Consider the following 72089-nt stretch of genomic DNA (forward strand, 5'->3'; position numbering starts at 1 on the left):
CTCAGCCAAAGAAAATGCTGGCTCACTATTACAAACGCACTCACAAACTGGCCAGACAAAGAAGGCATGCTAAACAACACCGCTTTAATGCAACAATGCCAAAAATGAAAATCCACAGGGCTGAAAAAGGTTTGCAGGTTACACAACAACCACACACACCCAACAAAGGCATTTATTTAACACACATGAAAAAAGCGAAATACCAAAAAATACACATTTTGCATTTCAATCCAATGCCATCCGTGCCCTAAATGATGTTTAAATTCAACAGACACCACAGAAACAGTTGTTTCATGCACCCCTGAGTAGCTCTGGGCCTACTGGCTGAAAGGCCTATTGGCAGACTACTGGGCTAGTGAATAAAATAAATATTTTGAATTGATTTCAAAAGTTGGAGAAAATGTAGTGAACTGTGCAACATGTTTCCTTTGTAAAAGAAAAATTACTTACAAAGAAACAACTAGGGCCCTAGTGAAACTACAGGCCACCTACCACAATAATTTTTTTAATGATAAAAAGTACAAAGAAATGTAGGTGCAATGCCCCAATCAAACAAACAACACCAATTTTCAAACTAACTTTTTAAATCTCAAATTCAAAAGTCCTCAAATCCAATGATATATGATGCAGCAGACACACAGAGGGATCCTTCCAGCTCCAAATCCAAATCAAAAAAGAAAAGGAGATGGACAAAGCACTGGGAGGAGCCTGCTGGATAGGAACAGGAAGTTGTAGACCTCTTAAAACAAAAAAAGTAAAAAAAGAAAAAGGACTCCTGCACAAAAAAGTACAGCCAAATGTCAATCTGAGGAGTTTTTTTTAATCCAGATCATCATTTCGAAAAGGTTTTGATGCTTCTTGGGAGAGAACCTTCTCCAGATTGCAAATTCTGCGTGTTCGGGATCGCTTTCTTCACAAAACTTCCGCCGGAAGTCCGATGGCACACCAGAATTACGTGTTCGCGATCGCAAACACTCGCGGGACCATGCGGCCACCTAGCAAATCTCGTGGTGCTTACGAACGGATGTGAAATCTCGTCGGCAATCACAGGCACCCGGTAAGTCACTCCTGCAAATGCAAAAACGCATTTTGGGTACGCGAACACAAAAAAAACTCTGCCCCATTGCGGAGTGCAGAGTTTTCCAGAAACTCCACGTTCTACGCGGAGTTGCCAAAAATCTGCAAACTCCACGAACGGAGCGTAGTTTTATGCCCAGGGTTAGTCTAAAGAATTAAGAATGGGACATTGGTATCAATACATTTTAGGCATGGTAGTGTTAAACAAAGCTTCGTAAGTCATTACCCTTGAGAGAATGTGTTTGTTATTGTTTGTTCCCTATCTCTCGTGGGTTAAGGGGTGGCCCCTCTGCCAGATTGTAGATCACTGTGCAGCATTTAACATTTGGAGCACATGGTTCTCCTGATGCATGTTAGAAATTGGGCCTTTAGTTCGCAGAGGTATGCACCCTGTCCACCCTCTGGTAGCTTGGCACAGAGCAGTCAGGCTTAACTTAATAGGCAATGTGTAAAATATTTGTGCAACACATGAATCAGTAAAAGAGTGAAAACACCAGACTAAAAGATACCTCATCTGGTTAGGAAAATAGAGATTAGTTTAGTGAACAAAACTTGCCCAAAATGACAAAAATCGAATAAGTAGAAGCAGAGTTACGAATTTTTAAAGATAATCTGCAAATATCGTTTTTAAAAGCATAAAGCGCCAACCGGGAACATCTGGTCATGCTTGACCGGGGTGAATCCAAATGTTCAGGCCAATCGCGATGGAGCACGGATCAGATACAGGGACTAATCTTTACCACTGAGTGGTACCTTCGATGAAGGATGCGTCGTTGTCAAAGACCCCATGCGAGGAGTAGAGGCGGCGATGCATCGTTGTCGATCCGACTAAATGTAGGTGATGCATTGGTTCTGATCTGCACTGCCGGAGATGTGTCGGCGGCCAAACATTTATGAGGAAGGTGATGTGTGGTATTTGCAGCAAACAGACAGAAAAGCCACCTCCAAAGGCCCAGGACTGGATTGGTACCTCTTGGAAGGGCAGAAATTACAGTTGACCAAGTTCAGAGGCTGTAGCAGGGTTGATGGAAATCTTTGATGTCCCTGAGACTTCAGAACAGGAGGCAAGCAGCAAACCCTTGGAGTCACTTTGGTTCAGGGGAAATAGAGATGCAGGTCCAGTCCTTCTCACTCTCAGGCAAAGAAGGCAGCAGGCGGAAGCGCAGGCACAGTAAAGCAAGAGTCCAGCAGGGTGACAGTCCTTTCCGCAGTACAGCAGTACTTCTTCTTAGCAGAATGTCCTCGGGTCCAGAAGTGTACTGAGTTGGTGGTGTCAGGGGTCCATTACTTATACCCAGTTGTACCTTGAAGTGGGGGAGACTTCAAAGAGAGACCCTTGAAGTCTCCCCACAGGGTCCATGTCCTTTGTGCCTGGCTCCAAACTCACTACAGGGGGTATGCAGCTCTTTGTGTGGGGACAGGCACTGCCCTATTCAGGTGCAAGTGTCAGCTCCTCCATTGCAATCTATCTCAGGAAGGCCCATCAGCCTGGTGATGGGCCATCAGGATGTTGTAGTCACACCCCAGCTCCCTTTTTGTGTGACTGTCTAGAGGGAATGCACAAATCCCAGCTGTCACCCTCTCCTTACATGTATTCAGATACAGACAGACGGCACACAAGGGTTAAAGTAAGAAAATGCCAACTTTCTAAAAGACTGCACGCATTCGTGGATGAAAAGGATAAATAAAATTAACAAAATATGGATTAAAGGGTGTGCATCCCATCTTTACAGTGAACTTTCTAAAAGTGCCATTTTCAAACTTGCAACTTAATATCAAACTTTAACATAAGTAGTGATTTTAAATTGTGAGTCCAGAAACACCAAACTTGAAATATCTATCTTTTCCCAATTGGAAATGACACTTAAAAAATGTAGTACGGTAATCCCATTGTTAACCTATGGGAGAGATAGGTCTTGCAGCAGTGAAAAACGAATGTAAGAGTTTTTCACTACCTGGACATGTACAACTTAAAAGTGCATGCCCAATTTTAAAATACACTTCAGGACCTACCTTAGGGGTGACCTATATGTCAGGAAGGTTTGGGCATTGCCAGAGGATTGACTTGCCAAGTCTACATTGCAGTTTAAAACTGCACACACAGGCTCTACAATAGCAGGTCTGAGACATGCTTAGAGGGCTACTTAAGTGGATGGTACTATCAGTTCTGCAGTTTGTATTAGGAGTGAATTTACAGAAATAGTGTTCTCCTTCTGACAACACTTTAAACTACAGTTCCCAGAGCTGCACACATTGCCAGGAGACAACAGACATTTAGTTTGAAAATTCTTTTCATTTTCTGCCGGCGTTTGTTTGTCATTTCCAGTTAAGGACGGGTTTTAGTTGTCTTATAAATGTATTTGTCAAGGATATAGTATATATTTTATGCTTATCTGTGAATTTTCAATTTTTGACTTTGTGTAATTTGTGTTGAATGTCCCAAAGAAGTTATATTTCCGTGTTGCCCTTTATGTTGACATGATTATAATGCATCAAGCATTTTTCTAAATGTGACAAAGAAAAGTGAAATAAATCACATGGGCTTGTGTAGTAGAGACATCGGCTCATCTAGTATATTAATGTAACTAGATACTCGATTTGTATACAATGTAAGAGTGGTCCGATCTAGTTTGCGTAAGGACCCAAGCCTCCTTCAGGTTACAAGCAGGCCCACTAGCAGCATTTAATTTACAGGCCCTGTACTCTTATAAGTCCCTAGTACAGTGCACCATAAGTAAATAAATATGCCAATTGTGCATAAGCCGTTGTTCCCATATTTTTAGGGAAAGAGCACATGCACTTAAGCACTGGTCAGCAGGGGGTAAAGTGCCCAAAATCCTAAACCAGCAAAAACAAAGTCAGCAAAACAGGAGGTCAGAAGGCAAAAAAGTCAGGGGAAACCAGGCCAAGGATGCCAGGTTTAACACAGGCATAATTCTGGAAAGGATGGGGGTAACATTGAGTCTTGTGATATGCCCTAAGTGACTTTATGGTGGGGAAGGAAGGTTCGGGCCCTCCTCTTCGCCAATGATACTTTATTAATCTCTAAGACTGCTCTTAGAACATATTTCTTCATTCTGTGCTGAGAGAGGCCTCAAGCTAATCGGTGCCAAAACAAAATGTATGTATTTCTCTAGGGACAGACATTTTTGTTGCAGCAGACATGTTTTGATGCCTATCGATCATGTGTACTCTTTCAATTACTTAGGTGTACGGTTGACATCTAATCTGAGCTAGGCCCAATCATCGCTTAACCAACAGTCTGAAAATCTTGTGATGGTTAACCGCAGAACTTCTTCCAGGTGGGTGGCACCTGTCCTGGAGATTTATAACATCAGTTATTGGGTCTGTGTTGTATGGTGCTGAATTATGGGGTTCATCAAACAATAATAGCCTTGCTATTGCTGAGCATAGGTTTATGATGTCTATCCTCTCACTCCCAATGAGTATGTCTCTTGTCCCCCTGTACCTACACCTAGCCCAGAGGAAGCTATTGCATAAAATTGAATGTTGAATGTTATTGTTTTGTTATCACTTGTAGTCTGCAGCCTATCTTAAAGCCTATCGTGAAGGTGTCAGAGATCTGATGACACATCCGAGTGTAGTTAAAATCCCCTGGTTTCATTAAAACTCTCTTACAGAGGTTGCGTCTGGATATTTCCTGGCTTTTCCCGGAGCAATTGTGCTAGTTAGCTAGAGAAACGATTACAAATATTTATTGGGAAGCAGCAGCAATGGATATAGTGACCAATAGATCATAACCAAAGGGGATGATGGACGGAGTGTTGAACATTGCAAGCACTCACCCCTAGTCAACTGATCTGGGTTTAATCCATCATCATTCTTTAGCTCACTCCGCCACCCCAGTTCAGACATGGCCATATGCAAATCAGTCTGACCCTGTGCCTCATGGGAACAGTCCAGCCCGAACTGCCAAGCCATGTCTTCCCTGGACCGGAAACAAGCATCCTGGGACCGTTTTCTGGCTAATCAGCCGTCATCAGCCAGGCTAGCTTGAATCCAGTGGCAAAATGAGCAAGGGACCCACGTCTGGGCATACCCTGCCAACTTGGGGCGAACAGAGCAAAACCAAAGGGGATGATGGACGGAGTGTTGAACATTGCAAGCACTCACCGCCAGTCAACTGATCTGGGTTTAATCCATCATCCTTCTTTAGCTCACTCCGCCACCCCAGTTGAGACATGGCCATATGCAAATCAGTCTGACCCTGTGCCTCATGGAAACAGTCCAGCCCGAACTGCCAAACCATGTCTTCCCTGGACCGAAAACAAGCATCCTGGGACCGGTTTCTGGCTAATCAGCCGTCATCAGCCAGGCTAGCTTGAATCCAGTGGCAAAGTGAGCAAGGGACCCACGTCTGGGCATACACTGCCAACTTAGGGCGAACAAAGCAAAGCCAAAGGGGATGATGGACGGAGTGTTGAAGATTGCAAGCACTCACCTGCAGTCAACTGATCTGGGTTTAATCCATCATCAATCTTTAGCTCACTCCGCCACCCCAGTTCAGACATGGCCATATGCAAATCAGTCTGACCCTGTGCCTCATGGGAACAGTCCAGCTCGAACTGCAAAGCCATGTCTTCCCTGGACCAGAAATAAGCATCCTGGGACCGGTTTCTGGCTAATCAGCCGTCATCAGCCAGTGACTGGGGGTGAGTGTCTGAAAAATGTCAGCGCTCCGTCCATCATCTTCTTGTGTTTGCATAGTGACCAATAGCCCAGGCAGCCTCAAATTGTCTATTATTGATTTTAAATCATCTATGAGTTTTGACGTATCAATCGATGAAATTGAACCTTCTCTTGCACACAAACTGTATCTGCAGTTTAGATATGGTATCCTTTTGGTCAAATCCTTTATTTCTAATGGGGCAGCAGGGAGTGAGGCTAGTGATGGCCAATGCCCGGCATGTGGAGAGGGGCTGGGGAGGGGGAAGGATCACTGGAACACTTATTGTACTTTTGACCTCAATACTGTAGTTTGCAAGTGGATTGTTCTACTGTGCAAGAATCTTGGTACTAAGAGATACCAGGTTGCTTTTAGAATTTTGAGTACCAGTACATGCAGGTCCCATGTTTTCATTGTGGCAAAATTTCTCATGGCAACCTAGATAAGACTCTCCAAGTGTCCATAAGTCGTGGTCGCCACCTCCCGAGCAGCTATAATAGGGATGAAATAAGTGGACTGCTTTGCAAATTGTAAATGTGTTTAGCCTATAAACTTCCCTTCTTTGTCTTAATAATTTTATCTGTTTTATGACCACAGCTGGCATGTTTTTTTAATCTAATTTGCACTTTGTAAATTGTGTTATATTTTTCTACTTTCTTGATCTGTGTGATCGAAATAAAGTATTTTGACTGACTTTTATGATGTCAGTTTTTAGTCATTGTTCGCATTCACTGAGTAATATGCGATACTACTACAGAGAGGGGTCAGAGACTCTTGTGGCCATCTGCACATTGTATTTAGGGTGGATTTGGAAACAGTGTTAAAAAGAGCGCAGAGGGTGATCATGGCAAGAGGGTTGTTTTCTTTTGTGAACAAAACATTTTCTCACACCGTGACCTCATCTGCTTTAGTGTACTCTGACCAGAGATCTTGAAGGTTGCATGAAAGCTTTCTTTAGAACATAACAAATTGTGGGTATTAACCTGCATTGAGAGCAGGAGATCATTGATCCCTGGTGGCAATAAGGGGAAATACTCCTGTTGAGTGAAAACAGATGTTCTGCACTCAAGTGAAAACAGATTGCATATCTTGACAGTAAGGGTGGGCAAAATTAGGACTTCTCCTGGAGAGTTGGGTGAAGATTACAAATAGTGCATTTTCCAAAGGCTGCAAATGTTTGTAAACTTTGAAAAACTTTGCTTGTGCAAGAAAATCCTTGCAGAAATAGATTTACATGAAAAGTTTCTCACACAAACATTTTGAGAGAGAGGTTTCCTATTACGGATGATGTTTTGTTCTGTTGTATTTCCTGAAAAACATACTTTTGCAGAGTTTTATTTCCCACAGTTTCAATTAATTTTGCAGCGGAAATACTTTGCAGATTGACTGTTTATTTTATAGAACTATTGGCAATTTGTACGTCAGATCACAAACAGTAAGTGTACGTTGTGCACCAAGGTTTTGCGACCTACCTATAATTTTGCGATGAAACTTCTAGACCACTGTCTGCTTTTCCCCACTCCCCCCACCCTATGGATCACTACTTTATACCCAAAGGAGACACACTGCCTGATCTTAAAAAATGAAACTGAAAAGTTTAATTTCAATTTTTTTTTATGCATCCTGTTTTCCTTTTTACTATAAGCTCTATAACGTCATCAGCCCTTTACCTTCTGAAAGAAGTTTTAGGTCTTTTACTAGATGGACATGCTCACTTGCGAGCTGTTAAGCAGCTAAATGGGCTCTGCAAACATTAAAACCTGGTAAAGTGCCTTGGCAGCTCATAAATGATAGCGTGACATTTGAACTTTATAACTTGACTATTACCCAAAAAATGATGGACTAAAAGACGGCACTTACTTGAGGCGAAGGAAAGCACTCTGTTTTCTATAACAGAAGAGCAACATATAACATGAGGCCTTAGGTTTAAAACTATTTTGCGGTTGTAAAGGCTCCAATTTTGAGATTCTGCGAATACCACTGATTCACAAAATCGGAGCCTTTGCAACCACAAAATAGTTTATGGGTATGTTCAGAACCTATATTTATAACTCATTACCGAATTGCAAAAATAGCTTGCAGCTGCACACCGAATTGCAAATTGAAAGGTGCATAGTAAGGACGTCCCTTCCAATTTGCAATTTCTTATGGTATATATCAATGGTTTGCGACCGTAATTGCAGTCGCAATTCATTGATAGGTTGCTACCTACTCAAATGAGGTGGTAAACCACTTTTAAACTGAAAGAGGTCCCTTAGGGACCCCCTCCCGTTTGTCAATGCTGTAAAATAAAATTTTTAGGAGTAGACAGTGAGCAGATCTGTCCTTGACTGCGCCCCTTGTCCTCGCTGTGACTGCGAATCTTTCCCTGACTTCGGCTCCAGTGAATCAAGCCCCAATGCCATCCACAGCCACACCCGCAAAACCCCTTTTAGTGCCATCACCAACACCACCGGTGCACATATGAACGCCAATCCCGACCTCACTTACCCCGAAAGTGGAAGCAATGATGCTTTCAGATTTGTAGACCCACGCTCTACCGCCTAGCCCTAGACAATTTGCCCATCATGAATTTTAATTTTTAATTGGCTCTCATGAATTAAAAAAAGAATGCAAAAACAACAGGTTTACAAAGCATCCCTGAAAAAATATCAACATGCTGTTCGTAGAGTCCGGATCAATGACTTTGCATAGAGGATTAAGCAATCCTCAAACTCTACTAAGGAATTTGAGAATATTGTAAACTCCTTTATAAAGCCCGAGTTACCAGAGGCCGGTCCTCCCCCATCAGTAGAACATTGTGAACTACTTGCAAACTACTTTCTTGGAAAAGTGAGGAACATTTACGATGCTCTATCGGGTTCAGTAGGCCACAAGGGCAGGCCAGAAGGAATGCTTTTAGTTGATAGTCGTAGAACCGAACTTCCTACATTTCCACAATTGCTTAAAGAGGAAGGTATTAAAGTGGCAAGTTCAGTTAAATCATGTTCATCACTTGACCCTGCTCCAAAGGATGTTCTATTAAAAGGGAGAGATTTTATGTTTCCGCTTTGACAGATATATATAATCTGCCCCTGAAAAATTGCAGTGTCCCATAACAATGGAAACATGCCAAAATTCGCCCTTTACTTAGGAAACCCATGCTGGACTCTGAAGGGGCAGAAAACTACAAACCCATGTCATTACTCCCTGGAGTCATTAAGATTTTAGAAAAGACAATAAACAGGAGTTTCACAGAATACCTGGAAGCCAATAAAATCCTTCCCCTCACTCAAATAGGTTTCCTCTCAGGGTGCAGCAGTGTTAAAGGCCACTGAAGATCTTAAAATGGTCCTGGATCAGGGTAGCTCAGCGGCTTTGATCCTCCTTGATCTAAGTGCTGAATTTGATACTGTCTCCTATCGGATCCTACTCCACCCGGTTCAGCGACTAAATATCGAGGGACATAATATAGAATGCCCAAAATATCGACTTCAAAATATAGAAGTACAGAATGTAGAATGCCTATCTACAAACAGGTAAATACTAAAATATCGATTCCAAAATATAGAATGTTAAAATATAGTTAGCTAAAATATCGAATTTTTTAAATGTATTAAAAATAATATAAAAATAATTAAATATTAAAAACAATTAAATAAAACATACTTAAAATAATATAAAAAAGCTAAAAAAGTAAAAATAATAAATGTAATGTAAAAAAAAGTAGAGATTTTGTTGGATAGTGAGAACGTAAAAATTACTATTCCTGCACCAGTGAGTGCAACAGTTGGGAAAACGTTGGATAGCGTAGGGTTAAAAATTACTATTCCCACTCCAAAGAGTGCAACAGTAGGGAAAGCGTTGGATAGCGGGAGGGTAAAAATTACTATTCCCACTCCAGAGAGTACAACAGTAGGGAAAGCGCTGGATAGCGGGAAGGTAAAAATTACTATTCCCACTCCAGTGAGTGCAACAGTAGGGAAAGCGTTGGATAACGTAGGGGTAAAAATTACTATTCCCACTCCAGTGAGTGCAACAGTAGGGAAAATGTTGGATAGCGTAGGGGTAAAAATTACTATTCCCACTCCAAAGAGTGCAACAGTAGGGAAAGCGTTGGATTGTGGGAGGGTAAAAATTACTATTCCCACTCCAGAGAGTACAACAGTAGGGAAAGCGCTGGATAGCGGGAAGGTAAAAATTACTATTCCCACTCCAGTGAGTGCAACAGTAGGGAAAGCGTTGGATAGCGTAGGGGTAAAAATTACTATTCCCACTCCAGTGAGTGCAACAGTAGGGAAAACGTTGGATAGCGTAGGGGTAAAAATTACTATTCCCACTCCAGTGAGTGCAACAGTAGGGAAAGCGTTGGATAGCGGGAGGGTAAAAATGACTATTCCCACTCCAGAGAGTGCAACAGTAGGGAAAGTGTTGGATAGCGGGAAAGTAAAAATTACTATTCCCACTCCTGAGAGTGCAACAGTAGGGAAAGTAATGATTTAATATTAAAATAAGATTAAATGAATTATCAATACCAATAAAAAATTAATAACAAATAATTACCAATTAATGAAAATAAATTACCATTGAAAAAAATGAATTACCAATTAATAATTAATGATCAATTATCAATACATATAAATAAAAAATATTTACTTTATTACAATTAATTTACTTCCCACCCAATTCCCCTATAAACCCACAACCCACTCCCAATAATAAAAAATACAATTAACATTATCAATTAATCAATTAATAAAAATTAATTATCAATTAATAAAAATTAATTACAATTAATAAATTAATTACCAAGTAATAATTATATCAATTAATTATCAATACACATAAATAAAAATTTAAATTTACTTTATTACAATTAATTTACTTCCCACCCAATTCCCCCTATAAACCCACAACCCGCTCCTAATAATAAAAAATACAATTAACATAATTATCAATGAATCAATTAATAACAATTAATTACCAATTAATAAAAATTAATTACCAATTCATACAAATTAATTATCAATCAACTAATTAATACATATAAAAAAATATTTAATTTACTATAATTAAATTACTTCCCACCCTATTCCCCTATAAATCCACAACCCGCTAAGGAATTAGATTACACAAAAATTAAATTACATAACATGCATTACTTTAAAAAAATGTAACATATATTACAAAAATAATACATAATTTTAACACATATACTACCATACATAACACAAATAACACCCCAAAAAAAATCGATATTATGGAAATCTATATTTTTACATTCGATATCATGGAAATCAATATTTCATACCCCAGTTTCGATATTTCTGTCCTATCTATATTTTGGTAATTCGATATTCTGTGCTATCTATATTTTAGAGTCGATATTCTGTCCTGTCTATATTTTGGATTCTATATTTTGGTTGTTTACCACTCCACCCATTGAAAGAAGTACGCATTACGAGGAACGCCTTAAAACGACGTGCCTCCTTTATGGAAAACCGAAGTTTTAAAGTGAGTAATGGGTCTTTCCTCTCATCTAGCCATCAGTCAAACTGTGTGGTGCCACCGGGCTCTTCTTTAAGCCTCACGCATTTCAATGTGCATGTCCGCCCTTTGTCTGATATAATCAACTTTTCTGGCTTTACGATGGTATCTTACACAGATGTAACCTGGATGATTGTTTCTTTATCACAGACATAGGCTCCACCCCCATGAGACTTAACAGCTGTCTAGAAAAGGTCTCCAAATGGATGGCAGCTAGCTGCCTAAAGCTAAATGGGGAGAAAACTGAGGTTTTGGTGGTTGGCAACAACGCAACCCTCTGACCAGATAAGCTGGCCTCATTCTTTAGGAGAACGCCCACCCCCCCCCCCCCCATGTTGGTAAGGTGCTTAGGGATCACTTTGGACAAACATCTTTCCATGGCATCCCAAGTAAAGAGGGTGTCTGGCAACTGCTTCGGTATCCTGAGAGCCTTAAGGAAAACTCTGATGAAATGGCTTGTGATGGAGTCACGAAGAATTGTGATCAAAGGATTGATTCTTTCTCGCCTCAACTATGGCAACTCGTACCTAGGCAGCCCATTGTCAGTCATCCATAAACTTCAAGTCATTTAGAACGCTGCTGTTCGAATATTGTTAGGCAATCCTAAAATAGTGGCAGCCAGTGCAACACTGAAAAGTCTACACTGGCTGCCCATAAGTTGCAAAGTACAATACAAGGTATTATGCATCACACATCGGGCAAAATGTTAAAGTGCGTCCACGAGTTCTCCATCAAGTGGTCCCTTCCCACTGGACTGACAGGGCTCTCAGGTCCAGCAACCTTGAACTTCTTTCTGTTCCCAGTTAGAAGAGGTAGAAGTGGATGTCGCTCCTTCACATTTCTGGCACTCAAACTCTAGAACTCTCAGACGATCAGCCTCAGAATAGACAACAACTTCATGAGTTTTAGAAAGAAACTAAAAACCTACCTGTTCCCCTAATCTTCTTTAATTTCCCTTACTCCAGCAAGTATTGAATGCGCAGGGAAGCCCGTGGTCGGGTAGCCAGGCACTGTATAAAACAGGTGAATAGAATAAATATAATGTACCATACTACGCCCCACATTATCATTTAGACAGTCTTGATGTTATGTTATGTAATTATAATTTGTATAGCACACTAATACCCGTGGGTGTCTAGGCGCTTCCGGTTCTGCATACTGTGTCAGGAAGAGCTAGTTTCTAAAAAGCCATGTCTGGAGTTGTTTCCTAAACTCAAGAAGGGAGGGAATCCTCCGAAGATAAAGTGGAAGGGAGTTACATTCCTTAATGGTATTGTAGCTGAAACTCCTCCCACCCCAGTTTGTCCTTTTAAATCTGGAAGTGGGCATCAAGTTGGCATTGGCCGAACGTAAAGGTCTATTATGAGAATACTAGCTGAAAATGTCCCAGATAATTTGTGGGCCTTCTCTGTGCAGTGCCTTATGTGCAGTGCAGAAAGCCTTGAATTTAACACGCTTACCAACTGGCAGCCAACACAAGTTATGGATACCTGACCTGATGGACTGATATTTGGGAACATCCAGGACTAATCTGGCGGTGGCGCTTTGCACCGCCTGCAGCCTTCTGAGTAGGTTGGATTGGAGGTTGATATATAGACCTTTGCAATAATCCAATTTTGATAAAACCAGGGAGGTCATCACTGTTTTTCTGGTGTTTTGGGGAATAAATGGTTGAATCTTGCATAAGGTTCTCATGGTAAGCTATGAGGAAGACACAGCCTTAGAGACCTGGGACTTAAGATTAAGTTTCTCGTCTATAATGACCCCAGGATGTTTAGCTTTGGCTACTGGTGTGGGAAGGGGGCCAAGGGTGTCTGGCCACCAAGCTGGCGACAACGGTGGAAAAAGGTTCCAAACAACACCACCTCAGTTTTGCTTGAGTTCAACTTCAAACAGTGCTTACTCATCCAGTTGCTCAGTGTGATCATACAGTCATTTAGTTTGAGGGAGTAGTTAACTTCCTTATCCACGGTAGAAATTACCAACTGGGTGTCGTCGGCACAGGAAGTAGGGATTAGGCCAAAACTTCTAATCAGAGGAGTGAGTTCGGAAGCATAAATGTTAAAAAGCGTTGGGCTCAATAAGGAGTCCCGCGGAACCCACAAGGCAAGACAAAAGGTGCTGACTTAAAATCGCCTAGGTGTACTGTTTGGGTTCTATCTGATAAAAATGATGTTAAAAGGGAGAGGGCCTTTACTCCTATACCTATGGCTTTTAGTCGTTGAAACAGAAGTGTATGGTCCACGGTATCAATCGAGCAGAATGAGAGCTGCCGACCCTCCGCCATCCAGTGAAGTGCGAATTTCCTCCGTGGTCTTTATCAGAGCCATCTCAGTGCTATGACTAGCTTTGAATCCCCGAAACCGGTCCTAGAATGCTTGATTCCGGTCCAGGGAAGACATGGCTTGGCAGTTCGGGCTGGACTGTTCCCATGAGGCACAGGATGAAGACTGATTTGCATATGGCCATGTCTGAACTGGGCTGGCGTGGTGAGCAAAATAACGATGGATTAAACCCAGATCTGTGACTATGGGTGAATGTTTTGCCAATGTGCAACATTCCGTCCATCATCTTGTGTGTTTAGCTTTGAACCCAACCTGGCTCTGGTCTGGGATTTGATTGTCTGCAATAAAAGTGGAGAGTTCAACATTTATTATATTCTCAAAATGTTTCGCAGGAAAAGGGAGAATCGTGATAGGACGGTAATTGCCCGGGTCCGTTATGTTCAAGTTGTTTTTTTTAGAAGCGGCAATATACAGGCCTGTTTCCACATGGTAGGAAAAAGTCCTTGCGAAAGCATCTGATTAAACATCCTAGATAACTGCAGACTAATAAGATAGCTGATGTTTTATGGGATCCTAGGAGGACAGGGATCATCCGGAGATTCTGATTTGGCCGTTGGAAGAAGCATAGCTATTTGAGTTGAAGATGTAAGGGTAACATTTAAAAAAGACGCTTTGACACTGGCTTCCTGTTCTATAACATTGGTGTTAGATTTGTGGTTTGCAAACTGATCATGTATTTTATCCACCTTTATTTTAAATGAGTGAAGCAAGTGTGTTGCAAAAGTCTTGGTTACAGTTGACGGAATCATCTTTTGTAACTATAGCCAGGTTCTTTATGGTCTTAAAAAGTTCTTTGCTGGAGTTACCATCCTTCTCTATTTGCAATGTGTAGTATTGGCTCTTCTCAGCAATTAACTTTTTATTATAGTGTGCCAGCATGGATTTATACTGATCTTTTTCTGGTGCTGGTGTCTGGTGACAATCAATATGATGAGGGCAATATTTTGATAACCTTCAGGATGGCTGATCTAACAAGACATTGGACTCTCCTCAACAAAGCCAACCATGGCTACAGAACACTGCATCACAGTGACTGGATGACAGGATGACTTCATCACACAGATTTGAGAGGTGGCTGAGTAACTTAACCTTATCCTGCTGACACAAAAAGTCAAAATAACTCTCCAAACAGAGGTCTTTAACACCTCACAATCTACTCAGGAACCTCTGTTCTCCTTTAAAAAGGCTTTAACCAACGTGCTGGTGTGCACCTGGAGAAAACCATGATCTTGCCTCCTCAATAGAGAGGTGGTGTGGTGGCATAGACCAGCTCCAAGAGATCCGGACTCCCCATTGAAGCATCCCACCCCAGCGAGTACAATCGTCTAGGCATGAACAAGCGATAGAGCCCCAATGCATTCCCTACCACACCGCCTGACAGGAAGTCAAAAAGAATGTTGACATTCATTAAACAAAGGTTTCTGCACTAACCCCTGGACATGCCACCTGCACCATAACTCATCCTGGGGACCACTTGTCCTTCCTGCATGTAGAGGTTCAAACTCTCTTTGCCAACAGAGACCTAGAGAGGGTGCTGGAATCAGAGCTCTGGACTGATTGCTACTCCACTTACTTTCAGGTGCCGAAGAAGGATGGCGGACTCTGTCCCATTTTAGATCTTTGAACTCAGAACTTGTTTCTCCGGAAGGAGAAGTTTAAAATGCTTACCCTGCCCCAAGTTCTATCTGCCCTGGATCCAGGATATTGGATGGTAATGCTGGATTTGCAGGACGAATAGTTTCACATCCCTGTCCCAACAGATGTTTCCTGCAGTTTCTGGAAGGCCAGGAGCACTTTCATTTCACTATGCTTTAGCCTCACCAGCAAAACTTGAGTGTTCACAAAGGTGTTTGTAGTGGTCGCAGCCCAACTGTGGAGGTTGGGAATACCACTTTTCCCATACCTCGACGACTGGCTGCTAAAGACGGACTTGCCTGAGACAGCTGCAAGCCATCTCCAGACAACGTTCCCAAGTCACAATGGCTCCTCTTCATCTGAGCCATCCTGGACATGGTGCTTATTTGAGCCTTCCCTCTGCCTCAACGAGTTCAGGACATTCAAGCTCTGATCTAAATGTTTCAACCCTTATCCTTTGTCTCAATTAGAGTGGCTTTGAGGCTTCTGGGACTCTTGACCTCCTGCATCGTGCTTGTGGACCATGCAGGGTTGCACATGTGGGCTCTACAGTGGATCTGAAGTCTCAGTGGGCTCAACATCAAGAAAACCTGTTGGAGTCCTTCCAGGTGTCGAAGGAGATCTACTTCAAGCTGACCAGTGGCAGACCCGTTTCCTACTCCATCCATAGCTTATGGTTGTGACAAATGCATCATTGCTGGTTTGGGGAGGACATCTGGAAGAGGTGGAGATCAGAGGAATCTGATTTCTGATGGAGGCTCACCTCCACAACAACTTTTTGGAGTTGCGAGTGATCTGCCTGGCAGTGAAAACATTCTTCCCATCAAAGGGAAGAGGGTCACGGACAACATTACCGCCATGTAGTATAGAAACAAAAAGGGCAGAGTGGAGTTGTTGGTCCAGTGCGAGAAGGATCTGCACCTATGGTAGAGTTTGAAGTTTCAGGGCATCTCACTGATTTCCCACCTGGTAGGATTAGGTCAGGGTGGACTACCGCATCCGGCATTGCCTAGTGGATCACAGTTGGAAGTTATACTTGAAGGTGGCACATGACATCATCCAGGAATGGGAATAACCCTGTCTCAATTTTTTTCACCACTGCAGAGAACATGCAGTGTCAAAATGTTTGCACGTTGGAATTCCCAAGGCAGTGCTTCCTCAGAGATGCCTTCTGCTAGCATTGGGGGTCGAGACTTGTGTATGCCTTTCCATGCCTCCCTTTGCTGCCAGGGTACTCAAGAAGATCAATAACGACCCGGTCCAAGTCATCCTAGTGGCTCAAGACTGGGCGAGGAGAGTGTGGTACCTGGAACTTCTGACCATGAGCACAGGCTCTCCAATCCGGCTGCACTTTTGGGAAGACCTCCTGTTGCAGCAACAGGGATTAATCTTGCAGCCGAGCCTGCACGATTTGCTCCTACAGTTGATGGCAAACAATCTTTCTCTAGACGTGGTTGGTGTCATCTTGGCAGCAGGATGTCCATCAATCAAATCAATTAATGCAGTATGCTGGGAGAAGTTTGTTGTCTGGTGCTCTTCCCAAACAATGGAATAAATGGATGTGCAGCTATTGGAGGTTCTCCTGTTTTGTTAAGTCATTATCCCAGCAAGACCTTGCTGTGGCAACAGTTAAAGTTGACCTCTCTGCCCTTTCGGCCTTCGTACGTTAACCTGACCAGCTATCTCTCTTCAAGTCACCATTTTTTAAAGGGGCTGGTCCATATGTTCCTGTCAACTCCGTTTGGTATGCCACAGAGGAACTGTGAATGCTAGAAATGTCCGTTCACTCGACTGACATTTCTAAATTTGGCAGTCAGGACCTCCGCAAGGGCGACAGGGTAAAACTGAACTGTGTTCCTTGAGGGTGGTGTACAGGGTGAATCCAAGTGACTTGGCATTCAGTGGAAGTAAGGGTTTGAAGCCATCCTGTCATTGAGTCAGGCTTGTAGTGTATATTGTCTCAGCAAATAACAGGAATTCTGCCCAGTAGAACTGAGGGCTGAAGCACTGATTGTGCCACCCACATAAGCAGCCTGTAAATGTAACTCTGGCCTGCCATTGCAGAGCCTGTGTGCAGTCTAGTACTGCCATGTTGACCTGGCAAGTGCACCCACTTGCCAGGCCCTACCCTTCCTTTTTTTTACATATTAGTCACCCCTAAGGTAGGCCCAAGGTACCCCTGTTGACAGGGTGCAATGTATGTGAAAGGTAGGACATGCCCTGGTGTGTGTGGCATGTCCTGATAGTGAAATACTGCCAATTTCATTTTTCACTATTGCAAGACTACCTGTTCCCATAGGATAGAATGGGGAGTTTGCTTATAACACCTTATAAACATAACTACCCCTGGGAACAAGGTAAGAAAACAAAGTTTAGTATGCCTGAACTCAAAATGTTAAAATGCATCTTTTAGTGACGGTGATTTTTATATTTTGTGTTTGAAAATGCCACTTTTAGAAAGTGGGTATTTACTTGCTTAGCCATCCACTGTGCCTCTGCTAGGTTTGTGTATTGCATGTCTGACTTTTAGATGACAGGTGCTGGGGAGGAGCAGTGGCTCCAGAGAGCCTTATGAGTCCGAGCTTGGCTGAATAGACCTGGGCTGCATTTAGAGTAGGGGGAGGAGATGTCCTTTCACCTGAATGGGCCTGGTCTGCCAAGGACAATGCTGTCTCCTCCTCCTGCCAGGAAGCTGCACCAGAGAGAACAGAACCGGTTTTGACCTAGCACAGGGCTTCTCTGCCACCAGAGAACAAAGGATTTTGTAGTATAAATATTGGGACCCAGAACTTTAGATCACTTCTGGGAATCAAGAGGATACTTTGCCAAGGAGAAGAGCCGGAGAAGCTGAGGAGGAATACTGTCCCTGTGCTATTTGCTGTCTGGGGTTAGCCTGTGGTGGCTACTTGCTGTCAAGGAAAGGAGAATCGGACTTTGCTGTTTGCTGTGTCCCCTGCTTGAAGAAGATCTCCAAGGGCTTGAAACTGAGCTTGCCTCCTGTTCTGAAGTCTCAGGGACACAAAGACTTCACCACTAGCTCCCCTGAACTGCCTTGCTGGGAGTTCTGACCTGCGAAGAGGTGCCTGCTGTTGTTTTGGACCTCTAGAGACTGTTTTCCGCTGGGAGCTGGACAATCAACGCAGCACCGAGAAGCATGACGCATCCGTACTTGTTTCCGACGCATTGCTGAAAAATCCGTCGCAGCACCTGCCGAGGCGCATTGAGTCCAAAGTCCGAGATCACTGCATCGATTCCGATGCAAGCTCTGCTGTGTGGCTGCAAGAATCCATGCATCGTCCCAGATTGTCGCATCGCATCGAGGCGCCAAGTCTTTCGCATTGTTGGGGGACGCAGTAAGAAACTGATGCATCACCTCCCCACACAGTAAGAAACCAACGCATCACCTCCTCTCCGGTAAGGAACCGACGCATCTCCTCCCCCGGAGCAAGGAACTGATGCATCACCTTCCCTGAGTGTAAGGAACCGATGCATCACCTTCCCTGCCACCCGTTTTGTTTGTTTGTGTGACGCATCCAAGGTACTTTGTGTGAAAAGTGTTACATCTGCAATTGCTCTGAACTGAACTATTTCTACCATTTGAAAGTCATACTTTTATTACTGTATTGTGTACCTTTGTCATTTTGGGTTCTGTTTGGTATAGATAAAGATTACTTATTTTTCTAAACTGGTGTGGTGTCCATTTGTAGTGCTTTCACTGTATTACTGTATGTGTTCACAAATGCTTTACACACTGCCTCAGAGATAAGCCTGCTCGTGCCAAGAAACCAAGGGGGTGAGCAGGGGTTATTTTAGAAGTTTATCCCCCTTACCCTGACTAGAAGCAAGGGCCCTATTTGGGCAAAGGTTCCTACCTCGTCCAACTAGAGACCCCATTTCTAACATTGACAATGAATGGTAGGTGAGTGATTGATTGCCAGTGGTTGGCGAGATCATCAGCGTCTAGTGGAGGTTTTTTTAGGAGTGGAAAAATCTAGATTATCTTGAGAGCTTCTGGGAAGATGCCTTGATTGAGTATGGCATTGACTATGGTAAGTAGGAGTAAGAGAGCCTTTACAGCCTATCCTTGTTTCCTTTTACAACTCATCAGTATATTTGCTACATAACATAATTGGTCCAAGGTATAATAGCTGTGCAACTGTTACCTGAAAATTATCGGCAAGGTACTTTTAAACAAAGCTTCTTGATTCATTTCTTCGATAGACTGTATGTTATTGTCAGGTCACCATCTCTGAAGGGTTAGGGGGGACTTTTCGACTCACTACTGGATCTCTCTGCAGCATTTAAGATTGTGGAACAAAGGTTGCTGTTGACACAGCTGATCAATGTTTGTGGGCTAAAAAAACCCGAGTTATGGTGGTTACACTCTTTACTGTCGGATCCTGTGTAGACGGTGAAACAAAGATCTTTACCCCACTCCAGGATACCAAAGGTGTGGGGCTGGACACTGTCATTAGTGTTGCTTAATGTATTCAACCAGCCTCTTCTAAACTTGACCACACAACAAAGGCTGTTGTTTCTGTTCTACGCCAATGAAACTGCTTCAGATCTAAGTTAATGACCAGACAAAGTATGAAAATCTACAACACTGTCTTGCTCAAATCAAGAACTGGATGAATGCCAGCTGGTTGTTTCAGCCTAAAAAGCAAACTCTCCAACACTATCACTAGAGGTGCTGCACCTGAACTACTTGATCAGGATCCCAAGCCTAGGCACAATGTTAAAAACTTGGGAGTAAATTTAGTGACTTGGAATTGAAAGCACAGATTGGTGAAGCGACACAAAGCATTTTCTTACAACCTTCTCTTCTGCAGCTGATATTTAATATCCTCCCCTCTCAATATCAACCAACACCACTTCGCAAAGAGGTTAGAATGATTGGTTTTGCATCAATTTCAGCATCCTCACATTTCTCCACAGGTAGTTTTTGGCAAGTCAGTCCTGCTGAAATGTACTAGGGGTGCTAAAGTGCATGATTCTGCATGTCACTCTCCATTTTCAGTGGAGCAATTTGTAATTAGTGGTATTTATCACACCTTGTAAGTTCTGAACTCTGAAATAATGGTTTTTATCTGGTGCGATTGTTACCTCAAATGCACCCTGGCCACTCATAATGAGGACCTTTGCAGGAATCCGTGAACAACTCAAAATCTGGTGGCATGATTAGTCATAATTTTGATCACAATGCATAGAAGCAAATATTTACACCAACTACAAACTCAAGACAATCTTAATGTCAAAATCCTATTTCTGATCTAAAAAATGTTGCCAAAGCCGTGGATGGGATATTTGATTCCCCTAATTCACCCTGAAGTCCACACCAGACAACTACACTCTGACTGAAAGAAATTTACTCTTCATCATTAGGTGTCAGAGGGACTTTCTCTTGTGTAGGTCTCAGATATTAGAATGCCTTTCCAGGGATATACTAGTCAGGAGATCCACTATCTCAGATACCAATCTATAATCAAATCCCTCCTTGTAAATGAATTGTTAACTTAATGAACACATTATGGCAGGTAGACTATAATGGAGAGCAGCATAAAAGGACACAATATCTATTGTGTGTTATATAAACCTATCCCAATCATCCATTCATTTATTTATCCCTCAAATCATCTTGTGTCCTCATAGCTCCTTCTGCCACTAAAGTCAGCGTCGCTGTAAATACAACTTTGTTCATTGGCAAATAAGTTCTGAAGCAAAAAATCTCTGAAACTTGGAAAGAAGATAGTTTAAGCAAGAACAAATGAATTAAAAGACATATTGTACGTTGCATCAAAGAGAAAGTTTATTGAAATGAACAAAAAGGCAAGCAGGTGTAAAAAGGAGACCATCCCCACAACCTAAAAAAGAAACACACAATAGTGGATTGAAAAGGAACAGCACAGCAAACGTTTCCGGATGGAAGGTTCTTGTACCCTCTTTCAAAATATGTTCCAGTGATAATAATGTATTGTCACGATGGTTTCAATTGATAATACACTCACCAGTAACTATGTGTGATTCAATTTGAAACTTAGTGACATCCATAAACTGAGTACCCTCTGTTGTGGCACCTGCTCAAACCTGTGATGTCACCAGTTCTGCACTAGGATGATCTTTTTCAAGGTGAAAATCAAAAAGGGCGCTCTTGTTAAGAGAGTAGTACACAAGAGCTCTAATTTAAGCATGTGGATAAAGTGCAAAGCAGTCCAGAGAGCGTATAGTAACTCTGATGTTCTCCATTATCTGGAATCCTTTCCTCACATGTTCCATTGGCTGGGTCTGCAACATTCAACTCCTCCTCAACATTCATTGATGGTCATGTACCTGTCTTTTTGTGCTGACCGGTTTGCCATCAACTCTGTAAATGTTATGACCGTGTTGTCCTGGCAGGCTCTGAAAAACAAAATATGGAGCAAGTTAGGATGGTTCAATCTAAAATGCAGGGACCATAGAGTAGGGCAACACAGGTGTTTGAATCAGCCATGCAGTAGGGTTTGCTATCTGTAAGTTAACGGGACTCAGCCCTGCTATCAGTGAGTTGGCTTTGTGTACTGTATTAATTAGGCCTAGGTGAAATGTAAATTACGACAGTGAAATCACCAAATTCCATGTGAAATTCCCAACATTTCCTGAAATTTTGTATTATTAGATTTTTTGCATTTGTTTCCTGCAGGGCACTAAGGGCCAGATGTAAGATGGGATTTTGCTTGCGCACACAGGTTTGTGACATGTTTGCACATGCCAAATCCCTGTGGGCCATGTACTAACACTATTTTGAGAGTCGCAAAAAATAGCGACTCTCAAAATAGTGTTTAGCGACTTCCAATAAGAAAGGGGCGTCCCAAGGGTGCCCCTTCCTAATTGCGACTTGCAGCCCTATGTAAGGACTACATCCAATGGTCGTACATCTGGCCCCAAATTGCATAGAACATTTCTTGTGTTGGCATCTCAAGTGGCTTGTTTCATGAGGGAATAGAGTCCAGACACAGGACCTATGCACACGGTGTCACTGGAACCAAGCTATAACTGGTTGGTGATCCCTACCAGAGCGAACCAGTCCTAGCTTGCGTGTGTTCCGCTTCAGGGATGACCTGGCTCGACAGTTCAGGTTTGACTTTTCCCATTGGAGCAGGATCAAGACTGATTTGCATATGGCTGAGTCCAAACTGAGATGGCATGGGGTGAAAAATGTCTATAGATAGGTATTTGGCCCGAGTAATTTCCAGTGCCTGAGATTAATTCAAGCATCCCATTCATAAATCTCTGTATTCTTTAGTGCACCTCTCTAAGTGGGACTTGTATGCCCAGACATTGGTCCTGTGCACGCTGTGTCACACTGTGTCACTGAAACTAAGCTATGCAGGGCTGATGAGCCATAATCAGGTCGGAGACGGTCCTAGGTTGCTTGTGTTCCTGTTCAGGGAGGAACTGGGCTGACAGTTCGGGCTGGACTGTTCCCATTCAAGCAGGATCTAGACTGATTTGCATATGCTGGTTCCAAACTGAGGTGGCAGAGTGTCCAAAGTAACGATGAGTTGGGATGCGGCCCGAGTAATTACCAGTGGCCGAGATTAATTTGAACATCCCATGTGTCACTGTATGTACCCTATTACTGGAGTGGCACACATACTACATGTTAGCAAAGAGAGAGGGAAGTAGATTTGTATGCGGACCCAAGTACTAACTTTAAAAGGGAGTTTAGCAGGTTAAGATTGTAGAGTTGCTCTGCCTAACTCATGATTGATTTGATTTGATTTGATTTTAGGTTTTCTAGAGCGCGCGGCTACCCTAGGGCATCCCGGCGCTAAAAAAAGACCACGGTACTGAGGGAAGGAAGGGTCAGGAAGACGAGCTCAGGGGAAAAGTAGGGTCTTTAGGCGTTTCCTAAACCTGAGGTGGTTATGTTCTTGCCTCAGGGAGAGAGGAAGGGCGTTCCAAAGTCTAGGAGCATTATAGGAGAACAGGCGACCGCCTGTTCTGGCCTTCCTAATTCTAGGGACATTGGCGAGGGAAAGAGAGTTAGATCTTAATTGTCGACTTGAATGTTGTTGAGTCACGAGTGTCCTAAGAATGGGAGGGCCTTCGTTGTGCAACATTCTATGAGTAATGCACAGGGTCTTAAATTTGACCCTCTCCTTTACTGGCAACCAGTGCAGGCTTCTGAGAGCTGGTTTGGCCGAATTCCTCGCTGGGGTTCCTGTGAGGATTCTAGCCGCCGCATTCTGTGCGCATTGAAGTCTATGGACAACCGAGGCTGGGGCCCCCAGATACAGGACATTTCCATAGTCCAATCTGGAGTTCACAAGCCCCTGCATCAGGAGTTTCCTGGACTGGAGCGGGAGTAGATGTAAAATCTTTCGAGCCATCTTTATCAGGCCGAAACAGGTTCCCGCCGTTTTTCTCGCCTGAGTTTTGAAGCTTAGATCCTGATCAAGCCATATCCCTAAGCTCTTGACTTCGGATTTGGGAATCGGTGGCGTTCCCATGCATGGTGGCCAGGGAAGGGATATGGGGATTTTGTTGGAGGTTCCCAAGAGGAGTATTTCAGATTTCTCCCCATTCAGTTTTAACCTGGATTCGCACATCCATTGATGCACCTTCTCCAGGCAACTGCTCAGATTGGACAAGGCGTTGTCTGGTTGGTTAAGGGAGACGACGAGCTGAGTGTCGTCAGCATACATTATTGATTTAATGCCAAATGGCTTAACAACATCCTCAAGGGGAGCCATGTAAACATTAAAAAGTGTGGGGCTCAGGGAGGATCCCTGAGGCACACCACACTTAAGAGGCTGAACATTAGAGACGGAATACCCGTCAACAACTTGAAAGGACCTGTCTTTGAGAAAGGATGAGATCCAGGCCAAAGCGGAATCCGCCACTCCTATCAGACCAAGGCGCTGGACAAGGGTTGCATGGTCCACCGTGTCGAAGGCGGCACTCAGGTCGAGGAGGATCACTGCCACTGATCCTCCTGCGTCCATTATGCCCCTAGCTTCTTCGACCACGGCTAACAATGCGGTGTCAGTCCCTTGTCCTGGTCTAAAGCCTGTCTGGGACATGCGGAGAAGATGATTGGTCTCTAAAAATTCCGAAAGTTGTTGGTTTGCTACTCGTTCGGCTATTTTACTCATAGCCGGTAGCAATGAGATCGGTCTAAAATTAAAAGGATCAGTGGGATCTAAGTGCGGTTTTTTTATGAGAGCCTTGACTGTGGCTTTTTTCCAGTTCGCCGGGACTATACCATTTTTAAAGGAGGCGTTGATCAGATTGGTAAAAAAGGGGGCAATAGTGGGAGCAACTAGCTTCAATTTACTAATGGGGGCTGGGTCTGATGGGGAACCGCTTTTGACTTTCTGTAGAACGTTCAGAATCGTTTCAATGGAGATTTGGAAGAAAAAGGTTAATCTTGGGGTGTCTTGAAGGGGAGAGGAACCAAGGCCTGCTTGTGCAGTAGAAGGAGCTGGAAGGGAGGTCAGGATTTTAGCAATTTTTGCCGAAAAGAAATCTGCCATTTGGTTACATTTTGCCCCATCCAAGTCTGGGGATGATGGAGGGTCTTGTATTTTTGTGAGGAGTTTCACTATTCGGTAGGTCTCTTTCGCGGAATTAGCAGCTGAGGCTATTTGCTCCTCAAAGTAGGAGGCCTGCGCAGTTTTTAATGCGTTTTTATAAAGCCTAATATGGGTTCTATAATCGTTTTTGTCATCTGTGTTCCAGTTCTTTCTCCATTGGCGTTCAAGCCTTTTGCCTTTCCTTCTTATTTCGCGTAGTTCTTCAGAGAACCATGGTAGTTTGGACGATTTCCTACTGGATGGGAGAGTTTTAAGTGGTAAGACTGAGTCGAGGGAGTCATTTATCCAGTTATGAAGTTGGATTTCAGCTGACGAGGGATTAGGGTCTACTATAGGAAGAGTGGAAGTCAGAGCGTGATCCCATAGGATTGTGTCCAGTTTTTTCCAGGGACGAGAAGGGACTCGGGGAAGGGGGGTGTCAGACGGTTTACCTGGAAGTTGAAGTTTAAAAGGGACCAAAAAGTGGTCTGACCAGGGAAGGGGCAGAGGGGTTTGTACGGAGAGTTTGGAAAGGTTGGAAAAGATGGGGTCCAGTAGCCGTCCTTTCGTATGGGTGGGTTCATTGTTGAGTAGTTGAAGATTATGGGAAGCCAAATTGGCTTGTAAGTCAGTGGCGAGTTTGTTACCTTGATCATTGAAGTGGAGATTTAAGTCTCCGAGGATTGTGAAGTTTGGGGTCACACAAGCAAAAGAGGAGATGGCGTCCATGAGTGAGTCTATGAAACACCCTACCTGTCCCGGGGGGCGGTAGATTAGGGCCCCAGAAAGTGTCGTAGATGGCGGCAGGTGAAGGGAGAACAGAACATTTTCACTATCTAAAATGGGGCTATCTTTAAACTGGCATGAGAGATTGTCACGATAAATGATCGCAATACCCCCTCCAATACCCTTCGGTCTATTTAGGGTTTTAATGAGGTATCCGGGAGGAAGTGCTTGATTGATGTCCGGATCCGTGCTAGGGGAAAGCCACGTTTCTGTTAAGAACAGGACGTCTAAGTCCGACTCTGATAGTAATAGGTGAATTTCTGTCTGGTGCTTTGGGAGTGACCTACAATTAAGCAGGGCCATCTCAATATATACTGGTTCGGGTTGGGGGGATGGGGATAACCTGCAGTCGCAGTTTGGGCAGCCAATAGGATCGGTTTCCAGAATGATAGTTCCATTACATCTGGTGTTTAATTGTTCCCTGAGCTGGTATAGAGTATCTAGTGAATAGTTCAATCGAGGGCAGGTATGACCAGCCTGGGGTATGGGCTCAGGGCTCGGTCTGGCGCGGACGGGCGCAGACGGGCTTACCTTAGGCGCGCCATCGGCGCGCCCGCTGCGCTCGTCCGCTGCGCTTCCTGGCGAGGCACATGATTTATAATGGAGAGAAGAGGCGTCAAGGGGGCGTGGCCACCTGAGGTGGGCGTGTCTCTCGTCGCGCCTCGCCCTCGAGAATGGCGGTGGGAGAGTGACAAGCGTTGCAGCGATGAGCTCGCTGTTCGTGGACTGCGAAGTGCAAGAGGTGAATATTTTAAAAAAACAAAGTATCACACACAAGATTTTTAAAAGAAATGTCTCAATCACTCCCGGCTTCCGCCTCAGGAGTCTCGTGGGTCTTAGTGTCGCGCTTTCCAGCTGCGCGCACTATTTATACTATTATCAGGGGGCGTGGCCACCTGAGGTGGACGTGTCTCTCGTCGCGCCTCGCCCTCGAGAATGGCGGTGGGAGAGTGACAAGCGTTGCAGCGATGAACTCGCTGTTCGTGGACTGCGAAGTGCAAGAGGTGAATATTTAAAAAAAACAAAGTATCACACACAAGATTTTTAAAAGAAATGTCTCAATCACTCCCGGCTTCCGCCTCAGGAGTCTCGTGGGTCTTAGTGATGGGGCCTAAGGTGTTTTACTGGGTGCTGGACTGTAACACACTTCGCTGGACTTTGTGTAGAATGTCCCTTTTGACTAGGGATTGCCGCCAGTGGTATGACGCCTACCGCACCAAGGTGGCCTCCCACCAAACACCCCATCTGTGGAAGCTCATTCCCTCTCCAGACATTCAGATCTCGGCGCAGTATCCCATAAAGACAGAGCAGTGCCGCAACTACCATCTTTCTCTGATTCAAAGACCACTCCATTGGTTGGGTCGACCTTCTGAAGTGTGCTTAGGGCCTCAGTGAGAAGTAGGAAAGTGCTGTCCACTGTCCATTGAGGTAGAAACTTGCTCCCTTCATCTACACAGCCATATAAAGTTTAGCATAAGTCTGATTCATCGATGGGTATCATTGTATTTTACCTGGAAGCCTGGGCAGTAGTTAAAGGAGTCTAGTTGAGACCAGCAAAGGACACAGAAAACAGTTTAATTATGTTCGTTTTCAGTAATTTGGTAACACCCGAAGGTGATCTGCTTAAGGTTGTTGCCTTACTGTAGTAAGGACTCCCTTAATACGTACATACATTGTTAAGTTAGCATAACCACGTTAGATGTTAGAAAGCCATCTTGCTACTTTTGCGCACGGCACTGCGTTTACATGTTATTGCTTACACAAACTGCTGACTCGAGCTTTGCCTCACACGAGAGCAATCTGTTGTTACCATCCAGAGCTCTGCGCAGCGACCTTGGTCTGTACATGATGTGACAAACAGTCTGGGTTGTTAGACAATGCATGTTTTCCACTCTAGGTTGATCGACCCACTATTTAGCCATAACACACAGGCAGCTGCAAAATACCTGAAAGTTGGTGCTTTTAATATTACAGCCCTCATGTTTAGTATTCAGACCGAAGACGAGCCTTCCTGCGAGAAGACTCCTGATGCTCCTGTGATGTGATTTCACTAAGCTGATCTTTGAGGTATGGGGTCCCCCATTCAAGCCTAAGAGACCTTCTATTAGCATAATAATAATATTAGCTTCTTAGTAAAGGGAAGGTGGTAGTATCCACTGTCATTATAACATGATCACCCCTTTTATATTCTATGGTATTGTAACGATGCTGATGGTTTTGATTTTAATCATTTGTCTGCTTGTATTAGCCAAAGTACTGCATCTTAGGACACGTGGTCTATAAAAATAAACTCTTTTTATTTTCACCGTGTCTCTGTTGATTCTTGTTGTGGACTGATGTGAGAATAATATACGAACAGGTATTTCCGATTCCCACCATTCCTGAGAGTATACTGAGTCGCTTGTTCTGGGTTGTCTTTTCATTGGGATCGCCGAGCTAAATCTCGGATAACGAATGGGACACTTATGCTAGCCGGATACTGGGTTCTGGGTTCTGAGGTGAGTTTCTGGTACACCACAATTCACTGAGGTCCTGGGGTTCTACGCATAGTTCTGTGTATAAGCAGAATCCCTGCAACATGGCGCCCAACGTGGGGCTATGTTGTCCTATTGAAAAGCTGGACGTGTCAATATGTGGGAAAGAACTTACTTACAGTATGCGGGATCCGCATTACAAATCTCCTGTCTGAGCCTGAATCTAGGTCACATGCTCTAAGATAACCTCCACAGGCTGAATCTAACCCAGGGCGTGACTCTTGTGGCAGAGACTGTGTGGGGTGCTAGTGGTGATGTCAGAGCCTGTTTATTGTGAGAGTGGGGTACAGGTGTGTAGGCGCTGGGCATCACAAGAAACATTTACCTTTGGAAGAAGAACCGGGGCCGCTGTAACTGCCGTGTCCTCCTGAGCTGTATCCTGTAGAGCCAGAGTCTGACGGATGCTTAGTTTGGGAGACCTGTGAGGACCTGTTTACAGAAACACAATGAATGATACTGTCCTGAGTAAAGAGCCTGTAAGATTGACACTTGAACAATGTCTCTCTTGAGGACAGAAGGAATGACACACTTCATCACAGGGAGTAAGGCACACATCTCCGGTGACATGCGCACAACAATTTAACTCGTCCATGACATTAAAATAACATTATACAACATTTCAAAGTACGCATCTTCTATATTAGTACAAATATAATGCAATTTAATACTTCCTTAGCAAAACGTTAAAATCCCTAGCCATGTATTTCATCTATAAACTCACTACTTGGGCAACGTGCACTGCCTTAGAAATCATTTAAAATGCTCACTCGTAAGTTTAGCCAATAGCGTTGCACCTGAGAAGCTTTGTTGGCCTCACTCAAGACAGGGGTGCAGGTACTAATAGCCTCCAACCTATATAAAGCAAATGCCCTATGTCTGGACACCCCCCCAGTATCTAATACAGAGCCTTCAGGCAAACACAGCAGCTAGGCTACTGCTCCGCATTCCAAAATCCACACCCATCAGCAGCCACCTTGGAAATGTACATTGGTTTCCTGTGCATAAGCAAATAATGTTTTAGGCAGTCTGCCTAATGCACAGAAGCCTGGCAGAAGTAGGGCCAAGCCTTATCTGGAAAAGCTCCTTCACCATCAACCGCTGAGCCTTCTGCACTCCATCTTCCTACAATACCAGAATAAAGCGAACTATATAGGGCGGAAGAGCTTTCCCTTATCTGTCAGCTAGGATGTGCAGCTCCCCCCTCTGCAGATTAGGGAAAACCGCATCACAGTCTTTTGAGGAAACAACTTAAATCCTGGCTCTTTCCACTTCCATATTCTTGACTAGGAGGCACCTCTCGCGTAGGCTGGAATCGTTTTCCAGTTCCAAGACGCCCCTTTGGGTAGATGTTCCTGCTCTAGAAATTGCCATTCATTTGCTCATTCATCTACAAGCCGTCTAGTAAAGATTTAGGACCTGATTTAGGGTTTGAAGGATTGTTTTACTCCATCGCAAATATGGCGGCTATTTCATCCCCCTTATTAAGAGAGCATTCTGTCCTATGGCAGTTGTAATGAGACGGACAGGATATCCATTACGTTGTGGCGGCGCAGCCATCCGCCACTCTATGAATCCGGCCCTTACTCCTTGCGCATATTCCAGGACCTAGGGGCGACTGAAGCAACTGTGGCCTAGCTTCGATTTCCACATGGCTTACCCCATTCCATTCAACAGAAAAAACATGTTGTCATGCGTAGCCATGAACACAACCATATTGATGAAGCGCCGTCCTCCCAGCAAAGATAAAGGATGAGACAGTGGCAGTCATTTTACAACCCATTGACTTTTATAATCTCTGATATAAATTTACTAACAGTGATCACTGGAGCTAGTATGGTGCAGAGTTGTTTAAAATGGTGCAAACAGCAGCAACCATCAACTTTTATGCACGAAAGTATTTTGTGTCAGAAGAGGACAACAGAAGACTCCACAATTGCTTTACATTACAGTCTACCAACTCCTCAGTTATCTATGCAGAGGGAATGTAACAGAGTGGGAACAGCACAAAGCACTCATAGGTTTTCATAAAAAGCAGAATCTGCTGAGGTAGCAAAAATTGACTTTGCATGAAATCCCATTGCCGACTGAAACCAGGCGCAAACAAGGTACAAGCAAAATATTTAATGATATTTCTCTACGTTACATATGTAATTTCGCATTTAAAAGGCTTTTTGGACCGACAACGACAAAAGTCAGAGCAGAACTTTTTATAAAATTGCTGCTGTGCAGATGTTATTGTTTTGTTCACACTACAGAGCGACACAGATGTTCATACAGCAGAACTGCACGCAGTACAGGAGGTTTGGTACAGCATTTTGAAAAGTGAAGGGAATCTTTTTCAGGAGAGCTGAATCCTCTTTATCCTCATTCTGACTGCCTTGTGACACTACACATGCTTCTCTACTGTGAGATCCTTCTACATAGGGTGCCTAGCTAAGGGAAGTGAAGGAATTCATTAAGGGAGCTTGCTTCCACATCCTTACCCCCCTGAGCCTTCGAGCAGACGCTGGTAGGTCGCAATCTCCTGCTCCAGCCGGCTCTTGATGTCCAGGAGTTGGTTGTACTCGTCACTCTGGTACTCCGTCTCTTCCCTGAGCTCGACCAGCTGCGCCTCTATGATGCTGATCTTGGCTTGCAGCTCTGCCAGCTGAGAACAATAGTTTCCCTCTCTCTCGGCCAAGTCCATCTCCAGGGAACATTTCTGGTCGATCAACAAAATGGGCACAGTTAGAAAGTAGAGAACAAACCTATTGACGAACCACGTCTACAAATATTGGTTTTTTTTGGTTCCTGCATCACATTGCTGGTGATTTCATGGTCAAAGGATCTCATTCTTACTCTTCCTTTTGCATAAGCTGTTCATAGTGTAGTGAAATGTCTATCAGTTGTTCAGCTATGCCTGTTCAGTGGATCTGAGTTGGGTTCTTGTGTTTCTTGACCCTTTATGGACATTTAATGTGCAGTTTTGGTGGCTGTCGAATGGTAGTGCTCCAACACTCACCCGACCCTAGAGTAAGGGGAGTGGAAACTAACCTAGGCATAGGCATAGGTAAAGAGTAATGGGAATGGAAACTAACCTAGGCATAGGTAAAGATACAAGGAGAAGCTGGAATACTGGGAAGGATAGAGACCACAATGATCCAAAAGTGCTAACGAGTGGAGGACAAGGGTTTGAATTCATACGGGCTGGCTGTTCTTACAATCACTATGTTTATAAACACACTGAGCACAATTCACAAAGTTGGGTGTGTGTGCAAATAGCAAAATGTATGATTTAAGGGAATTCACAAAAAGTGGACTGGCACTCGAAAATCAATTCCCCCAGGTATATTAATACCCTATTGCGATGCTATATTCCACATGGGTAAAATGTATACCTAGGCTGGGAAGAAATTCAAGGACAAGGATTCCCTGGAAAATTGCAGAACACCCAGAAGCTTGAGAGTTTGTGAATATTTGCAGAATTTTCCCCAACCCAGTCCCATCCTGTAAATGACTGTATTATTATTATTAATATTTATTAAGCGCGCAGCTACTTCTAACGGAAGTGTCCCGGCGCTGGCATCCATCCAGGAAGAAGAGAGAAGGGAAAGGTAGAGCGGCATAGGTAGAGCGGCATGTACTTGTAGATGTACTTTTGTCAAAGGCAGGAGTTAGTCATTGTACTGAGTAGGAAATGAGTAGTGAACCCTCCAAGATTGATGGAAAAACATTTTCTCTTTAGAGGAAAAAAAGTGCAGTTGCATAAATCATTGATATGATTACATAACTGGCAATAGACTTATGTTATTACACAACACTTTCAGGGTTCGTAATAGTGGGGATGCCTTCTGAGGGCTACATTTTCTCTCACCATTGCCAGTTGTGCCTGCAGCTCTATCTCCAGCGATTGCAAGGACCGTCGCAGTTCTGACACCTCAGTCTTGCTTGATTGCACCTGCTCCACCCCTGTTGAGATCTGTTGTTTCAGCTCAGCACTCAGGAAGACAAATGAGGGTTATTTCATGGGGTCTTCTCTGTTTTGTTTCAACAATGAACATAGTGGAAAGAGGAGTCCATACCCTTAGGGTGAAATCCTCTTCGGCCCGCCTGCGGTTCTCCTCTGCCATTCTTTCATATTGCTCCCTTGTCTTGGTTAGGAGGCCGAGGAGGTTTGTGCCTGGAACATAATGCATCTCCACACTGACTTCTCCTTGACTATCACTTTGGAGAGCCTTTATCTCCTACAAAGAGAAAATAAGACAAGTACCCTTAAATTTTAACATAATTTGCATACTAGAGATGTACAAAATAGAAGATCAACAATAGAAATTGGGTTATGTAAAAAAATGTTTTGCTTGTAGTACTGTAATTTAAAAATAACTTACTATTTGTCACTTGACCACTAAGTAATGTTCAGCATGCTAGCATAATCAACACACTTTACAACAGGAGTATCTAATGTTGATCTAACATCCATCGCAAATATCGGTAGGGGGAGAGAGCAGCAAAGAGAAGAAGGTATCCCACTCAGCTTCCCAACAGAGTATCAACAGCCACCAAAAGTAGTGAGAAAACACCGTGCTACATCAAGGAGTCTGCAGGACGTGAGGGACTGTTATCCACATGAAGAGCAAATGACCAAATGAACGTAACTTTTTCAACCTTTACCCCTCTCCCCCCCGGCACCTATGGGGACACAACTATGAGTCATGAATGGAAGGACATTGCATTCTCCTGCATCTCCATAGAAAGAGCATAACTGTGACTCATATGACCAGGTGACAGTGTCCCTTCTATCCTACTAAAGGGATCCAAGAAACAAACCTTATGGTCCTTACAGATCTTGACAGGTACAAGCAGGCTGAAACATGTTGACCATATGTTTATATAGATGTGCAGAATATCTGGCTCTTACCTACCCACATCTCTTTTTCTTTTAACCTTACCCGTGCCTTATCATTAATAAATTCATTTTTCGCTGCAACAGGAGGTAATTATAGAACACGGTATCTATGTCATGGATTCCACACTCTCTCTGGTGTTCGAGACACATCCTCCTGGTGGATGACAGACTAGATGATGATGCCACCACTTACTAGTATGCCACTGACCGAGTGCTGCTGTTGAGGGTCCCATAAAAATGTTTAAGAGACTCTATGATCCATGCCAGATTTGCAGCATATACTCATAACACAAATGAGCATATTCTGAATTTAAATAGTCATCAGCTATCCGGTAAATCTGGCATGGGCTCAGCCCTACTGCACCATTGGACAATGATGCCCTATGGTATATGTAGACATTTGGTGCCTTTCATAGGCCTCTAAAAGATTGGTACTGAAAATGATTGGTATTTTGGGTTTATCCCATATTCATCACTTCCAAGACCATTCTGAAACACATTGCTATCTCTTACTTCCTCGTGGTTCTTCTTGAGTGCCGCCAGCTCCTCAGTCAGGCTCTCCTCCTCTGACTCCAGGTCAGATTTGGCCAGGGTCTGCTCGTCCAGGACCCGACGCAGCCCATTGATGTCAGTCTCCACACTCTGGCGAAGCATCAGCTCATTCTTATACCTAGGAACATGTTAATGTTAATGAAAGCCTCAGGCCTTTTGATAAAGCATGTTCTATCCATTCTTTTGGCTCTGTCTGATCACAGTCACACTAGTGGTGAAGATACATGGGGTGCAACAAGTCTTACTCATCCCAGCCAAACACGGGGTCAGCTACGATAGAATACAGATAGAGCGAGCCTTAGTGGACGTTATCGGAACAATCCTTGAGTGTCTTTTGGGGCAGAAAATCCCAAGGCTTTCTCAAGGAACACTTTATAAACCTTCATTCTGAGTGGTCCCTTGGTCTCTAACCGGCCAGTGGCAGGCGTTACCAACTGAATAGTGAATTACGATGGACGTTGACATTTCATGTACAGAATTACCTATGGAGTTTCCAGGGATACATTTGACAGGTGAAGCCATGAGCACATTTTCCTGGAACTTCTCTCAGCATTTGAGAATGACACAGGGAAATTATAATTTTGGGTGATAATCACTATTCCAGAGGAAATTACTCATAACATGGGGGTTATTTTGAATCCACGAATTACTGGTAAGCATGGCAACATATATGACATAAGTGGCAGTACCGTTTTTCATCAGCAGTTTTTTTTCCAAGTTTTTTTTTTATCACCTTGATTTTACTTCTGGAGTTGAAAATTTGTCCTGGCATCTGTACCAACATTTGCACGAACCAATGGTTGTTTTTACACTGGTCATTCATTTAAAATCTTTTTTTTTGTACTTGTCTGGTACTGCAAACATTGGTGCCAAATTGCATCAGTACCAATCCAATCTATTTAATCTGGAAATATAGGTGCAGTAGACCCGGTGCAAACAGCACTGTGTCTGCTTCCTCCCTACTAGAGTTATCTCCATTTCTCATTTTCTTTGAAGTGTAGTCATGTAAACCTGCTCCTTCCTTTGCTATGTTGCAGCAATTAATCCATTAAACATGCGGCACTGTAAGGAAGTATGTTCATCTCATATGACATAGATGCCTTGAGTAAGGTGTGGACATTTTGGAAGGAGCTCCAAAGAGTTCCTGCTCTGGTGGTGTCACCGGCTGCTAATACTGTGCTGAAGATATAGGCACATTTCTGGGACAAGTTCTCTACATGAACCTGCTCCCTTTCTACATGTCAGACCTTTATCATTCAACAGCGAGCAGCTAAAAGTGACAATGCTCCCTTTATTAGGAACAGTGCCAGCAAAATGGATGACTTACCCGCGTCATGCATCTATGCCTTCAATGCACAAGAGAAGCTACAAGCACAAACCCCTGTACAACCCCCTTGTAACATGGCTGCCAGTGGGTGAGTTCTCTGCCATAGGGGACAAGGGTCTTAGGTCTGCTAGGAGGCATCAGTGTTTCTTGAACTTCCATGCTGCCTGAATTTGAATTGTACGTGTGTTGATATGAGCCATATGTGAAACATTACTACTGTGTTTTACTCACTTGAGTTTGAAGTCCTCAGCCGCCAGCCTGGCATTATCGATCTGCAGGACAACGCTGGCTTTGGCCACTTGGGCCTGCTAGTCTCTGCAAACACAAGATGGCATAAGGGAGAGTTAAGGCCTACTAGTTCATAAAATATTAAATTTAACGTGGGCTGCAAGTTGGCCCAGTTATTGTTAATGGCAATTACAACGTTCCATATTATGCTCACTAAGTGGTGCCCTTACGAGTGAGTGCTGAGCTACTGGGTGAGTCTACTGCCTAAAGTGCTAAATGTCACTCTCAAATACAAACATGAAAAACTGCATCGCGGCACTTTATTTGCTTGGCACGTCGTGGTCATAGTGCTGGTGATAATTGCCACAAGACAGACTATCAATTCATTTGGCTGCAGTCTCTCCCACTTGAATTCCACATTCCAGTTCACATTTGTTGCCCTCTGCAGTGAGTACTGTGTTGAATTCTGTAACCGTAGACTTCTGACTGCTTCTTCTGCTGCTCATCACCTGTAAACGATTCACTAATTTAGCATACTAAAATCAGCTCAAATGTCGGGTAGACATTGGAACTTCCTTGGTAAGTTGGAAAATAAAAACAACTGCCACATTAAGAATTTTGCTCGAAGATTTCCTTCAAAAATGCAAACATGATTTTTCAAGTTGCTTTTCAATCCCAGCTGTTGCGATTTGTTTACATTAATGTTGTCCTGTAAAGTAATTGCATTATGTATTTAGTTTGCAATTTCATACGTGTAAACAAGTTTAATTTCCTTCGTAAGGGCTACTGCAAACTAAAGCAGTCTTACTGCTCAAGGCAAGTAAATGTTGCGAGCTGCTTAACAAGGTCTGCTGACCAGACTCTCTCTCTCTTTTCGGGGTCACTTGATCAGTTTCGGTGCCACATTTCATATTCGAGTGTACGAAGCTGCTGCCAGAGCAGTTCTCCCAAAAACTATCTATGACGTAAGGAGCCTGGGGTTGGGTACAAAGGGGGTTGTAAAACCTTAAGGCTTAGGTTATAATTTCACAGAAACTGCAAGGACCTGCCAGAAACTGCTTCCTCTCTTGATGGTTTGTTCTTGGTCCGAATAATTGTTTAGAGTCATGGGGAGATGTTTTTAGGTTCACTGTTACTCTCTAAAACCTTAGCTCGTAAGGCAAATGGGACGTTTCTACAAGGAAAACATTTTATTTGCGGCTTTGTGTATCAGTGAGTGAGGCTGTTGAAAGAACCTGCGCTCCAGTATGATGTGGCCTCTGGGTAAACCGGGGGCTTCAAGATCAGAGGAGAAAACATACTGAACTGGGTAAGACTTTCAACTGGTCATTCTCAGAAAAAGGTTAGAAGATGGCTAGGAATCTGAATTGGAAAACGTTTATTTTGTCTGTTTTGTTGCTTTTTATCAGCCAGTGCTGGGTTAGAGCAGGGATGGGACGCACACTCTAGCATCTCTGGCTGTGGTTTGTTGTTGCTTGCTTCCTGTGCTTTAAAGTCGCTTTTTCCAGTTACCCATGCCAGAAAAGAAATTGATGTTTTCTCCCTTAACTTATCTCTATTATCATACTTTTCTATCATGCTATGAGTGCCTACCTCTTTACCTGCAAGACACCTGCTCTACAACTTCTGTTCTAGTTGTATGCTGTTTGCTGCATTAGAGTGTGTATTCATTGATTGCAATGTATGCTTTGTTAGATCAATTAGTACCAATTTATTTAGTGATATGTGCTTCAGATAGTAAAAAACATAACAATGCTTAACCATCACGGACAACTTTATCTCTAAACATTTGCTTTCAAACTTTGTTATTTTCATTTTACAGGTTTTTCTAGAACCCAGATTTAAATTCCTAGATTTTTATCCTGCAATCAAGAGAAGAAGGTCAGTGAGTAAAAGGTTTAGGGTACCGTTCCAGAACAGGTACTTGATGCCATACAGGGGAACTCGGGTGTATTTGGGAGGTTGCCAAGAAGATGGGGCACATCAATTGCAGTGAACATTGGTCTAATTACACGTGCTATAGAAAGTTGTTTATGTTTAAACCTCTTTTTGCATTCTCGCGAAAATGGTTATGGTAAATTGTTTTAAATTAGATTAGGATTGAAATAGACAAAAATGAGAGAAAGAGAAGTATATAGAGAGACATATGGACGATCTAGGATTAGGCAAACTCTTAAAGAGGAAGGGGAAGAGAATGAAGTACCTTCACATTTTGCAGAGAACATTAAGGAATTAGTTTTGACCGGTGAGAACATTGTCTAAAATAAGGAATTAATTGAGCCGAACATGATACTTCACCTTAGCTTGAAGTTCTTCAATTTGTTTGAAATATTTGCTGTAGTCCTTTTCTCCAGGAGCTGGTCGGTGCTTTGCGTACCACTCTTTGATTTTACGCTCAAGCTCAGCGTTGGCATTCTCCAGTTCCTTGACCTTGTCTAGGTAGCCAGCCAGGTGGTCGTTGAGGTTCTGCATGGTCGCTTTCTCACCGGCAGAGAGAAGGCCCTCACTATGTGGTTGGCTAGCATGGCTCCATTGGTCCTCATGGCTAGCCTGGCCCCACTGGTTCCACTGGCCCAATGGCCCCCATGTTCCCTGCCAACAACACCACCACCAACAAAGCTCCCTACTGCAGCACCAGCCAAGCGACTTCCGGCACCACCAACAAAGCTGCCACCCGCATAGCCCCCGAAAGAACCCCCAGCATGGCTACCCTGGCTAGCACCCTGTCTACCCCCAGTTTTCTGAGAAGACACACTGAGAGCGTGCATGCCCCCAGAACTGTGTAAGCTTGCCATGCTGTACTATCGCAGGTGCACCAGCTCAAGAAAGGCAGCAGAGGTGGTGACTGGATGCTGGCTAAATGGTTATTCCTTATATACAAATTGGAGAGGGTGTGTCAGCTCACTGAGTGCTGTATCCCATATCAGTATACAGAGTTTGCCAGCTTATCTCTCGCGCATTATAAGATCAATTACAGCCATTATTATTCATACATGTTTCTTCCCCATGCGCGCCGCTGCCCTTCCCCCAGGGCTTTTTTTGTTATGTCAGTACCTGAGAAGGGTGAGGCGCAGAATACCTTTCAGGACACTGCACTCCTGCGCTACTTTCTTCAGACATCCAACCTTCTCCACGTCCAGGCAGGTCTAAAATGTATGTAGGGAGCATGACCCGGCAATTGAGATCACGTATCCAGGAACACCGTAGGGCGTGCATTAAACAAGATTTGACTTACTCACTGGTATCACATGACTGTGAAATGGGGCAAACAGAGCCAACTTTCACTTCCATGGTATTGAATTGGTCTGTCTTAACCCAAGAGGAGGTGATAGGGAACTATAGCTGCGACAATGTGAAGCCAAATGGATCTGTAGATTTAGAGCGGTACAAAGAGGTCTGAACTCGGACAATGAATTACACTATTTTCTGCAAACCCCTCTCTTGTTTGTGAAGTGAATCAACAATTGAAGGATGATGGCTAAGATTGAAACGCCAATGACATTTATCTGTCAACATGCCCTGGAACAATGATGTCAGCTGCCATAACAGTTCTTTGCCATGAAGCACATTGCAGCTGCGAACATCTTGCAGAGACTTTTCTATCACCACCACTCACTCTATCTGCAACTGTCTGTCCTTTATGGCCCGTGTAGGACATCATTTTGTTTCCTTGAGTACCTCGTGTTAGTTGGGGTGGACATGAAGACAAGAAAGGAGAGGACATGTTTTGTGCAGCTTTTATGATTACACTGGTACTTACAAATACCACAGCCATACTTCCATTTCCTTCACAACTACCTTCTCTCCATCATCCGTTTGAATTTTATTTCACAAGATTTTAGAAAGTCCTCTTTTAACTTGGAATGACATGTTGATTTACCCCACTGCACGTATCAATGAGAATACGGCGCATGATTAAACCAACACATAGTGCCAATATCAGCAACACTCCCCATGCCACATACAGCAATATTATTAGGAAATAAACCACACAACACCTTGTTTGTGGAGAAAATTACTGTAGGTTTATTTGCATACCAAATATGCCACCATGGTGGGTTATCTTACGGACGATCCAAGGGCAGGCAGCCCATCCGCCGCCTGCCCGCCTGATGAGCCAAATTTCACCGTGGCCGTTGCCAATCAGTGCTCACCAATTTTGGGGGAGGGGATAACCCCTCCCTCCGGTGGACAGCCAGTCCACCCCTTACTCACGAAGGGGCAGAGCGTTCCAGGCAACCCCCGGTTGCTCAGACTTACAACCCCTCGTAGGACTAACAGGGCGCCATCGCTCCTCCATGGTCCAGCATGAAGACTTGCTGGGGAATTTGGCCTTTGCACCCTTTGTGCTCCTTAAGAGGGTACCCCGGAGTACCTTTCTGCCTCTGGATCACCCTGTAACTCCGCCTGCAACACAAAATAACAAGTTAGAACACCTCTCCCACCCCACCCTTGCACTTACGCTGGGTAAGCGGTAGGGAGGGAAACGGCATCAAGGGCAGCGACAAAGAGGCCGCCAGGTGGGCGGGGAGTGGCACTTATACTGCATCCCCCACCCACTCCCTACCGGAAGTGATGCTGCGTGTGGACCCCTAGGGGGTCCCACAACGCTGGACTGTCTTGTGTGCCCTCATGTGGCACTAAGGCTGCCGCCCTCTTATGAGGGTCCCCTTCGTGGACCACGGGCAGTCAACATAGTGCCAATATCAGCAACACTCCCCATCCCACATACAGCATTAATATTAGGAAATAAACCATACGACACCTTGTATGTGGAGAAAATTGCTGCAGGTTTATTTGCATACCAAATATGCCAACATGGTGGGTTATTTTACGGGCGATCCAAGGGCAGGCAGCCCCTCCGCCACCTGCCCGCCTGATGAGCCAAATTACACCGTGGCCGTCGCCAATCGGTGCTTAACAATTTTGGGGGAGGGGATAACCCCTCCCACCGGTGGACCACCAGTCCACCCCCTTAATCACGCCCCGAAGGGGCAGAGCGTTCCAGGCAACCCCCGGTTGCTCAGGCTTACAACCGCCCGTAGGACTAACAGGCGCCGTCGCTCCTCCAGGGTCCAGTGCGAGGACTTGCTGGGGAATTTGGCCTTTGCACCCTTTGTGCTCCTGAAGAGGGTACCCCTGAGTACCTTTCCACCTCTGGATCGCCCTGTAACTACACCACAGTTCTGGGTGTGGCCACCATCACGACCAGGCCCCCCACCAAGGCCAGCCTTCTTACCGACATTCTGCTGATTTCAGGGCCTCCTCCAGGTCCAGCAAGAATAAGTCCATGCCCACTCAGACAGATGAACCCCATCTTCTTCAAAACACCCTGTGGACTTGGCATGCAGCCCAATACCTGATCCAAACCCCCTCTGTTCAGTGAATTTACGCATGGCTCTTTTCACTTTCCTGCGCGAGGTTTCCACGGCCTCCCCTGACCGGGCTCCTCGCCACACTAAACAAGGGATTATCTCAGACCACCAATAACTCACATGCCCCCAATAGGTTGCTTAACCTACGCATGGAGGACCTCAATTCTTGCAACAGATCCCTCCTCCCCATGAGAGTCAGATCATTGCCCCCCAGGTGGACTACCGGGATGTTGGGAGGGGAGACACCCCCCGTAGTCTGTGCTGCAGCTCCATCAGCAAGCTGTTCCAGTGCATGCCTGGCACTCCCAACCAAATAAACTTGGTGGAGGAAAAAACCCATCCTCCATTTCCTAAATTTGGCCCCTTGTGCCACTCACACGACGCATGGAAGGCCCTTCACCCAGACCCTTGATCCTGGCAAAAGGAAGAGCTAGGTTGCCACAGCCCTTATTGAGCACTGCACACCATCCTATACCACTACTCAAGCTTGTACACAGTTACAACAATAACACTACACTCCATTACCTCTGGTGCATCACCGGGGTGCCAGTGGTATACTCCAAATTCGCCTGTACATGATACACTTAACCTGTCTTCAGGCCACTCCCCTGGGTGGCTATGGACGGGTATACCTTTTAAACATTGGGATTCCCATCGTCCCGCCTGCATGATGCGTTCCTCCTGTCCCTTTAATGCCACCCCCGAAGAATCTGTTTTGGACCTTGCCCTTAACTTGCTGATTCTCACGGCCCGAAGGAAGCCAGGCTGAAGGTAGCTGAAAACAGGGCATCGTCCCCACCTGCATGATGCGCTCCACTTGCATGCCCACCCTGAAAGCTGCAGTCGCTGCCCCTCCTGAAAAAGTGACTGCCAAAGCGCTTGCCCTGACCCGCATTGTCTGGCATTGTAAGCCATGCCTGCATTACCTGCTCAACCTGAACCTTGGTAATGGGCGAGCTGTCAGCCTGACACAGTAATTAACCCTCTCCTGAAGGGCGAAGGGCCTGTCCTCCTAGGAGTTGCAGCACACCGCTATAAGGAATGACAACCCATGATATCCCATAGCTAGCTTCAGGAATCACGCTGCTCCTGGTACTGTACCCACTGACCGATATGGCCAATGTAGTGCCCTGGCATCGCACCAGATCCCCCGTATTCTGCTTCATAACATGGCCATATTGCACACAGGCCCCTCACCTTCTGCCTGCGATGTCTAACTGCTGCGCTTCCAGGTGGATGTCCCCTCCTAGCGCAAGTCATGCACTTTCCCTCCTTCGCCAATGCGAGCAGGTGGATGGGGACAGGGGGGCACAAAGTACAGCTACCTGCCTTCGCTTGAATAATGAACATGCCCACTTTTCTTAATACATTGTACCCTCTTAGTGCTTTCATACCTTGTCTTCCCCCAACTGAGGGACAGCAGCGCCTTGTACCTGTCAGCTTCCTCAACCAGTCTAGCATGACTGGCTGTCCGGGCAGAGAATGTTTACAACTGAAGCTCCCTGAACAGGCCCCGGATCCAGAGTGCAACTTGCTGAGTTGGCCCAGACATTTGCCCCGCCCTTTTGGTTGCTAAACCAATGGCGACACCCGGCTGGTGACAAACCTGGTTTGAGGGACTTTTTGTATTATGGGCACAATTGCAGCCCTGCACCCTTTTTGGAGTTACAATTTACACCGCCCGCCAGGCTTATTTGCTGTAATCGGATCCCAGGTACGCCCTACATTCTGACCAACTGTGACCCTTGGTGCTTAAACCAGTAATAGCCCTAGTTCTCTTCTTTATCCCCGGAGTTGTAGCCCTATTGACCAATGTTGTGTCATAGTCCAGTACCCTTGGGGAATGGCCTTTTGTGCCTCACCAAGTCCATCAGTCCCCGCACTTTAATCCGTTGTTCGACTTAGTAATAAAATTGGGTACATATAAAACACTACTAGGGGCGAATGGTGGAGTGTTGCGGGCCTACTGGCAACATCTCCCATGCTCCATCAGGGGTCCCTACGCCCCCAGTTCCATACCCTCGTAATGTCCCCAAGGCTTTAACAGAATTGACACCCCAACCGGGGTTGTGATGTTCCGCTAGACCATGGGTACTCACAAACATTTTCCCAGGGGCCATAAGTTTGGTCTGGGATGTGACCGTGGGCCGCATTGATGCCAGCGTAGTGGAGGATGGGCAGGGGGTTGGCATTAAGGTGGGTGTAGGTGAAGTGAAGCATAACCTCATAATGTGAAACCTGAAACCTGAGATTTATCCCAGCTCCCCCACTTTATTGAAATGTGTGACGTTAGGCAATTGTTTTTATTTCACTTTCCCACCTTTTTCTCCCTTATCACAAATAAGAGGACCTCAAAATAAATGACATTGTACACAGCCTTTTCCTGTGTTTAATTTAATAAACTATAAAGTTGTTCATTTATAATAGGAACCCAAGTTACCGAAAGAGTGCACATATCAACTGATTTACCTCTTTAGCTTATCATTGGCATTATTGTCAGGGAGGAGGGAAGAATTAATGTTTGTAAAGTAACATTGAAACCCTCACTTTAAATAATACTTGTCAATGCACTGATATACTAAGATGAAAAGGTTCTGCAGGTTAATTAAATACTTTTTGAATTTTGAAGACTATCATATTTTTACACTTTTGCTGCATGATGTCTTTAAAATTAAAGATGTTCTTAAAGTTGAGCAGTGCAGGGCTCACTAGTTTCTTCCTTTCTTTAACACAAATTAACATTTAAATAAATGTTTGCCCGTTTATTTAGCATCTTTTTATTGCTAGTGCTGAGACAATAAACATCAGCCAGAGCTTTTTAACGGACATAGTTGGGCTTTGCCGGAGGAACACAGGGGGACTTTGGTGTCCTTAGTTACTCTTCTGAAATTGCATAACCCTGGGCGTAGTTCGCGAAGTAGCACTTCGCGAAGCTACGCAAAGTGAAGTTCGCACTACGCGAGCTACGCGTAGCACTTCGCGAACTGCGTAGTAACATGTTCGCACTGTGCAAGATGTTGTTTTCAATGATTGCACAGTGCGGACAAGCAACCGGCACTGTGCAATCATTGAAAATGGCATCTTGCACAGTGCGAACTGGTAGTTTCTCATCGCGAGCGGTCGCGAGCATACGCGACCCCTCGCAATGAGAAACCTGACGTCCTCGCGTTGGGAATCTCGCCGGGAGGTTTATTTTCCATGCTCGCGATCGCCAACTTGATGTTGCTGATCGCGAACAAGGAAAATGTCTCGCCGGGATGTCATTTTGCTTGCTCGCGGTCGCCAACTTGACGTTGAGGACCGCGAGCAAGCAAAAAATGACCGCAGCACTACGCAACACTACGCTACGCGTGTTCGCACTGTGCTACGTGCAGTTCGCGTAGTGCGAAGTAGCGCGAACTTCGCAAACTACGCGAGCGTAGCGTAGTGCTTCGCCCAGGCTTAAAATTGCAAAAGGTCAACACCACCCCTTGACAAACTAAAACACTTGCATTGAATCTACACACCTCCTTTCCCTATTAGTCCTACACCAACTGACACTAACGCATCTCCATGCTCCTAACATAAACAGTGTTTGGAACTAAACTGCTTAGCGACGCAATTGCTGCTGAGTAATCAGTCTGCTATAATTGAAATTAGAGGTGTGTCCATCTATGGTTGCCGAACATCTTTGCATGAAAGGTGTAAGAATGGTTTGTTTCTGAACGTGTCGTACACTTTGTGGACATCTCTGTTGCCGGCAACGTGGAGATTGTTGCAAGATTGTCTCGAAGTTTGGTCATTACCCTGCTTCGATCAGTGAAGCGGAAAAGTGTGGTTTTCCCTGACTGTGACGATTATTGGGGGATATCTGAGCCCTTGAAGTGCTGACCGCATTCCTCTTTGCAAAAAGAACAATTGATGGACAGAATGCAGAACAATGTCATACATTCACCCCAGTACAAAGATCTGGGCCTAAATCCATCGTTTTTTGCTCACCATGCCATTCCAATTTGGAACCAGCCATATGCAAATCATTCTTGACCCTGCGCCCAATGGGAACAGTCCAGGCCGAACTGCCAGGCCAGGTCCTCCCTGGACTGGAAATAAGCATCCTAGGACTGTTTTCGGGCGTTCAGCCCTCATCAGCCAGGATAGCTTGACTCCAGTGGCATGGAGAGCATGGGACTCACGTCTGGGCATACCCGTCCCACTCGGGGGTGACAAATGCAAAAAGAACAATTGATGGACAGAATGCAGAACGATGTCATACATTCACCACAGTACAGAGATCTGGGCCTAAATCCATCGTTTTTTTGCACACCATGCCATTCCAGTTTGGACCAAGCCATATGCAAATCAGTCTTGACCCTGCATCCAATGGGAATAGTCCAGCCCGAACTGCCAGGCCAGGTCCTCCCTGGACTGGAAACAACCATCCTAGGACCCGTTTCGGGCTTTCAGCCCTCATCACCCAGGATCGTTTGACTCCAGTGGCATGGAGAGCACGGGACCCATTCCTCTTTGAGCTGATAACCTGCACGGGGAGAACCTGCGACCATGGCGGCACCGACAATAGCCCAATAGCGCGATTTACAGCCTGGCCAGAAAATTAACAGTAATTGTCATTGTCAAGCAAGGCTCTGCAGACACCCTGCGACGCAGGTTTCCTGATTCAGAAATTCAACGGCTAGAACATGCAAATGCCGTTCTTCCACCCCAGATGTGCCGCGATCTCATAACCCCTAGCCACGGGAGGCCAGTGTCTTACCCATTATGCCTCTGGGATCACATATGAAACTCCTCTAAAATTAGCAAACAATTGGCACGGAGAACTCTCGCTAACACATGCAATGCACCTTTTAGAAATTATATACATTTATAATCCACTTTTCAACAAAGAAACTAATCAAGGGACATCCCTTCACAAACAAAGTCAGGTAGTCCGTTGTGTTTTAAAACTGGGGCACAGTTTGCAAGCAGGCGGCTAAACATACAACACCACTGCTGCTGTAAACCTAAGCAGTGTAACCCGAACGCCCCCCACAAATGCACCTCAAACCGTTCTGTGGCCATGTCAGTTTTCAGCCCTGTGTGGGCTCAGATTTTTCCAGGCTTTGAGGCCTGCATGGCTCAATCTCGCAACCGTATCGATACCAGCTTTACACCTAACAAAAGAGTGGGGACAGGGGCCCCCTTATGAAGAAGAGGCTGCAGACAAATCAGCCAGCGCAAGCATCGGCTTTAGGAGAAACGTATTCCCCAGTGATAGGAGCGTTGCACGAGTAAGTGTAAGACCCCTCGAGTCAACAAAGCACGGGATGCGCAGTGCCACCTAGTGGCCTTGATACCTCATGGCACCCCCTAAATGCAAGACTGCAAGGTGCTCATGTTTTCAGTCTCCAAACGCAGATGGCACCGTGGCTGCAAGAAGGCACTCCAATGAAGATCAATCAGAAGCCTCTGCTCTGACATAGTATGGCACGGTGATATGTTGAAGTGGGTGAAGTTGGCAGGCTTTGCTCTATGGAAAGTTTGTGCCATTTTGTTCGTCAGGCTGCGGTCACACTCCCACCAGGACACTTGTTAGCTTGTACACAGCGAAGCCCTTTCCTCTGCCCTGCAGCCTGAAATAAAGCCATAAACTATCCCGCGGATCGTACCGCCGTCACAGTGAGGCAAAACCTTTGCTGTGACTGGCCTAAAGAAACCTGCCTCTGAGCAGAGCTAGTGGCAGGAAAATTGTTCCACCGCATGAACACCGACGCTGCCTGCAGGTACAAGAATGCCCTGTGACATGAGGACAGCGTGTCCAAGAGACGGTGTGACCAGAGGCATGTGTAACAGCCGCCAAAGGTCCAGACCCTCCGCCGCAAACTACCGCCTGGAGACTCAAGTCCCCCCTCCTCTGCCGTTTGGACCGCACTGGCAGCATGGCAGGAAGCCTGAAGATGCTGAGGATTGAACCCAGGGCCCAACACATGCAAAGGATGCGCCCTACCACTGAGCTACATCCCCACACCCTTCAAGATTTGCCGATGCCTAACTGCTGCCGTGACCATATAGCCACCATATGAACAGAAATAATTAACAAATGTAAATCACATAGAAAATACGATCATATTAAAATCGTATTTTCCCATATTACTAAGCAGGTTGAGGACAAGCACTGCTCTACCAGTCATATCAACCCCTGATGCAAGTAGCAGAAAAACTGTGCCCAAGATGTTTAGCTCAGCCACACAGTATAAAATGTCCGCACCCGTCACATGACACCTTCCAGAATCGCATACCAAGCCACCCTCGCACAGTTGCGCAGATCCAGAACACACTTCCAAAGAACCCGCTTGCGGCCCCTGCGTGAAGACCCATGTCGGGTGCGACATAGTGTGACAATGAATCATTTGCGCTGCCGCCGTCTTATCGGGCTGCTGAGGCGTTGCCCCGACATGACCAAAGCGAGAGGGCCCGGCCCCTCCTTTGGCCCCCTCACGCCTGACCTGCAGTTTGTGTCCAACGCCACGCACCCAGTTGCTTCTTCCGGGCTGCCCCAGCATTGTCACCAGTATCTAGGGCAAGTTCAGCCATGACCAGGGCCCGGGAGAGGCTCCAACCGGTCCTGCAACTCTTGAAGTCCCCCTCTTCAATCCGGCCAATGCCCTAAGTCACGCCTCCCCTCGGGCTGGTACAACGCGATATTGGGCCAACACTTAGTTCACCCCCCCTCAGCCCGGCTGGCAAAGGACGAGCTCCCCCGCTCCACTCCGCCCAAAGAGAGCCTACGCATGCCAGAAACATCACCGTGGCGCCTTAAGGCTCATTGCGCTAAGGACCGCGCAGCTCCTGAAACGCTGCCGGAGGGCCCTGGGCAGACGCAGCGGTAACCCCCGCTTAACAACGCTCGCGACAAACACTTTGCACTCTGTAGATAATAAATGCCCTACGTGAGATCGAGCTCAGGACCCTCACACGGTGACTCCAACCACAGTGCCCCCCAAACAGCTCAGAGCCGCGGCTGGCCCTGAGCAGCGCCACATTACCGACAACCGGCCCCATTAGCCAGAGCCAATCCTTGAAACGCGTCGCTGTGCTGCCCCCGCCACCCAGAATCCACCGCCAGGAGCTGAAGGCTGCGCCACCCCCCGGGTAAGTGCAGCACGTCCGTGCTCCCTCAGGACCAAGCGCGCGGCCCGCCCTAGGGCAGACCAGGCAATCATTGTGCCCCACAGCACTGTCCAGAGCCACGCATGCGTTGCAGCACCTGGTTCTAGCCAACAACTGGGGTAGCAACATTAGGGTGTTGGATATGCGGTAGACCACCCCACCCCGTTGTCCCTACCCCGAGCCACAGTGCAGCCCATTCACGGCCTTGTACAACAGCTGCATCTGTGGCTGGGCTGCGGGTGACTCGCATGAGGCAGAGGACAACAACAAAAGTGGGAGCACGGCCACTCACCACCAACTCCTGCCCATCCTGCGAACGAGACGCAACCAAACAACGGCGAGACGACAGCGTGCAGGAAGGCCAGCAGAGAAGCGGCCTGAAAACGGCGTCAAGGGCAACGACAAAGAGGTCGCCAGGTGGGCGAGAGAAGCACTTATACCTCATCCCCCCAAACCCATTCCGGAAGTGACGCTGCGCACGGACCCCTAGGGGGTCCCACAATTCTGGACTGTCTTGTGTGCCCTCATGTGGCACTAAGGCGGCCGCCCTCTTATGAGGGTCCTCTTCGTGGACCACGGGCAGCCAACAGTACCGCGAGAACACACAGGATTTGTACAATGAAGTGGTCTTGTTTAGGGTAGATATATTGATATAATAGAAAGAAATACGAGCTGCATGGTCCCCATGTATACGTAGATTATTCTACACAATACGCTCGTGTTAAGTTACGCCGCAGGACAGAACCGTCACTTAACCGCACTTCGGGTAGTCATCAGCCTAGTGTTTGATTAAGGTGAGGTAGAAAGCTCAATGCTTTCATGAGCACGTCATACATCGTGTTCAGTCTCAAAGGGCAGAAAAAACACTGAATTTCCGGGGAGTACCGGCATTGTAGTTATAATAGGCAGGTCTTTTCATACTTAAGACGCGTAATCACGCAGGTCTTTTCGACCGATTAGCATTGCGATAGACAGGACGTGAAGTTGTGGTGCCGTACTAGGGTAAGGGTTGAGAGCTTTGTGGAGTGCGATTAACTTAATAGGACCCTTTGTGCTGGTTTCAGTTTACTTTTCAGACCATCACTATCTGGGGGTTAGACCCTTACGGTGGAGGTTTTTTATATTATACAAATAAATGTTGGTATAGCTAAAGCTTGCACTGCGATACACGCAGTGGAACCAATCCATGATTCGAGGAACGGGGTTAGTGCCATTATTGGCAACACACCCCACCCACACAACAACAGAGCATGCATGAATAAATAAATGCACAACACAACTTTTGTTTGAGAAATATATTGCTGCAGGTTTATTCCATACAAAAGTATGCAATATGGTGGGTTATCTTACGGGCGATCCAAGGGCAGGGAGCTGTAACCAACCTATGCTGCTCTGCCCGCCTGATGAGCCAAGCACTGTGGAGAAACCAATCAGTGCAACACCTTATGGGGTGATCCCCTTTCCGGATCACGTGGCACATTGGTCCCTTATTACTCATGTCCCTTTCAGGGCAGTGTGTAGCAAGGCAAGCCCCTGGTTGTTCAGGCCCACAACCGCCCGCAGGACTAACGGGGCGCCAACGTTATTCTTCTAGGACCCTCCCTTGAGGCTCCTGGGCTTTGGCTCTGTCACCCCTATTGTGCTCTTGCAGAGTTACCCTTCTGTACCCATATGCTTCCAGATCGCCCTGTAACTCCACCTGCAATGGCAAAAGAAAACATTACAATGGTCTATGTACTTCGCCTGCCAGCCCCAATGCCGGGTAAGCGGTAGGGTGGGAGACAGCGTGTCCGGCGCAAAGAGGACGCCAGGATGGCTGGGGGAGGCATAAATACCCTCCCCACCTCCACGGCGCACCGGAAGTGACGCGCCTAGCACGCCTAAGACAAGGGGGACTCCTCTCTGAGTCCCGGCATTAGAGGGGGTGGGTTAGTGCCCAAATGGCACAAAAGGGCCGCCATTTTAGGGTGGCCCCCTGCGTGGGCTGCGGACAGCCGCATAGTGCCATTATTGGCAACACACCCCACCCACACAACAACAGAGCATGCATGAATAAATAAATACACAACTCAACTTTTGTTTGGGAAAAATATTGCTGCAGGTTTATTCCATACAAAAGTATGCAATATGGTGGGTTATCTTACAAGCGATCAAAGGGCAGGCAGCTGTAACCAACCTTTGCTGCCCGCCTGATGAGCCAAGCACTGTGGAGAACCCAATCAGCACTACACCTTATGGGGTGATCCTCTTTCCGGATCACGTGACACATTGGTCCTTTATTACTCACGCCCCTTTTCAGGGCAGAGCGTAGCAAGGCAAGCTTCCAGTTGTTGAGGCCCACAACCACCCAATGGACTAACGGGTCGCCAACATAATTTTTCCAGGACCCTCCCATGAGGTTCCTGGGCTTTGGCACCCCTATTGTGCTCTTGCAGAGGTACCCTTCTGTACCCATATGCTTCCAGATTGCCCTGTACCTCTGCCACAGCTCCGGAGGCGGCCCCTGTTACCTAAAGAGCCCCCCCACCAATACAGCTCTTTTCTCACCTGCAACCTGCCATTTCAAGGCCTCCTGCAAATCCAAGGGGAGCAGAACCATTCCCACAGGTGACAAGTGGACCACATTTTTACCCAAGTAGCCTTTAACATTGGCCTGAATCAGGTCGTGTCTGATGAAACCCAGACCATTCTGATCTGCGAACTTACGCCTTGAACTGTCCATCCAGACAAACTGTGTCTGAGAAACTGCATGACGCTATTTATCCTTCTCTGGGCAGTACAACTGCCTCACATTATCTGTAGGAATATGATGGCCTCCTATGAGGGAGCTCAACTCTTAGCATAGCTATATTATGGGACAGCAGCACCCTTGTTAGATTACCGCTTCCAAAACCAGCCTATCTAGTGGGGCTATTAGGGCAAGGAATATTGTGCTTAACTGAAGCAGCCCGACACCTGCCCGTAGAGCAGGCACATACTCCGTTGCAGTTGACCAGACATTTGCACCAGACCTTTTTGATTGTTAAACCATGGTGACCAGGAATGCTCGTATTGCGCACCCCAATGCAGTCACAGCACCCTGTTCGAAGTGACAACTTCCTCCGTCTGCCGGGCTTGCTTAACTTAAGCTCGATCATGTGACCCTTGGAGCTCAATCCAGCTAGAGAACTAGTTCACTCTGTTATCCCTAGAATGATTGCCCTCCACAAATTCAACTCCACATTCAGCTTACCTTCTAGTCACCTTAAATTTCCGGGTGGGACATACATACCCACATGACCAGGGAGTCGTGTGTATATTACCAATGATACTATTAGAATCTAAGGTTCCCAGTGCCAATTGGTGATTATCCCGCCATGGAATATGTGACATTATGCAAGGGAGTCCTGTACTTGCCATTTATCCCTCCTTTCGTACAGTAATTTTGCCTTTGCAGTTTAGTCTGTGGTATTCGCCCCCAGACTCCCAGGCTGCGTAGTGCTGGCCATGTGCGCAGCTGCTGACGTAATGCGGGCATCTCACGGTTGCAACTTGCAATAGAACAACGCCCGCCTGAATGTGCTAAGTTGTAAGTGATAAAGTGTCTAACTTATATCTCTTCCCCTTGAAAAGATACCACAAACCGCATTGGTCATGAGAACCTTAAGAAGCACACTATTTTCATCTGGGCGTATCTCTAAATGAGAATGGCTCTAAACCGCCGTAAGGCCAGAGACACACATATCTTAAACATATTTACTAGTTTTGCCACTTGGTACCTTACTGGTTGGTGATACGGAATCTCCTACCCAGCATAAGCTGACAGTCTTGCATTGCCGTCACACCACCTGTGTCCCTTGAATCACCCTCCATCCTCCCATGCAATAGTCATACTGCTAAGTGGGTGATTAATTCAACATCCCTCCTTTCCTGCCAGACTCTTGCCTGTTCAGTTTAATCTGTGGTGACTGCACCCAGACTTCCCAGGCAGCTTAATTGCTGACAATGTGAGCAGTTGCTGACATTGAGGGAATATCACACTTGCAACTTACTCCGATTATTTAAATTAACATGAAACTGTGTGTCTGAATGAACTATGCACAGGTAATTGACACTCTCCCATGTGCAGTTGCGGTGAAATGTTTTGGACTAGTCCATCAAATTCAGCCAGCCACCCCCCTAGGTGGAGTCTTGCTCTCCCAAACTTCTGCTAGTGTAAACCATGGTCACGCCTCCTGTTCAGTTGAATTTAGTAAACCACGACACTGACAACCACAGGGGCCTAATACTGGGCTGTGTATATGCGGCCCAAGAAGACCTTAAACAATCGGCTTGGTGTGGATGGGTGTTAACATTGCCTGGCTGAAGTGCAATACCTTTGACAATCACTGATTTTTTTTTTTTATTTATTTATTTTTTTTTTTGGTTGTAAGTTACGCAAACAGTTTTTTTTTTTTTTTTAACACAACTTTATTGGGATTTTCAAGTGGGTATATCATAGTACGCATTACATTGCGCATTTTAGTTATACAGAGAGCTCAGGATACAATTCAGGCATTGTGCACCATCTGTGCCAATTGTGGCGTTGTCTACGAAGCTTATCCAGAATGTCGTAATACCCCTAAGGAGGCCACCAGTTTATCACAGTGCTAAGCATTACATTCCTAGCCTCCGACCTATTGTGCCCAAGGGGAGCGTTGTCCGCTCAACTGACCCATTACCCCACCTCCCACCCGGAACCCACCCTCCATACCCAACTATGCCACAAGGAAAACAATCTCAGTCTGGGGGGGACTCAGAGCATATCCCGGGGGGGGGGGGGGGGGAGGAAGGGCGGGCCAGCACAGGGGCTAATCCCCACCCCAGCCCCCGGTAGGGGAAGGGAAGAGGCCGGTCCACGCAGCCTGAAAGGGGGGAACCAGATGGGTCAGCAATATCCCCCTCCAATTGGTGGGGAGGGGGCCCGCGGGGGGCCAGCCCCCACGGAAATCACCCCCCATCAGGAAACAGACACATCCACACGAAACATCACACATCCCAGAACCAGGAGCCAGACCCACACCCTCGGCCGCAACGACCCACCTCCATCTACCGGCATCACTGCTTATGCGGGGGAGCTCCGGGGGGCAGCCACCACATCCCCCACAGCCTCCCCCACGCCCTCCTCCTCCTCCATCTCGCTCCTGAATAATTCGGTCAGATGCGCCCATTCCAGGGAGATCGGTCGTCCTTTGACAATCACTGATATTCATTTTAACCGCCACAGAAGGAAGAAAGCTTGATTGAACACCACGAGGGTTAGATCCTAATACCATGAGGTCAAGCCACCACCAGACCCAAAAGCTGCATCGGTCCAGGTTTTCTTTGCAATGCCCCTTCCTGCGCCCTTTGAAATCACCTTTAAATCCGTAAGTGGCCAATTGGCTGAGACACCAGCGGGACCTGGCAGTCCTATTTAACCTTTATATCCTTACAGCATAGCAACACTCACAGCTGCCAAATGCCTTGGTGCGAGAACGTCCGCTGGTCGTACTAGTCAATACATCTATTATATAAATTAATAATGCTGTGCATATGAATAAAACTATGCACCGGCAGCTGACAATTTCACATGTTAGTAAATGTGAAACCTTTGGATTTGCCCATCGAATTAAGCCAGTCACCACCCTAGGTGAATTCTTGCCCTCCCAAACTTCTGCTAGTATACCAGGGAGCAGACAAGACAGTGGGAACAGGAGGGAAACAATATGTATCAATACCTGCCCTTTCTTGAATACTGGGAATGCCAAATGTTCCTTAATACATTGTAGCCTATTTGTGCTTTAACTTTAACTTACTGCTCCAAACCAGTTTGACCCCAAAACTTTGGGACAACTTTAGTAGTAACCTGCCCTTTTGTAGTAACATGCCCTTAATGGTACATGACATTCTACAAGTACTGCGCAGAAATCCCCTCTGACCTGCTCGAACCTGTGACCATTCTGCTGAAAGCCTTGTGGGCCTGGGGGAGGGAAGTGCTACTAACCCTCAAGTCCTAGGCCCTCAGGAAGCTCCCTCACTGCTGCAAGTGCCCCAAAGCATTTATTATAAAATATTTAATGGGCAACAACCTGATTTGCGCCCACCTTAATGTGCCATGCTGTGAGCAATTTGGTACCCCACATATCTCTTCCCTATGAAAATATGCCCCTTCTGAATTAAAATGCCAACTGTACTGATAATTGTCGGCATTTGTGGCCCAACCACATATTCCAATACTGTTGAAAGACAGCACACCTTTCATGAAGCTCCTGGGATGGTGAGACTGAAAGTACCTCCCCATAACATGTGTTTATTGATACTCAACTTAATGGTGATCGCCCTCAGAAAGATGAAAAGCTAGGTGAGCCTGCCGGGAATGACCTGTGACCATGGGTAAAGCATGGACCAACCGGTAAAGTAGCCCTGGTCAGTCCTTCTCATATCCTAACCCCGTTTCACAACTGACAGTGAGAAAGATTATCCATATTCACGAGCCAATGCCAAACCCGATGAACAGTCCCCTCTTTCAGAAGCCGCACAATTCCAATCCTTCAATCTGTAAATGGAAGACAAGAACCCACCAATGCTTGCCCAAGGCCCTTGCTGGGCCCCAGCAATGTCTCTGATCAATGCCATTAATTTCCAAATGTCTGACATTCACCTTCGCCATTCCCCTACAGCACAGTTGTCCCTCACAAGCCTTGCGTTCTGGCGCCAGATTGGGAACGATCCTAGCCTTCACTAGCTCCCCCCTGGGGCAAATACAGTGCCCTTGCACTGTCCACAACGACTGTAATGCCCCCGTGTAGCATCTGGCGCTTGGTAAAAATCACTTGCCAACTACTTAAACCTTAAGAGCAGATGAAAAGTGCACGGTGATGTCCTAGACAGCTATGTACGTTGCACCAACCATGGCCTAAGGCTTACATAACATGTGGCTTGACTGCACCGCCCTAATTGGCACTTCCATATGCCCACTAGGAAGAGCAATGGCCTGCTCATGAGAAGCACCCCCTTTTCTGGCGCCCCCAGCTGCACCGTAACTACAGCACCTGGAAGGGCTGGGCCCAACCCACTTGGGAGAGACATCTCACAACCAGTGAAATAGTATGTGGCACAGCCACAGAACTTAGCTGTATCAACCAGACATTTGCGGCGGGATTTGTGCTAAATCTCACGCTTACTACACTGCAGAGTGAGCCCAATGCATTTAACAAAATTCCTTTACCCTTTCCGTTTCTGACTGCAATTGGGATGAGATTGACAGATTGCCTGATACAGGGGACTAATGCTTTAGGATCCTTAAAGCAGGTAGTGACCACGCAGTTGAGCTCCTTCGCTACAGATGAATAAGTATCTACGCTGGAAAGCTCAGACGGAGGTGCAGGCGGTATTGCCTGATGATATGAGCTGTGTGCTGCCCCTTGCCGCTGGGTCGTCCCACCCTATTGAAGCAACTTCTAAAAAAGACCAGGGAAGAATGTATCCCCCCTAATCCATCCTAGGTGGTTTCTATGTGGCTCGTGATAACAAATTAAATCGGTGTTCTATGGTAGACTTATAGGTTTAAACTTCTGCGCTGCCATAAAGGGCCACCCAGACCAGCAGAGTGACCCAGGGACCTGCGATCTGCATTGTACACTTATTTATTTAGCAGGCATGTAGGTCCACAGCGATATCTTCTTTGAGTCAGAGTTTCCCCAAGTTTGTTTGTTACTATTACCTGTCTCCAAAGGCAATCTTATAGCTTAGGGAGACTGAAATCGGATGAATTGTCACACTAGTGGGATCATTAGAGTTAGCAGTTGTGTTGTTAGTATCAGGGAAGTATAGCAGGGGCAGTGCCAACATAAGATGGCGGGGAAACCAAGGGCGTGGGCAAACCTCAATTATTTGAATGTACCAGCAGTGCTTAGCTGCGGGCCTTGGTAGCCAAGCCCGGTGCTCCACCTGGTCTACCAGCCCTTTTCCCCCCTGGGGCCCAACTTGGCAAGCTGGGAGAGGTGGCACTGGAACTCTTGCAAAAGGGGGGGAAGGAGCTACTGCCAGATTGTCCCCACTCTGCCCGCCAACCATTGCCCATCTGACAAACTTGGCATCCTTGTGCCTCGTACCACAAGATTGGCGATCAATCGCCCATCACCTCAAACCACTCCAAACAAATTACCCTTCCCTCTGCCACACTGGGACAACCTCACCAACCTGTGAGTTGGGGAATCCCACAACCCAACGCAAATCCAAGAGAGAGTGATGACCTCCCGTCACACAGGTGAGGCGGGACCAACGGACAAACCTGATAATTAACGCTGACTTATCCAGTGTAAATCTATGGCGGTGTAACCAGGCTGCCCTGCCCCCCGCACAAAACAGCAGACCGTGGCCAGGAACAACACAAATGGAGGGGGTGGGGGGCGTGACTGCGCACCGGAGCGCTCGCTACAACACCCTCGACTCTCACTCCCACCATGCCGACCGTCAAGCAGCTCATTGTCGCCGCCCCTCGACCTCTATTCACCTGAGGTTGCCTCGTGCCCAAAACACCGGTGGGCGTCACGAACCTGACGAGCTGGAGACCACCAGCCCCCTGCTCCCCCCCAACACCAGACTGGGGGCAGGGGGAAAACCCCGGCCCCAAAGACGGGGAGCGACTAGGAATAGAAGAGCTACATAAAAACAAGTTACCATAGCGCCACTGAACCCCAAGCAGAGGAAACAAGGCATGATCCACGTACAATCCCCATTCGCCAGCCGTGGCACCACCCATCCAGGCATTCCTCCAAATTATTAAAGCAGCTGATGCGTAAAAAGACACAGAAGATAGCATCTCCATTTGAGGCGATCAATGCACCCAGAAAATGGCCTTAGGACCGCACCAGGCGAATGAATTGTCCAATACAGGCAGGAAGAATGTGAGATTTCTCCCGTCAGCCAATAGTCACTTGGATGCCTGTGTTCCTCGGCAACGCACCACTGGGTCAGATCATTCACAGGGCCCGTCCAATGAGCTGTACAAACAACTACCTCTAATACCTTCCCCCTGGCTCCCTCCATAGTCTCCCCGCCAGCAGGAGCTGAGTGGAGAAAACAGGCGGGTTGTATATGGGGGAGCTGGGGCCTCCTAAATTCTAAACTGCGCCCAATCCAGAGGTCCGAGGTGCCAATGCTGGAGCGGGTAATGCAAAATTTTGTATACCCCCCCCCCATTCTGCATGTTTACGTTAATTTGAATAATTAACTAATAGTAATCTTACTAATTGGTTTGCAGTGAATATTCATCAACCTTATTAATAAATGAATTATACGTGGGATTTGCATTTGCATGGCCTAATTAATACGTAAACTAAAATATGTACGCATACTAATAATAGACAATTAGAATATTGCATGATATATGTTGCTTTTGTGATGTATTTGTGATTTGTGCTTTATTAAGTGAGTATAAACCGCATGAGTGTTGCTTTTTGCCAGATAAATACACACACATATGGGTATTAGCGAGGGAATAACATGTTATTAGCCATTTCTATGTATTAATTACGTTTTGTGTTTCTTTTGCTTAGGTTGACCATTTGGGCCTGCCACAAAATGGCTGCCTCCTGTACCTAACGTGACTGACGACGCTCCACGAGGTTTTGGGTGAAGTGCGCCTGCGCTAACGCCAGCAACAGTGGCCTCGTCTTGACCCTAACCAGACTGTACCCACCAAGGTCGCCCTGGGAAGCAAGCCAGTTTTCCTTGGATTGTCTTTAAAACCGGAACAAGCAAGTGTGATGACAACATCAACCAAAGACTCATGAGAACTCTGTAGGACGATCTCTGATTATCCAATCAGAAGAGTCGAAAACCAATATTTGATGCTTTTTGACAGTGATTTTACTATAAATTATAGTAGAATAGTGAGGTTGCACGGTGGCTTTTTCGTTTCCTGACGTTATGCTGACGGAGAGGACGGTGACACTGCAGGACAGCTGTTTCCCTGGATCTTTGACGAACTGAATTGATGCCCAATTTCCTGATGAACTGAGATTTCTAAATTTAATGGGCATAGATTGACAGGACGACTGGATTTGATTTAGAGGACGACAATTAGCCAGAATAGGTAAATATGATGATTGGTGGTCTGAATAACCAATGATTTAACTTGCATTAATTAGATAAAGATTCATTTGATTAATTACCAAATGAGTTGGGTTGTTTATTCATAAGAGAATGTATTAATTCAAAGTAAATAGAGAATTCGAAATTCACCCTAACCAGCAACTAGCAGATTCATCGACATCCGATGAAAGGAATACCAAAGGTGGCATTTAGGGCTAACTAAGTCAAAGAAGGTTATGTGGATGTATTGCTCATTAGGGCTAAGAGGTATTTCCTTTCATATCAGCGTATGGAACAATCATATCCCGAGAAAGACGGACCGATGATGAGTGAATGTTGGTGTTATGGGCCCCACCAGTGAATGTATTGATTGAATGTGTCAGTGAAATCTTTGGTCTGTGCCGAAGGGAGGGATTTTGTATTCCACGCTGCATCACCAACATGGGGACACGCAGCCTGCATCTCATTAAGCCTAGAGAGCTTAATGAGCTGCTGGCCCCATATAATTGTAACCGTTTCCCGTGCTGAGCCTCACGATGTAACACCAAACCCTGCCTCTTGAACGTGATCTGACAGGAGAGGCTGCCGGCACTTGGCCATAGCAGCCCTAATGTTCCTCTCCCGCCAACTTTAAGTCGAGGGCTGTGCTCCGTTGTGCCCCGCAGTCAAGGGGCCCACTTGGTCAGCCAAGGCAGCAGCCTTATGTCCCCGTAGTGCTTCAGTGACTTACTTCACCCCTCTCACCTCCCCTCTTCAGGTACCTTGTAGGTTGGGGAGTGAGCACCCGGTACAATAGCAATTCACGGGGTTGGAAGGGGAGGGTCTGCTTCCTACCTTGCACTCCTGCAAAACTCACCACCGGACCCCCCGGAGCAATAGTTCACAAGCGAATAGGATGACCGACTACGTCGCTTTAATCTAAACACAATTACTTTCATACATCATGATAGTACGCCCGTGAACTCGCCCTAAAAACATGCTCCTCATCTCAACACAGTCGGGACCAAGGCCACAAAACATTACAACCCACATCCGTGGAAAACGCACCACAGGGCCTCCATAACACAAACCCCACGGTCACCGCTACGCTCATGGAAAATGACAACCCAGCTGAAACAATGGCTGAAAGCAGATGCACGAGCATTGCAGTACAGCATTTTCAGTATTGTATTGTTTCCGGTTATCAGTGCTTCAAAGCCTGCTCCTGCTTCTCCGACACAATAAGTTTCACGGGGCACCAGCAAAGCGAAATAATGATGGAATGCCTCTCCGTCCTTGTCCCCCCTCCACGCTGGGGAACAAGCCACGCACACCGCCTGAATGGTTCCCGGACACACCATGCCAACGGGGTCACCACCGGGGTCTCTCGCGACACGCCACCCCGGCTAATACATGGTACGGCCTAAAGCCACAACAGCCGGAGATACACCGAGCAAGAGGCAGGGACGACACACTCAACCCTGACTCACCTTAATAACCCCAACGGCAAAGACGGCCCGAGGACGACCCCGGCGTGCCTGGACTTCGTGTCCGGCACAAAGAGGACGCCAGGATGGCCGGGGAAGGCATAAATACCCTCCCCACCTCCACGGTGTAATCTGGTAACCCGGTACACTGGGGTCCTTTGGTTGGGTAGGTGCTAGCTGGGCTATACGGACCAATTAGGGGCCTAAAACACTATAGCGCGTTGCATCTCTGTGCTGCCAGTCGTGTGCCCTGATGTCACGTTTATTTATACTCCCTGGTCCGTGCCCGGCCCAGGGAGTTGTCTGCAACAGAGTAGAGTAGGGGCCGGGTGGCTCACTACATCCCATCTAACCAATGGGTGGACAAAACAACAAACTAAAACAACTAACTAGCATAACAAAACAGTGCAATGTCCGCAGTGTCCAGACTACTGCTCACAGTTGGCAAACAAAGTCTTTCCGTCTGGTGCTGGGTTGAGGGTTACTCCGTAGCTGGTAACGGTGTCCTGCTCGCTGCTTAGGTCTTGCTTCCAGTCCACTTCGGGTCCCCTTGGCCACACCCTGCGGCGGGGTTTCTTGGTCTTCGCCACTCTCCTCGCTATATTCGGGCTCAGAACGCTACGAGCGTATCGCCAGACTCCACACTGCACCACCAGGTGCCCCCCCCAGTGACCTCCTGATGAAGCGAGCAGTCAGAGATGTGATTCCCACCAGTGAAAAATGGTCACCAGCAATTTTGGATCCGGTGCGCACTCAAGCGACAAGACAACGCACCAATTACAAAGCCAGGCAGAGAAGGAGAGCCAGGCCAACAGTAATCAGCTGGGGAGATTATGTTGTTGTCAAGGACAGACACCCAGGGTCCAAGTTTCGCACACCCATTTGAACAAGAGCTGTGGGAGGTGGTGCAAGTGAAAGGGTCCATGATCACAGTGAGAAGAGGCTCTCACCAGTTGGTGCAAAACACATCATGGTTCAAAAAGGCTACCGTACCAGCAACTGCTCAGACAGTGGAAAAGAGCGGAAACCTGCACGTTTCCGAAAAAAACTACTTACAATCGGGCTTTCTCCGGGGCCACACCAAGAATATGGAACTCCCTCCCACCCGCCATTAGAAGGATCCCTTCTCTGGCACGCTTAAAAAATGATGCCAAAACCTTCCTTATGGGTAAATTCCTTGTTTACACTCTGCCTCTATCCACCACAGAGCCCCTGATTACCTACCTACTACTGCCTCCCTTTGGATCACCTAGTCGACCCACCAAGAAACCTGGGACATTGTTTTTGAGAAATTGGAAATGTAAACTGTACATATGTGTTCGTACTCCTTATGTTTCCAGCACTCCCGCCCCCTCCCATTCGCTATATACTTGGTAACTCGTAACCTTTGTTCAACTTTATGATTCCTGTAAAGCGCTCTGATACCCTAACGGGTCAAGTTTGCGTTTGCGCTCTATAAAACACAAAAATAAAAATAATAAACTACCCTATTTCTCACCCTATACCTCTCTCAATATATCCTCTACCTCAACTTTCTGACTCATCTCAAACCATGTTTCTATTACTCTTTCCAATGCGCTACCCAATTTCTCACCCTATACCTCTAGCAATATATCCTCTGCCTCTAATCTCTCATTCACCCAAAACCACATACCACTACTATGATCACCAAAATAACCCTTTCTAGACTCTTCCTTACTCTAACCCTCCTTGCATCATCTCATACCTCTTTTACTATTCCGATCCCCCAAAACAAGCCTTTCTAAACCCTTCCCTCTGACTTTTCTCCCACCACCTCCCCTTTACTCATCTTTACTAATCCTTTATGGGTTCCGAAGAAGCGTGCTACTCACCGAAAAAGCGCTTTAACACCTCATCAGGGGTAGCAAACTCTATATGAATGCAAACCTTTAACCCTCTTCTATCCCTCCGCTATCCTTCTTAATCCAAATATCTGACTAACATATCCACCACTCAAATTACTTTCCCATGTCACTTCTTATTCACACTATTACTTTATGGGTGCTGGAGTAGCGTGCTACTTTCTGGAAAAACGCTTCAACACCCCATCAGGGGTAGCATGCGCTATTTAAATGCAAACCTTTTCCCTCTATCGCTCCACTATCCTTCTCAATCGAGATAACTGACTAACATATCCGCCACTCAAATTGCTTTCATATTTCACCATACTAATTCACCACTAATACTTTATAGGTTCTGGAGTAGCGTGCTACTTGCCTAAAAAGAGCTTCAATGCCTCATCAGGGGTAGTAAGCACAATGTAAATGCATTTTTTTATTTTACAGAGTTTTATATAGCACGAACTTGACCTGAAGGTATCGGGTATCAGAGTGCTTTACATAGCACCAGTTGCGTTACATGAGGACACATTCATTTTTGTTAGGCACCAAGAGATTAAGTGATTTGAATCACAGGATGTTCACCGTCATTGCCGAGACTCGAACCCAGTTCCTCAGATTCGAGGTCGACAGCCCTAGCCGTTAGGACAACTCCTCTCCCCTATACAATACCATACAATGCTGGCGACTCATAACGAGCACCTCCGCAGAGATCTGTGTGCAAGACTCAAAATCTGGTGGTAAATTTAATCACAATTTTCACCCTGTGATCCATACCTGCACTCATGAAGAAAAAGTGTACTATTCACAATTAAGGGCCAGGGATAGAGAAAGGGAAGAAGGACTTCCTCCAAGATACTTGAATATCTTGCTAGGGGATATTAGGCAGGAGACCAACTATCTCACATCCCCCACTCTATCATCAAATTCCTCCTTTTAAAATAATTATTAGTGATAGAGCGTCACATGTACTCAGATTTGTAGGGGTGCATCATATTCACCGTTAGTCTGCACCCGCATATAATCAATGTATGTTCAGAAGTTTTATAGAAATGTATTTGTTGAAATCATATAACGTAGAAGTGTTAGAAATGTACTTATGTTTTGAGAGAAATTAACGGCTTTAGATACTGTGAAATGTATTTGTAATAAGTTCCCATGTTTCTGTTGCAGGTGCAAGGACATTTAGCTCGTTAGTTAGAATAAGTCTTTGTTGTAGGAGTTGAGATACGAGGAGCAGACTGGAGGGAGTGAATTGGAATGTGAAATTGCAACTCCTAGTACAGAAGGAGCCTGGGACCCAAGGTCAAGCTAACGGATGAGGGAAGATGGAAAGCTCTGGATGGAAATTTACAGAAGGAAGACCTGGCTGAAGAGGTGTGCCGAAGGGCGTGTTTGACGATTTTGGGGTTTGTATTAGGGACAGTGCCCCGTGGGTTGAGCAGACGAGACTTAGGCGGGAAGCTAGAAGGAGCATCATAGATCGAGCCTCACAGAGTGAAGACTTCTTAGGAAGTTTCACTCCTGACACCTCTATATGATTTTCTCGGTTGGAAGGGAATGTTAAGTAGGGATGCCACTCTAGAATAGAGTAGGGACAGAAATGCTTTGATTAATGAATTCGAAATTCGATGTCACTATAGCGATTCTTTACCTGATGCTTTTAAAAGCTGTAATTCTCTTTATTTTTAGTCGAATGCGGATTCTTCGTAGGTTAGCTTTTGTGTTAGTGCCATCTATCTTTTGTGCCTTGTATTGAGGTGCCTATATATTCAGATGTTTTTGTTGGTAAAAAAAAGGTCAAAACCTTAGACTCTGACTCCTCTATTCATTTACGATGTCCAATCGCGGTTCATATGATTTGATAATTGTGTTTATTCCCCCTACGCTATTTGGCAAGTAAAAAGATCCTGGCGACCTGAAAGGGTTCTTGGAGATAAGTAGGTAGACAAGAATCCGGCCATATCAGTTGGTAGCAGAGACGAATGGTTATTTCCGATAGCGAGGGAAGGTTTAGACTAGGATAAGTGATCCTTGAGGCCCATAAACGTTAAGTGATGGTGAATCATCAGAAGGTGAACAGCAGACGACGACGGCTGATGGACATTGACGGCGAGTAGCAGTGCGGCAGAAAGCCGCAGTCCGAGGAGCGAGTATGAATAGGGTGAGATGTTGTATATTGCGGTGTTGATTGTTGTGTGATGTCTTGCGGAGTTGGTGTGAATGTTGAGTGATTGTGAGATCAGGCTGTGAGCGCGCGCAGCCCGGGAAAGTCTGAGGCTCGACGAGTAGCTTAAGCGATTGGGTGTAGAAGACACCCGCTGTAGATTTTGTTGACCACCCGAAGGGGATCGTGAGGCGCCATCGATCACCCGGACCGAGATAGGGGGAGCGATTGAGTGAGTGCATGTCAACCCGACGCTGGCCGTGGGTTGTGGTATGTGAATTTGAGTATTTGTAACCTATCAGAGGCGATTTGTCTGGCCGGACGGTTAGAGACAGTTGCCAACCGAGGTCGACAACTTCGAGAGACTGTGGACGTACAGTCAGAGAAGTAACTTGTTTGGGACAAACGGTTATTTCAGCGTATGAATGGGTCAAATGCAAGGGTAAGACGTGAGTTGTAAAGAAGGGGAGCTGCTGCAAGTAGAGAGAAAAGCGACGTCAAAGGGTGTCGCGCCACGATAGGTCGGTTGGTGTGAGTCGCGTTGTCATTGGTGGATAGTTACCAGGAAGTAAACAGAAATTGTGTGCGTTCAGAATTTGGTCATTATGAAATGTTTTAAAGCTTTCCGAGAATTGTGTAGAGGTGACAAACATGTGGTCACTCGTGGGGAAGAAGAAGCCCCTCCCGAGGATACTCCGGCACATTACATGGCTAGAAATGTGGGGTTGCATACTATAATTTGGCTCGAAAATTGGCACAAAATGACCCAGGGTGAAGGAGAATTAGCTTTCCCCAGATATGGTTCATTCAGGCTAGAAGTGTTGTACCAGTTGAAGTCTGTGATGGCGGCTTTACGACCTTTGCCAAGGCCAACACAATTTGAAGCACTGCATGCGTGGATTAGAGCAGCGCATGATAGGACAAGAGATAGAAATCAGGAAAGGGTGAAAAAGTCGATCAAGGCGTTTCAGGATGCCAGATGGGATGCAGAAGAGAAAAGATGGAGAGTACAGGCAATAGAAGGACACAGACTGTATCCCTTATTGGTAAAGACGGATGGATCAAAAGAAAAGGCAGCAGATGAGGAGGATGACAGTGACACTGATGATAGCCTACTAGAGAGGTTATTATCTGAGAGACCACCTCCATACAACCCAGATGCCCCGGAAGAGAATTCAGCTCAGATAAAAGAGACTAGGGGAGCACCAACCCAACCAGACGTGAGAGTAGAAGGAAAGATCTCGACAGGAGCCGAGGATACGAGGAATCAGCCTGTGGCTAGCGTAAAGGTTGGGAGAGGTGTGAGGTTACCGGATGCGCTGAAAATACCGGTCACTATTGGACCTATTGTTTCAGCCAATGACCCAGATCAAGAGAAGGTAGGAAGCTCAGTGCAGTCAGAGGTAGGGGTGAGGAGCGTGGTCGAGAGAAGTGAGTCAGTGGGTGGAATGGAGCAGACTCCGAAGCCTGTAGAATGGAGTACACCATTGCCAGCCACAGCAGACTCCTCTAGGGGACAGGGAGAGTCGAGGTCATTGAGACCGAGGTCTTTGGTCGAGTCGAAATCAGACTTGCGAATGTGGACACCACCAGTGAGAAACCAGAGCCAGAGCGTGATAACAGCAGAGAGTGAACGAGGCACAATAATGAATCGTTCCGTTCCTATGAGTATGTCAGTAGAGAGTAGGCCACAGGAACGAGAATGTGAGTACAATGAAAAGGATGGTGCAGGTTGCCGAGAAGTACTGAAGGGAGCCCTGAGAGGGAGAATGTTAGATGTCGTAAGATTAAAGGCAGAGGTAGATGAGATAATAAGTGGAAATTTACCTCTTGAGAGAATGTTGATATACGAACAGGATGAACTACTTTTTGTAGCGAAGGATGTGACTCGCAAGGCACGAACAGCGCATGAGAAGTTGTCAGATTTGGCCAAGAGATATGAGGTGGATTTGTCTAAAACTAAATCATTGCAAGGAAGTCATAGGTTGAAGTACAGTGATCAGGAACTAGAAGAGAAAAGAGTCATGGGATTGTGAACCCATATCAAAGATCTAATCATAACAATGCGTGCATGGATTATGCTTGATAAGTGGGAAGAAAGATGGTCCAAGAAGAAAAGCTCCAGGAGAACAATAGGAGAGACGCCACCTCTGGGTGGAGGGACAACGGAGATAGGGAACTACCCTTTATGGGAAGTGCAGAATGGAGGATACGTGCATGTACCTTGGAGTAGGGATGATTTGGCTGCCTTCACAAATGATTTCCCCCGCCTGAGGGAGAAGCCTGTGGAGTGGTATAAGCAAGTTGACCGCTTTGTCAAAATTTCGAAAGTATTGTGGATTGATCTGAACACCTTGTTTGACATTGTGGTCCCGAGCGACTTGTGGTCGGTATGTAAAATTGCTGTTGAGTGGTCGACTTCGGAGCCTGACAGGGACCCGATTTCAAATGGTCCATCGCTGATAGTGATGAAAAAGTTTGAACAGGTGATTACGTGGTTGAAGTCGAAAATCTCACCTCAGGACATCGATTGGGTGAAGATAGATAGGACAGTGCAAGAGCCTAAGGAGACCGTGCATGAGTTTTATGAGAGACTTTTGCAGGCTTTTAAACAGTACAGTGGCCTAGATGTGTTGGATACCAAAGACATGGGACAGTTTGTTTCTAAGTTTGTGTTGGGATTGAGGCCAGAGGTTAGTCTCATGATACAGCAGCATTTGATTTGTTGGCAGAACAAGCCCGTGGATGAGATTTTACGGTACGCTAGATATTGTAGCGATGAGATAGAATCCAAGCACAGGAAGTTGAAAGATAATTTGATGCTGGTGCAGATGCAAACAGCCCAGGGACAGCCTAATGGAGGAACATTGGGAAGGAGACAGGGAAATAATCAAGGAGGAATGCAGAATACTCAGGGTCAGGGAAGGCCAAAGGGAATAGACCCTAAGACAGGAATGGATGTGGCGACATTGAAAAAGACTACAGCTTGTCATATTTGTCACCAGATTGGACACTGGAGACGCGAGTGTCCTTTGAACCCATTGAACCAAATACAGCAAGAAGGAGAGAGAGTCCAGGTACCTGTGGCGGACACGGTCCCTACAGTGACTCGACCTAGGATGGTCAAAGGGGGGGGCAGGTGTTCCGCAGATGCAGGTTCCCCAACCACCCAAGATACCGAATATGCAGCAGGGAGCTCGGACATATTTGCAGATGCCTTTGTTTGAAGTGAATGGGGAAGACGATTTAGACTCAGTGGCACGACCCTGCTTAAGGGGAGAAAATGACTGTGCGCTTGGAGCGGTCCTAGAGGTAGATCAGAGGGGACCCTTTGTGGAAGCAGACATTGACGGTCACCCTACGACTTTTTTAGTTGATACGTGTGCTACGCGATCGACTGTAAGATCTGCAGTGGTCCTGGACCTACCCCTTTCTGGACAATCGATCCAAGTCATTGGCGTGGCAAATAAGAAACTGACTAGCCCGCTGACGGAGCCGATACCTATCAGGATAGGGAATTTCAGCGATCGACACCAGTTTGTGGTGTGCGACTCTAGTCCAGTTTACTTGCTAGGAAGAGATCTGTTGTGCAAGCTTAACTGCACCATCTATTGTACCTCGAAGGGAGTGGAAGTGCACTGGTGGGACGATGATGCGACCTTTAAGGTTGCGAACCAGCGTTTTTGTGTGGAAATGTACCCAGCACTGACGGTGGATGAACTTCCACTGGACCTGAGGGATTCTGTGTCAATTGATGTATGGGATCTAAGTGGAGAGGAGATCGGACTAGTCAAGGGAGTAGACCCAGTGAAAATCCAGATTAAACCAAATGTAGAGTACCCGAGGACGCCCCAGTATAAGTTATCACCTGAAACTATTGTAAGGATTAAACCTGTAATTGAGTCTATGATTAAGCTGGGAATTCTGAGGGAGATCATGGGTAGCCCATGCAAATCACCTATTATGGGACTACAGAAACCAAGTGGGAAATTCCGGATCGTACAAGATCTGCGAAAAATCAATGAGATAGTTGTTCCATGTTGTCCAGTGGTACCGAATCCCTCTGTGATCCTGTTACAGATCCCATGTGAAGCTGAATGGTTCACAGTGGTTGACTTGTGTCAAGCCTTTTTCTCGATCCCTCTGCATGAGGAGAGCCAATTTCTTTTTGCTTTTCGTCTAGAAAACCGTGTGTTAACGTGGTGTCTTATCCCACAGGGAGATACAGAGAGCCCGTCTATTTTCAATCAGATCTTGAAGAAAAACCTTGAAGGTCTTGTGCTGCCACAGGACTCTGTCCTTGTGCAGTACATTGACGATCTGCTTGTGGCGTCAAAAACCGAAGACGCCTGCAGGATCGATACTGTAGCTCTGTTGAATTACCTAGCGGAGAATGGGCATAAAGTGTCTCCGAACAAGCTACAGTACTGTCTGAGTGAAGTACAGTATTTGGGTCACCGGATTGAGAAAGGTAGAAGGAAGGTGTCACCAGATCATATCGAGGCTATTCTGAAAATGCCTGTTCCAACTACCCAGAGGGCAGTTTGAATGTTTTTGGGAATGGTTGGTTACTGTCGCCAATGGATCCCAAACTTTTCCTTTGAAGCGAAGCCTTTATAGCGGCTGACGCGTAAGGATGTGAGTGATCCGGTACCATGGGATGAAGTCTGTCTAGGGTCATTTTTAAGACTGAGAGAGGCCTTGTGTTGCGCTCCAGCTCTGGGGATGCCTGACTATAATAAGGCATTCGCACTATTTTGCTGTGAAAGGGAAGGTTGCGCATTGGCAGTTTTAACTCAGATTCATGGGAATGTCCGTAGACCAGTTGCCTACTTTTCAGCTACTTTAGATCCAGTAGCTTCTGCGTTGCCCGGATGTCTCAGATCCGTTGCTGCAACAGGTGTCAGTATCGAAAAATGTGAGAGCATTGTAATGGGTCATCCGCTTACTGTGCATGTACCACATTCCGTTGAACTGCTGATGACCAGGACTAAAACACAGCACATCACGAACAATAGGTTGACGCGTTATGAACAAGTCATTCTTGCTGCAGATAACGTGACGTTGAAGAGGTGTTCTGTTTTAAATCCTGCCACACTGTTGCCTATCCCAAATGTAGATGATGAAGACTGTGAGGATCATGATTGTCTCGATGTGACTGAATTGTGCACCAAACCGAGACCTGACATTGTCGATGAACTGCTTCCAGAGTCAGATGAAATTTTCTTCGTGGACGGTTCATGTTTAAGAGACGGTGTTGGTCGATTGAAAGCAGCGTTTGCTGTATGTACCATCACGGGAGTGGTTGAAGCCGCTTGTTTAGAAGGAGTATACTCCGCACAGGTGGCTGAGCTTATTGCTTTGACTCGTGCCTGTTTGGCTGCTGACAAGATCCGTATAACGATTTATACGGATAGTCAGTATGGGTTTGGTGTCGTTCATGACTTCGGACAGCTATGGTCACAGAGAGGGTTTATGACATCTTCTGGTTCGCCCATCAGGAATGGGGATTATGTGAGGCAATTGTTGGAAGCATTGCAAAGTCCAGATGAAATTGCAGTTGTAAAGTGTTCTGCACACACCAAGGGAAATGATTTTGTGTCATTAGGTAATGATTATGCAGATGAAGTTGCTAGATTTTGTGCGGAACAGGGGTGTACCTTTACTGAAAGACATGTTGGTGGAAGCCAAGAGAGAACCGATTTCAACGTGATGTTAGCCATGGCTGATACATGGGAAGAACTGAAACAGTTGCAGGATGAAGTTTCCCACCAGGAACGGGATAGTTGGATGCAAGCTGGATGTGAGAAGGGAGATGTGGATGTGTGAGTTTCAAATGATGGAAGAGCTGTATTACCGGAATGTCTGTTGAACCCAATGGCGAGACTGATACATGGTGCTGTGCATCTTGGTAGAGATGCGATGGTGCGAGTATTTCGCCAAACATGGTACAATCCAAAGTTTTGTGCAGTGGCTGAAGCCGTGTGCCAGAGATGTGTCACGTGCCAACAAATGAATGTAGGGAAGAGGACAGCTGTGACGTTGAGTCATATAGAGAGGTCAGGTGGGCCTTTCAACAGAATGCAGTTAGATTTCATTGAGATGCCAAAGTGTAATGGGTTGAGGTACATATTAGTCGTAGTATGTGTCTTTTCTAGATGGGTGGAGGCTTACCCAACACGTAGATGTGACACACTCACAGTAGCCAAGTTATTACTGAGAGAGCTTATCCCGAGGTTCGGTTTTCTGACCTCTTTTGAATCAGACAGAGGAACGCATTTCCATAGTGAGATCACGAAATTGCTTTGTGCTGCCTTGAACGTAAACCAAAGGTTGCACTGCAGCTACCGACCAGAGGCTTCTGGGATTGTGGAACAAGTTAATGGGACATTGAAAGCCCGAATGGCCAAAGTGTGCTCTTCAACATCTTTGAAATGGCCAGACGCATTGCCCTTGGTTCTCATGAGTCTCCGTAGTGTGCCTGATAGGAGGACTGGATTGTCACCCCATGAGATCCTCATGGGGAGAGCGATGCGTTTGCCCGCGATACCTGCCACTGCTTTGATTAACATCACTGATGATTTGATTCTCGCCTACTGTAAAGGCCCGGCTGACGTGGTCCGTTCTGTATCCCGGCAGGTGCGGGCAGCAGCTGTTCCAGCCGCAAGTGACCTGTGCCACGACTTGTGCCCAGGGGATTGGGTGCTTGTGCGCAAACACGTGAGGAAGAGTTGCCTGGATGCTCGCTGGCGTGGGCCGTACCAGATCATCCTGGTTACGAATACGGCAGTAAAGTGTGGGGGATTGCCGAACTGGGTGCATGCCTCCCATACCCGTAGAGTCCCAGCACCCTTGGAAGATACAGCCCCTCTCGTGAACGGAAACCCAGCTGAGGTGGCAGAGCCATCTGAGAGGGCAAGTCAAGCTGTAGGGGTTGCTGACGCAGCTGGTTGTGCACTAGACCGAGCTGAAAGAGGATGTGAGAGTAGCCCCGAATTGGACTCAGAAGAAGGAAGAGTTGCTGTGGGCGGAGTAGAGTCGAATTCTGCTGAAGAAGAAAGCAGTGCACAGGGTACCAGAAGGGAGAGCAGAAGTGCCACAGAAGCAGAAAAGGTTTGGCCCGTGAGTCAGAGACGGGTAAACTTGCGATTGGCACCGAGAAGAGATCTTGCCCCAGTTTCCGAAGCATCTGAATCGGAGCAGAGTGACGAAGAGCAAGCTCAAGGCAGCCTGTGAAGGTCAAGGAGAGCAAGAGTGCCGTGTCAAAAGTACGCCTCACCAGAGTGGACATACGTTGTGACTGATGCCAGGTTTACTGAGTAGGGGGAGGCTGAAATCGTTGACACTGGTCAGCAGTTCTCCGAATCTGAAGGTGGAAGTGCTGCTGAAGATTCCAGGATTGGAGATCGAGGGGACATTGACCATCAACATTCCGAGTCCACTGCTTCTGAGTAGCGTCCGTGGACTGATCTTGGACACTTTACTTTTCCCGACTTTTGCTGTCATACCAGCTCCCCAGGAGTTGAAAAACCTTAAAATTGAAATCTTGCAGGGGTCCTTGAACTGTTGGGACCGGCTGTTATTCTGGACTGATGGTGAACTTTATTGTGTATAAGTCTGAAAAGAAGATAACCTAGACCCGAGTGGAAGAAGAATAAACTTAGGGACTTTCTGTTAAAGAAAACGAAAAGGGCTAGGGAAGTCTTTCTGGACGGTGTAAATAAGGAACTGAAAATTGCTAGGGGTTTCCCAGCTTCAAGAGGGTGATTGAACTGAGTTGACAAGAAACTCTGCATGAGAAAGAGACTTTTACCAATTGTCATTGAACTGAATTTGAGCACCGTGTGAAGATGGCGGAAGCTGGAAATACTCACCGTAGAGCAAAATTAGTGATAGGTACACTGTTAGGGGTAGTGATAGTTGCTATATTTGCGATAGTTGTAGCCTCATATATAGTGTCACACGAGCAGGAGGGGGAGGTTCAGGGGACACCTACACCTACCACTTCCAGCCAAAAAGGGGTCACTATAGGAGCTCGAAGAGCTTTGACACTTGAAGAAAGTCGTATGTTTCACATAGATTTATCTAGAGGTGACTTCAAACTTAATGCTTATGAGAAGCTGTTGTATGTTGATGCGATGGATGCGAAGGATTGCTATGTGTGTATGCAGCTGCCTGCTTCTGTGGATGAGGGTATTAGATATCATCACCTTCCACTAACATATGGGATTTCTTGCAGCTTATTGCTTAGCCTGTTTTATGAAAGGAAACAGTTCGAGTATTTCTTTTCCAATTATGATACAGTACTTCCTGAAGTTACTGCATTTAAGCATTTGAATAAGTATGATTATTATAAGTCAGAAGATAGACTTCGGACTTATTTCATACCGACTACAAGTTTAGATACAGCTTATGCGCATAGACATAATTTGACGTGTTTATTGTCAGAAACTGAAAAGAAGTTTATTGGTCAAATTGAGGATAGGTATAGAAAACTAACCCAGAAACGAAATGCAGAGAAAGTTCAGTAGATTGGACTGATGAGGAGAAATTACACAGATCCAAGGGAAGTTATGGACCTATAGCATTAGATCAAGTACAGAGGGGAAATTTGTGTGTGGGACGTCCACAGACCGATAAGGACAAGGTCTCGGTGGGACATAGTACGTGTGACCATACCTTTACCATGGAAGATTCTGCTAAGAACTTTTTGCAAGGTCTGGTACAAGTGATTCCAATGGTGTATTTTGTATGCGGAAAGAATGCCTATGTGAGATTGCCTGCGAATTGGTGTGGTACATGTTACTTGGCTATCATTTTTCCGAAGATTTACCACGCAGAA

At 45.9% G+C, this 72089-nt stretch overlaps 1 pseudogene across 1 annotated transcript; it reads right to left on the reverse strand.

Annotated features, from left to right (window-relative positions):
• Nucleotides 1–21058: 21058 nt before the first annotated feature.
• On the reverse strand, nt 21059–37972 carry LOC146802306 (keratin, type I cytoskeletal 12-like; annotated as a pseudogene). Its single transcript, XR_014967727.1, has 9 exons — nt 37438–37972; nt 36176–36184; nt 35143–35216; nt 33546–33702; nt 32210–32370; nt 32001–32127; nt 30631–30848; nt 28473–28576; nt 21059–21669 (listed from the first exon to the last, which is right to left on the reverse strand). The product of XR_014967727.1 is annotated as a keratin, type I cytoskeletal 12-like (transcript).
• Between the last annotated feature and the right edge of the window lie 34117 nt (nt 37973–72089).

Source organism: Triturus cristatus, chromosome 8 (assembly GCF_964204655.1).
Source record: "Triturus cristatus chromosome 8, aTriCri1.1, whole genome shotgun sequence".
Taxonomy (NCBI): Eukaryota; Metazoa; Chordata; class Amphibia; order Caudata; family Salamandridae; genus Triturus; species Triturus cristatus.